The 72,089-nt window shown below is 44.3% G+C and overlaps 1 long non-coding RNA gene across 1 annotated transcript; it reads right to left on the reverse strand.

The window, feature by feature from the left end:
- Window positions 1–13,085: 13,085 nt before the first annotated feature.
- On the reverse strand, window positions 13,086–19,619 carry LOC137324175 (uncharacterized). The gene is made up of 4 exons (XR_010963538.1): window positions 18,829–19,619; window positions 17,875–18,010; window positions 15,111–15,265; window positions 13,086–14,961 (listed from the first exon to the last, which is right to left on the reverse strand). It is a non-coding gene; the product is annotated as an uncharacterized lncRNA (long non-coding RNA).
- Window positions 19,620–72,089: the final 52,470 nt, after the last annotated feature.

Below are 72,089 nucleotides of genomic sequence, written 5' to 3' on the forward strand. Positions count from 1 at the left end.
ATAGTTTCTTGGGCCCCAATATTTACTGGGAGCCAGGGAGGGTGCGGGGACGGCCGAAAAAGGCAGAAGAACCCGTCAAGGCTGGAACGCGGAGATTCTGCCAAACTTAACGGCAGGACCTCATTAACATGTTTTAGTTCCGTTTTACCACCCGGCAAATGGATAGCCTGGCCGGCAGCTAGTTGGGAACACCAGCGGCAGGAGGCCGCAGCCAGGCCCCTTGGGGATGGTCCCCGACAATCGGGTGGGGTGGGGGGAGAGGCTCGCGATTGGAAGGGGGGAAAGAGGTGGGCAATCGGGAGGGCTGGGTGGGAGGCTGATGATTGGGGCTGGGGGAGACTGAAGGCTCCCTTGAGGGAACGGGAGAAGCACTCCTGCTTCTCCTGGCCCACAAGGAGTGCTGAAAAAGGCACTTAACTTGTGGAGCCGGCAGCTCCCGCCTCCCTATCACTGCCGGGTTTCCCAATCCCTGGGAAAGCCATGCAGAAACAGTCAATTCTAAATCGGGCTTCCAATTGCTCAGTGCGAGCCTGATTTAAATATGTTAATTAAGTACCCTACCTCTCCATGGCGGGACAATCGGACGCCTCGATATCGGCTGCCATAAAAAAAGTAGATGTGTGCGCAGTGCGTTGGGGATGCATTCCCCATATTTAACTTTTTAACCCCCCCCACCCCCACCCCCACCCCCACCCCGACCCTCTCCCACCCATCGTGGGGCGTTTAATATCAAGGCCTTGATCTTCAACCACTATAATGGTAAAAATATGAATGGCAGATTACATAAAATGATTTATGTCTGGACTAACTTTTCATTTCTCTATGAATGTGCATTGCATTTTTTCAAAAAGTACTCCAACCTAAACCCTAAATCATCCAAATTGCACAAAATTCAAATATTCACAAATTAACTCAAAATTACCCAATTTAGGTCACTTTAAACTGCACTGAGGAAGGGCTCTACATACTTTAGCGGTGCAATGCTAATATAGGCCTCTCTGATTTGGTCAGTTGGCCAAGGAATCCCAAAGAACACAACAGAACAAAGGGTAGTATTCTAAAAAAGTTGTAGATGGTCTGCGGGAGGAGTATGCTTAATAGGCTAAATAGCCTTTTCCTGTTTCATGCTTTTTTTTGTTCTTCTATGGTTAACGTATATAGAGATTTTTACTTCCTAAAGTTCAACTTGAATCAAATGTAACTATTTAAATAAATACTGGCCGAGGTTTTTGCACCAGTTGTAACTGGTGTAAAAATTAGCCGTAAAGTGATTTTCAGCCCGTCAATAACAATGGTAATACGATACTGGCAAGCATCCAATTGGCCATCTTAGCTTCAGCAAAAAGAGAGTTAGGATGGTCTGCAAAGTCAGAGCAGTTCCATAAACAATGTTCCCTTGGTGCTGCCTATTACAATTCTTGTTCTTTCCCAACCCTGCTTATTTGTGTTCACCACAAAATGCAATTTCCTAGCAGACCCGCATTTCCTATAGTCTGAAACATATGTCTCTACGTGTGCTTTACATGGGAGTTGGGTGTCATAGGACTTACTGACTTATTTTGCACCAGAAGTTCCATGACCTGCCCACCATGCACTCCTGATCTTTGCAAAAGATGGAAAACGACATTCTGTCAAACAACGCTGTTCAACCTAAAACTAGTCATTGAATTTATTTACAAGATTTATAATTACATTGATGCAAAAGTAAACAGCAAGATATTAATAACATCAATACTTATAAAACAACAAAGATTGAATCCATCCACAATGGTTTAAAAAATCTTATTCCGAGCATATTTCTTACACACACTGCAATAAACTGCATGACTTGTGGAGGACAGTGATTTTTTTTTATATAGACTTTCTTATAAGTGATATTGCTCCCTTTTGCCACAGAGCCCAGCTGTGAGCTTTAGATACAATCAAAGCTGAATTGCAGACTACAGGAATAGCTGCCGTATACATACATCTTTTATTAAGCCTCTGAATAGAGAACTGTCAATCAAGCCAAACCAAAATACAGTAATGCATTTGGTGCATAAAACAACATGAACAGTGTTCATTTCCACCTGGCGTCGGTTCACATATCTAATTAATGCTTTTACATGTCTTAATCTAATAAATCCTCCACATCCTAACTGATCTGCCGAAAGACCATTTCCCCTGTCCTGTAGACTCGTTGGCATGGGTCCTCCATTTTGTATCTAGAAATGTAAGACAGCTTCCATCTTACCACTAGTAAGTTGAAAAACAACACTTTACTATAATGTATTGTGCTTCTGTATAAGGAATATTCAATATAGTTTGTTTTGAATGTAATGCAATTTTGCTTGTGTGTGTTTGAAAGACTTCACACCCACAAAAACTTGTTAGAAGAATGCCCCTTTTAATTGAAGCAGAGTTTCATTGATGGACTGTGGATGGCCAGGTTATCATTTGAAACTTCAGAAAGTTATTTTCTTTGGCAGCAACCGTTTCATCATTCATGCTTCCACTTTAAAGGCAACTGGTTCACAAACTTATAGCAGTGATCTCAAGAATGCCATTTGCCATGTTCCATATTCCGTGCATATGCCTCTTAAATGCTTTTGTTGTCTGTCCTGCCCTCCTGCACAATACAAGCTCCACTACATCAAGCTTTTTTCTACATAACAATTGTCATTCAGGCTTTAAATTTCCTCCATATTTGCCTCCAGAGACATGCGTAACCTGGGCGCAAACCAATTACTTGCCTTAAAAGATCATGGAACTTTGGACGTAAATGAGTTACACGCATAACTACAATATGCCCCAGTCTCCTCGATCTTTTACAGCCGTCTATCGATCCCTCGGCCCGATCACATCTCTGCCCATAAAATCCCTGCCCCCAAATTACAAAGCCTCACATACAAGTTTCCTGCAATTGCGCTTATTCAGAGCTCCTCTTCAAATTACAACCAGATTTTAAGGCGCAGCAGGAAACAGTCATTTTTCTGGTGTTTTATTGCAATTTTTTGAGCATTTTTAAAATTTATCCTCACTGAGACTTGCTCTGCATTTTCTATTTCTTTTAATGCATTTTTATGGCATAAATCACATTAAAAATTGAAAATCTTCCCCGATTGTAGGTTCTTAAACATGCTGGATCTAATGTGCACGAATGATGGTTAAATGAGTTGATACTTTAATTTTCAGAATTAAAGAAGGAATATACGGCGTGAGTTGGCACTTTCCTTGAGCTCCGATTGTTTACGCTGATTTATGGCCATTTTTACATTCAGGCGCATTCTAATTAGTTTGCCAGGGAATTCCAGCGTATCTTGAGATCGGGAGAATGGGCACAGGAATGGGTGCATTTTCAAATCTAGCCTCCAGGATGCAGCCACGCAGGAAATTTAAGGCCAGAGAGTGAAAGAACTTTAGTGCACGCTATTTTGATTAGGTCATTAAATCCCTGTGTTTTTTTTGGAACACAGAACTCATGCAGGCCCACTGTATTCACTGAGGAGTAATAACTTTGTAATCTTTCTAAATGCCTATGATAACAAAGTTATGTTTTTGTGCTAGTATTAGGGGACAAAAGGATATTTATTTTTTGGCAAATGAAATTATATTTTGTTTGATATACTGTACCTTGTCCTGTGAAGACAGTTATGGCTCAATTTTCTCTGTTCGTGTCAGCATTATGTGCACTTAACTAAAGTATAAACAGGGGTTTAGTAGTGGCAACAGCCTGTGGGGATGAGCACAAAACCAAATTGATCAGAATTGAGCTACTTCATGTCCGATCTGAAAACAACCCAATTCAGAGAACCTCTAGCTTGGATTCACTTCAGATGGTAAAAAAAATCACACAGGGGGATTTTAACTCCCTCCGCCCGGTGGAAACCAGGAAATATGCAAGTTAAAATCAAAGCGGTAGATGTTCTGTTCGTTTTCCACCCCACCACCATCTTCCTGCCATTGGTTTAATAGGTGGCTGAGATGCCTGCCTGATTCAAGGAGCAGCCTCATGAATACATTTAAATTGGGGTCCACAAGACCATGATGCCATTTTTTACAGCCTACTGGGCAGGCACCCGCTGTGGATGCTCTGCTCAGTAGAATCTATTAACCAAAAAGCAAAGGCCCTCAAAGGTAGGTTAAAAAATAGGTTTTCTGAGGCCAGAAGTGGCAGGATTGCTATTTAATTAAGGCCTGGCCTGCAAAATGATCCGGGCCTTCTGCTGCACCTGTGTTCTGCCAGCCATCCACCCAGTTGATAAAATACCCCCTACAGAGGGATAAAACGTCCTTCTCGGTGTGTGTGCTGGCATTTGTCAATTGTCCCTGTGTGTGTGTCTGCACTGCGTTTACATGGCTTGTGGCAGGAGAGCAACTCTTGACTGTGGCTTGAGCCACAGCAATAAATACGGGAGCCTTTGATGAAAAGAAAATGTTTCTGTTTATTCCTCCCAGTGTAGTAGAGAGGAGTGGGAGAATCCAATCCCTGAAAGTCTGCCGATGGGTGAACATGCAATCCTTAACAGTCAGCGCAGTACAGATGTTTATTCATTAGTAGTATAATATGGTATGTGTCTATGCTTCCCTCTGGTCAGGAAATTTCACACACTGGAATCAAACTTGAAGCTTCAAATATCCAAATTTCACGGCTGTCAAATCCCAAATCCTCCAAAAGCTTGAATCTTTATTCCTAACATGAACCTTCAAAAGTTGATATCCCTGGTAGCAGCTGAAAAAATCTAGCACCGAGATATATTGGCCTGGAAATTTGTTTGCACCCAAAATGCATATCAATTTCTACCCCATTAATAAGAAATAAGGAAGGACGCCATAACTTGTGGACCCATCAATCGTGCCTTTGAGCGATGATGATGATGGCGCATCAATTAAGAATTGTCCAACACCAATTATTGGCATCTTCTCGTGGGAAATTCATGGGGAAAATTTCCTCTGTGACTATTTGCAGCAACATTGTAAATATTTTTATAACAAACACTTTTATCATTGGGCTACAAATAGAAAACAGGAGAAATGTGTGGTCTCAGCATTTTGACATGTAATTTGTAACATTTATTTGTCACCTCAGATTATCTATTATGTATTAAAAATGCTGAGCTGGTCGCAACATTTGACTTCAACATGCATTGAGAATTCTGACATCAAGCTCTGTTTGTGGAAAAAAACATTGCAAAAAATGTTAACGTGTTCTTACAGCATCCGATAAGTGTTGGTAAAAGTCTTGAGGTCCCCCTGTGGAGGGAGCGGGCTTTTGTAGTGGCCTCTCCTCCCTGTTTCCTCCTTCCCTCTCCTCCATCCTTCTAGCCACCACTTACCTCCTTTTGTAGGCATGGATCCCAAATACAAATGGGCAAATTACAATGAGGCAGTAATGATGGAATTCTGTAATTATACACATTTTCTGTCATTACTGCCAAAGGAGCAGTGGATGCAAGTAACACCAGCATCATATTCGTATCCAGTATTGCTAAGGCTGGAGGAATAAGTTTTAAGGCTCAAACCTCCGCCGCCCCCCCACCCAGCCAGTGAGTGTTCTATGTGCTCTCGAACATGAAAATCACCCACTATTATTTATGATGGGGAGCACATGAAGTAACTGAGAGGGTTGATGAGGGTAGTGCGGTTGATGTTGTGTACATGTACTTTCAAAAGGCGTTTGATAAAGCACCACATAACAGACTTGTTAGCAAAATTGAAGCCCATGGATACGAAATTAGCTAAGGGACAGAAAGCAGAGAGTAGTCGTGAACGGTTGTTTTTCATTCTGGAGGAAGTACACAGTGGTGTCCCCAGAGTTCGGTGTTGGGACCACTGCTCTTTTTGATATACATTAATGACCTGGACTTGGGTATACATGGCATCATTTCAAAGTTTGCAGATAACACGAAACTCGGAAACGTAGTTAACAGTGAGGAGGACAGTAACAAACTGGTGAAATGGGCTGACATATGGCAGATGAAATTTAATGCAAAAAAGTGTGAAGTGATTCATTTTGATAGGAAGAATGAGGAGAGGCAATATAAACTAAATGGAACAAATTTTAATGAGGATGCAGGAACACAGTGACCTGGGGGTGTATGTAAGATGGCAAGACAAGTTGAGAAGGCTGTTAAAAAGGCATAAGGGATCCTTAGCTTTATAAATACAGACAAAGAGTACAAAAACAAGGAAGTTATGCTGAACCTTTATAAAACACTGGTTAAACCCCAGCTGGAGTATTGTGTTCAATTCTGGGCACCACACTTTAGGAAGGATGTCAAGGCCTTAGAGAGGGTGCAGAGGAGGTTTACTGGAATGATGCCAGGGATGAGGGACTTCAGTTACGTGGAGAGACTGGAGAAATTGGGGTTGTCCATAACCAGAGGACACAGATTTAAGGTAATTGGCAAAAGAACCAGAGGCGACTTGAGGAAAAAAAATTTTATGCAGCGAATTGTTATGATCTGGATTGCACTGCCTGAAAGGGTGGTGAAAGTAGATTCAATCATTTTCAAAAGGGAATTGGATAAACACTTAAAGGGGAAAGATTTGCAGGGCAATGTGGAAAGGGTAGGGGAGTGGAACTAAATGGACAGCTCTTTCAAAGAGCCGGCACAGGCATGATGAGCCGAATGGCCTCCTTCTGTGCTGTATCATTCTATGATTCTATGATTCTAGGTGGGTGAGTCTCTTGACAGCAGTAACACCTGCCCACCCGCCCACCCACCCCCCACCGTTCCCACCATGGTGGGCTCCCCAGCACAGGCAGAAACGCTGCCTGAAAAATATTCTAATTAGACTGACCCTGGGTATCTGCCGGAGTGAGTTCCAGGTTTGGCAGGTCAGTACAACCTTCGGCCATCATCCAGTATTACTGCTGGAGAGGAGACTCCCAGCCAGTGTATTATTGTTCAGCTAAAGTGTAGGTATGTGTTCCCTTAGGGCTAAAAATCTAATTGACATTCAGTAAACATCGACTTGAGTTCATTCGAAAGGGTAATTGCTATTCGGACTGGAGATCAAAACCCTGGCTTTGACTGTGGGAAGATGGAGACACTCTGGCTCCAGTATGTTGTGACTCCTGCTGAATTTCACTGTAGTTTCCAAATAACTGCCTTTGTTTATTTATGTCTTTTCAAGTGAGGCGCAGAAATTTGCATTAGTCTGTGACACTTGAAGTGTGACGGACATCTGGAGCGCGATGGACTGGAAATGGGTAAATACGCAGAGTTTTTACGCTGGTAGAGATGGTAACAGTTATCAAGGCCAACTGTAGTCAGTATCAATTCTGGAAGATTAACCACAGCCTCTCTCTACAGGCAGACTTTACTTCATACAGCATCTAACCCAGTGATAATTGCAATGTCACAGAAAATACTTACAAAGTATTTTTTACTGCAACGTGTTCCTAGTCAATGTTCAGATGATGATTCCCTTACTATCAAAAAATGTAATACCCTATAAAAAGTTGAATGTGTCATGGTGTAATCTCATACTGTATTTAGTTTGGAAAGAAATCTCAGCGTGAATCATACAAAAACTGCTAACTAATTCTTTTGCAACTCAATAAAAACCTTCCTGCATCATCCCTAGGGCATGCAAAGGAAGGTTTAACGTCTGGAATTTGTCTTTCATATATTATTAATAAAGGAGTCAGACAGTTCCCTCTGTCATGGCAAATCAGGAAATTCAAAAATTCTTACTTTTAACAAAGTGAATCTGAAGAAGTGTCTTTGAATTCAATAAAAGCTGATGAAGCATTTTTCCTGTTATGCACGAGAAACACAGTTCCACATGGCTCTTAAAGTCATAAAAAAGTGGAGGAAGCAGCAGAGCATGGACTGCTCTTTGATGATTTGTGACACAATATTACAATGGGATGAAGGTTCAAATATGGTATGTAAAGACAAAATGACAGTCAAATGGTTTAAATGCACAGAATAACATTTGATTCCAAGTTTCATAAAAGCTGCAGTTTATTGTAGTCATAAACTAATACCACACTTTAAACAGCTAATGCTCCTCTCTAATCAATTGCCTTTTAAAAAGAGAAGTATTTTGTGTGGGGCTTTTCATCAGTTTATCTATGTACCGACAAATGCCCCCTACCCCCAAAATGTCTTTTTCTTTCAGATGCTGACTAACCTGCTGTGCATTTTCAAAAATTTTCAGTTTTTATTTCATATTTCCGGAGCTTACTGTTTTTTCTTTTTATTAGACTGTTAAAAAGAAAGTTATCTCTTAAAATATTTAGCAATCAACAACTATTTGAAAGAAAGTTATAGGATGTTAGGGAATGGAACATAGCCGTCCTCTCTGGATGAGATCATAGCGTCCTAGTATGGTACAGCACAGGAGGAGGCCATTCAACCCATTGTGCCTATGCCAGCTCTTTGAAAGAGCTATCCAATTAGTTCCACTCCCCTGCTCTATCCCCATAGCCCTGTAATTTTTTTCCCTTCAAGTATTTATCCAATTCCTTTTTGAAAGTTACTATTGAATCTGCTTCCACCACCCTTTCAGGCAGTGCATTCCAGATCGTTACAACTCACTGCGTAAATTTCGTTTCCTCATGTCACCCCAGATCTTTTTGCCAATCACCTTAAATCTGTGTCCTCTGGATACTGACCCTTATGCCATTGGAAACAGTTTCTCCTTATTTACTCTATCAAAACCCTTCATGATTTTCAACACCTCTATCAAATCTCCCCTTAACCTTCCCTGCTCTAAGGAGAACAACCCCTGTTTCTCTAGTCTCTCCATGTAACTGAAATCTTTCATCCCTGGTACTATTCTAGTAAATCTCTGCACCCTCTCCAAGGCCTTGACATCCTTCCTAAAGTGTGGTGCCCAGAATTGGCCACAATATTCCAGCTGGAGCCTAACCAGTGTTTTAGCCTGCTTCAACATTCCCTGGGTGCAAAGCAAAGGAAAGTTGGCCCACAGCTATTCCTAGTCTTAGCCTGGAATGAGCCAGATATATAAAAATTGAAAGCCGTGGTGACTTTGACGGCCATTGGTGACGAACGGTACATCTTGTCTGCTGGACTTGCTGAAGGAGCCTGAATGTCCAGGTAGACATAACTTGTATAGTAGACCCACTGTGTTGTGTACCAGCATGACCAGGCTGTACATCTTGTGTGCCACCTGACATCGTGGGCAGCCCTTTTGTGATCTTGCTGTTCCTCCTCTGCCAATTTCAATGTTTGATAAACGGGGGGTAATTCTCAGCTTTGCTGTCCGGGTGGTAACCTATTGTACAATCCACCCAATTTTCAGTCCGTTGATTTCAATGGGATAAATATTGGACAGGGTCTATAACGAGCAGGAGATCCGCTTTGCCGCACTACTGCCCAGGCAGTGAAGTTGAAAATGAACCCCACTGAATCCAATCCCTGTAGCATCCAAAAAGTGTAAGTTTCAGCTCAAGTATTTAGCAGTTCATATATCAGTAAATAGTCAGGCAAACTGACTGAGCCCCAATAGCAATGTTGTTTCATAGGAGGATTAGCAACCTAGCACATTCACCTTGCAATAAGTACTTCCCATTTAAGAACCAATTATGCTGGCAATAAGCTCAACTACCCTAATGCGCGGCTTCGGCAATGGTGCACAGAAGCCACCTCCGAGCAGCAATTTAACAGCATGCAATAAGCAGGCGGGAAGTGTGCGCTACTTTGCACTCCTGAAATGACTGCTCTGTAACCCTCCAATAACACAGGAGTTGCAGCCAGCACGGACAGCCCTTTCCAGGCTGAAATCTACCATTGATACTTCTGCACCCTCACATTGTCAACCATTGAAAATTGTCCCAGATAGTTCTTTTCGTTATGTCATTAGCACTTGTACAAAAATCATTTTAAAAAACACCAAGAGATGGAAAAGGATATTTGTTAATTATAATTTTTGCTAAATTATTAAATATTTTGAAGGGCGAGATACTTTCTCAATGAGCATGTTGGTTTTTTCAGCAAGAAACCTTTAGAACATTAGCTCCAAAAAGCTCATCCTTTTTTTGACAGATATCAACCCCAACTTCTCATGATAGGTGCCAATCCTCCAAAAAGGTACTTAGTTACGGCTTGAACATATTTATGTAATTTTCTTCAATTGCTTTCCCTAGTAACTTAATCCACCAGAATGGTGGAAGAGATGTGCCAAAGAAAATCAGGCAGAATTTGCCTTTTTACAGCCCTGTACTGCCTGACTTCCTTTCTTACTCCTAACTTTCTCATTTTTTAACTTCTGACCCCTGGTATTTGAATCCTTCACCAAAGTTAACAATTTACCTCGATCAACATTGTCAGTCATTTTCTGCAAGCACATGTTCTACTGTTACTGTTGAGTTGGACAGGAAACCTACTCCCAAGCTTCTGCCAGTGCTCCGCAATCGGTCTCCAGCAGGAGTGTGAGGGCAGTATAACAATGACTCACTTCCAAGGTTCATGTTTTCATGTAGGGGAGTGGGCATGCGAGACACTTCCAAGACTGAGATTGGGAATTTGATGTGTGGAGAATCATAAACGTGAACCCTCCTCCTAAAGCTACAAAGAGCAGCACGTTGATACACCCGTGATACATACTGATCCATTTCTAAGTTTGCTTTTTACTTTTCAAACACTGATTTTTTTTACAGTGTGTTCTATTTATTTTTTAAGAAGTGGCATAAGAACAGTGTATCGCATTTTGGAACAATTAGCAACAGTGAAAAAATTAATTCCTAAAAAAGGCATTTTTGCCTAAGAGAAGTTGTTTTGCTGCATTAAACAGGAATTGACTGCAGTTCCTTTTATTTTGACACACAAAGTTAAAAGTGATAGAGTAGAAAGAATTCAAAATTGAAATTTGTTGTGCTACTTTGTTCTTTCTCTTTCTACTACCCCATTTTCTCCCCTCCTCTCCTGTCTCAGACTAAGGTATCAGTTGCCCTCTGGCAACTCCCCCAATTGATCACTCTTCATTTTGAGCCTAGATAGTGAGCGTCAGCGGGATAGTCAGCTGTGAGGGCATTGCAGCTGAGCCCAATCCCATTCTAACCCTCAGATCCACAATATAGGGAAGTAGGGCCCTGACGCATGCCACTGAATTCTGGGAAAATCCAAAGGGTCAATACTGGAATTCTGGGAGAACCAAAGTCTCACAAGAAAACTGAAACAAAGGAACTCACACACAGATCGGTAACAAATGTTTAATTAGCCTGAAGGTCTGATAAACCTGTTGAAATGGCAACCTAACAGGCTAATTGGTGGGTCAATTTGCTTGTGTTGGCAGAAGATGGAACAAATGCAGAAGCTTTTAAAAAGACATTAAGGTCAGGATAATGGCCCTCTGGCTGTGGCATAATTGCTGGGAAAGCTAGAGTAGCAGACCAAAGATATTTGAAATTTGACCATCATAGTGTCTGACACATTCCTGTCCAATTGATTGGCACCTTGGAAAAGATCCGTGGGACAGAGATAACCCTACGGTTTGGTTCCAGAAAGGGGTTTACCTTGATAGAGTTATGGTATAAAACCACCCCTAAAGCTAAAGGCAAGAAACCAGAAAGAAATAAGGATATCAGGCAGAGAAAGGTGAAGGAGAGAGAAAGAGCAGAGGGGGAAAAGACCAGAACCTCTAAAGCAGAAAAGTAATAAAGAGTAGAACAGAGAAAGATTTCAAGAGAGTTCTAGAAAAATCTGAGAGCCTAAAAATTGGATTGCACCACACCAGTTTTTTAGGCATGCATGGGGCACCTAGGGGTCCAATATGGCAGTCGGTGGTGTATACGCTCATTCCGCGCCAGAAGTGTGCCGCCCGCCATATTGGATCTGCCACTCCGTAGGCGTCCAGGGTGCCACTGGAAGTATCCAAAAACTTAATTATCATAAAATAAGGGTCTTACCCTTTTGTGAAATTGGTCTGCCCCAGCGCCTGACTCGCTATGTGACAAACTTCAATAAATCAAGGCGCTAACAATCAGGAAAGACCCTGCAGGAGCGCTATTTAAAGGGTTCATCCCCTCCATGCAGGTTAGTTGCTGGTTTGTGTTTTTAGACTGCTGGTCAACTTCTGGACCTTTTTTGGCTCTTTACTCTGTTCCACTGCTGACTTGTGAGTTCTGGGACCAACTTTGTGCTGGTGCTGGACTGCTTGTCTGCCTTGGAAATATTTTATTTCACTCATGGGTGGTCTGGTAAGCCTGCCTTTGGGGCTGGAGGAGAAGGGGGAGCAGAAATGAAGACAGCAGCGAGTAGAACCAGCTGGGAGAAGAGGAAGGAGGAGGGCACTGCGCAGGAATCCGTACTTACAGCAGGTCTTCAGGCAACACTTCAACCTGACCGAGGAGCAATGTGTGAGGCGCCTGTGCTTCAAAAAGGAAGCTGTTATGGTGCTCTGTCTGTGGCTGTCAAGGTCACCATGGCCCTTAGTTTTTACTCCAGGAGGTCATTCCAGGTTCCAGCAGGTGACACCAGCGACATCGAGCAGTTCCCTGTACACTGCTGCATCATGAAGGTGACTGACGGTCTATCCTTGAGGAAAAACATCTACACCTCCTTCCTGATAGACCAAGCAAAGAGAAAACACTTGGCTTCACATGCATTGCAGGCTTCTCCAGGGTCCAAGGAGTCATAGACTGCACTCACACTGTCCTACGTGTTCCCCATCAACAGCCTGACATCTTCCTCAACAGAAAGGGATACCGCTCCCTTAATGTCCAGCTTGTTTGCAACCACAGGCAGTGCATTATGCAAGCCTGTGCATACAAACAGATCAAATATGGGTCATTACTCTATACTGAGACTGCTATTAGGTACAGTAGTTATATGGTTAAGGTTATGAAGATCCAGGCGTACAGCATTAGGACTGACATTAGGTGGCCCGTTTCCACAGGTGGTGTTTGAATCAAGGCTTGTGTTTGAATTCTTAGCCTAGAGTTAGGATTGATATTAGGTGGTCTCTCTATACCGGTGGTCTGCAAGGCAGGTTTCACTATCTGTCTATAATATATCAACATCACTTAGCGGAAACATGATCTCAAAGTTTATTTTTACTTGTGAACATACAATGGGAAAAGCAAAGTCTTCTGAGATAAGCTAAGATTGGTTTCCACAATATACTGTGAAAGAGCGCTGCTTGATTGCCATATTACTGCTGATTATGTTTCAATATTGAATGCACTGATAATTAGAAATTGCTATTAGGAGAATGTAATAATTTATTTGTTGCTGTATTTTTATCACTAACATTATTATTTTGTCTGCTGATGCAATGGGACTCACACCACATCTTTCTTTATAAATGCAGCTTTATTTCTGTAATTATGGTAAATCTGCTTCTAGCATTGGTTTATTATTTTGTTAAAAACTTGTCTCAGACAATCATTTGCCACAGAACAAGTACAGAGTACAGAAAAAAAGGTACTGACCAGCAGCTCTAATGGTAGACCACTGACCTAGGTCAGAATGCCAGGTCCAAGTTTCAACCTCAGACACTCCCTCTTTGCTGGTGTTGCAGGTTCCCCTCAGACAGGTCTCTAAATGGAATGTTTCTTTCAATGAGAGACCTCTTTCTTGAGGATTGGAAAAATCAACAAGAACTTTTAAGTGTACCTGTGATTGGCATACAGAATCAATTCCATCCTCCTAATCACAGTCTAGTGTGGAGGTAGTAAAAGGAGAAAAAAATGATAGAAAATTGATTAAAGTCATGAATTGCCAAAAGATAATTTTGTAAATTAGTTTACTGTTACAATATCTACATCAATTTTTCTCCTATTTTTATCTCTCTCTCTCATATCTCGCTCCTAAAGTCAGTGGTTGATAAATTCAACTCACGACCGTCCACTTTGAGCATGAAAAACAGGGTGCCAGGAGTTGAAAATTGGGGTGACACCTTGGCCGCCCCATTGACACCCAAGGCCTGTCTGAATGCCATATTCAGGTGGGCCTGTAAATGGGTGAGTAACGTGCCCAGCTTAAACAAGCGTTAGGCTGCTTTTCTATGAAAATCGAAGTCCTACGCCGATTGTAGTGCAAAAGTCAGGTACAAACTATGTCTAGGTGCTACCTGAAGGCCAGAAATGACAATGTTGCTTAACTGCACTGTGACAACATGAGCCTCTTGAGACCAAGGTGACCCTCATCTCAACGTTCTGTGTCTCAGGAGGACTCTTCAGCAAGCTACAGTACTAATGCGTGTGCATAAGCAGCCTGGTCCTGTATCTTGCCACTTACGTATGCAGACATTTGAGAGGTCTGACTGGAAAGTTTACATGAGCTGTTATCAGGAGAGGACATAGCATCATGAAGGCAGACTCTAGCCACATCACTTGTGCTAGGTCCTGGATTTGACCAGTGGGAGGTCAGACTTGATGATATCAGTTAGATCCTCCAGACACTGAGAGATGGTGCCCTGAAGCTCTCAGAAGTTAGTTGACATCATTTTCCCTAAACCTATCCCAAGGTTTGAAGGTTATTTATGAAAGCATCCATATTAAATGCACTGACTGGTCTGAAGGCCTCTCTGTCAAGTGGGACAGATGCAGATGTTCGTGGTACTACCACTTACTCCAGGTAGCACGGTCTTGCATTGAGTTCTTGGATACTGGCACTGAAGATAGCATTGAACTCATCTGTGACCCCTGTCATCTGTGTCACATCCTCCAAGATGGCCCTCAGTACCTTCACATAAGACTGATGCTCATCCAGCATCCTCCCTTTTTGGGCAGGACTCCTGAGATCTGAGTCCGCAGACTCTAGAACCTGAGGCTGACTCCTGCAGAGCCTCCACTCCCCACCTCTGAGTCTTCCAGCACCCTCATTCGTTGTGTCACGCCCAAATGAAAAATCCTCATCAGAACGATCTAGATTCTTTCCCCAGGTGGATTTCTCTAAGTTGGTGAGTGAAAGAGAAAGGCGAACGATAGTATGGGTGATGATGCGGTTAGTGGAGATGAGACGGCTTTGTTCTTCCTCCTCTTCCTCAGTTGGGTTGGATTATCTAGACAAAAAGAAAATGAAGAGATGTTATAATATTAGACGGCTGCCATGACAGATCCCCTGTAGCTTTTAAAGGTGGCCAATCAAGTTGCTTCCCAGTGTTTTTTGCATTACTAATATACCGGCAAGCTGTAGTTGGTCCAGACAAACCTGCAGCAGCCACTACTTCTCCGTCCCCAACAGGATCAACCATATGGTTCCCCAGGATGTCAAGAGCTTCCTTTTTATGTGGGCCTCAGAGGTCTCATGTCAAGACGACCACCACCTGTGGCCTGAGAATCACAAGCATTATAAGGCACCTTCTCCTGTAAGAGAGAAGAAAAGAGAATACAACATGATTATAGCAGTGAAGGCTAGGCAGAATCTCTTGAAATAACAGTTCAACACATAAGGCAGGTAGCAACAAAAAACAACGACTTGCATTTATACAGCACCTTTAACATAGTGAAACATCCCAAGGCGCTTCACAGGAGCGTTATCAAACAAAACCGAGCCACATAAGGAGATATTAGGACAGGTACCCAAAAGCTTGAACAAAGAGGTAGGATTTAATGAGCGTCTTAAAGGAGGAGAGAGAGGTGGAGAGGCAGAGAGGTTTAAGGAGAGATTTCCAGAGCTTAGGGCCTAGGCAGCTGAAGGCACGGCCGCCAATGGCAGAGTGATTAAAATCGGAGATGCACAAAAGACAAGAATTGGAGGAGTGCAGAGATCTCGGAGGGTTGTAGGGCTGGAGGAGGTTACAGAGATAGGGAGGGGCGAAGCCATGGAGGGATTTGAAAACAAGGATGAGAATTTTAAAACTGAGGCATTCCCGGACCGGGAGCCAATGTAGGTCAGTGAGCACAGGAGTGATGGGAGAACTGGAGTTGGTGCGAGTTAGGGTACGGGCAGCAGAGTTTTGGATGAGCTCAAGTTTATAGAGAGTGGAAGATGGGAGGCCAGCTAGGAGATCATTGGAATAGTTGATTCTAGAGGTAACAAAGGTATGGATGAGGGTTTCAGCAGCAGATGAGCTGAGGCAGGGGCGGAGACGGGCGATGTTACGGAGGTGGAAGTAGGCGGTCTTGGTGATGGAGCGGATATGTCCGCTCCATCAATTGTCAGTTAAGGAGACTTGTTTATTCATGGCTCTCTGTGAGAAATGGAGAATTTGTAGGCAGCAGGTAAAGTACTAATGGGAGCAAACATCAGAAGTGCAGAGTACAGTCCTAGAGCATATGAGTATCATAAATGATGAAGTGCCACAAATAAAAAAAGGTTGTAAGATAGTGTGAAAGGGAGCAGGTTGCTTACTTTAACTGCTCTGTCAAACTTCTTCCTGCACTACAAAGGAATCCTGGGGAATGAGGAGGCAGCACTCATGGCCACAGCCACCTTCCCCCACAAAGTACACACCACATACTTAACGGATCTTCCATATAGCCTGTCCCTCCTAGCCTGTCCCTCCTGCTCTGTATTTTTATTAAGAGGACATCCCAGTCAGAGTCACTGAAGTATAAGGCTCTTCTCTTGAGTCTACCCGCCATCATTGAACTTCAGCTTTCTTCCTTCCTGCAGTGCTGCTGCTCTTCTTCTCCATCTCTCCAGCATTGATTTTCTGCCTCTCTCCTTCTGTGTTCCAACCATACATGGGGCATTTGGAACAGTTCTCTCATCTCCCCACATGTTTCCCCTCTCTCCACCGTAACTGTGGCAATGCAGACTGGAATTGTACAGCCTGCACAGCTCTCATTACTTAACTTAACTGGCCCTATTATTTATGCCACTATAATATGGTAGCCAAAAGATCCACCTGGTCTCACTTCCAGTGATGCCATTTCTAGCCCTGATTGACCAGGTTGTGTTTTTCTCCTTTTGCTGCCTCTACATCTCCACGTTAGACTTTATTTAGCAATTAGACCTTAGCCTGAAAGTGACAAGCTAGTTTAAACACAGCTCCACCTTAGCAGCAGAATTATACATTTGTACTTCACATTGTTTAATGCACCTCTCCTTATAAAGCAACATATCATCTGACTTACTGTGAGGAATACCATAGGAAGATCTGCCAGACTCCATTAAATTCTTTGAAGAAGTAACAGAAAGAGTAGAGAAGGGTAATGCAATAGATGTAATATATTTGGATTTTCAAAAGGCCTTCAATAAGGTATAGACTCATGACTAAGGTCAGAGCATGAGGAGTCAGGGGACAAGTAGCAGAATGGATAGCAAGCTGGCTATAAAACAGAAAACAGAGAGTAGGGGTTAAAGGTAGTTATTCAGATTGGCAAAAGATGGAAAGTGGTGTTCCACAATGATCGGTGCTGGGACCACTATTGTTCACAAGTTACATAAATGATTTGGACTCGGGAATCGGAAGGACAATTTCAAAATTTGCGGACGACACCAAATTGGGAAGTATAGTTAATACTGAGGAGGACTGCGACAAAATACAGGAAGACATTAATAAACTTGCAGAATGGGCGTGTAATTGACAAATGAATTTCAATATAGATAAGTGTGAGGTATTACATTTTGGTAGGAAGAATAAGGGGGCCGCATACTGCTTGGATAATAAGAGTCTAAATGCAGTAGAGGAGCAGAGAGATCTGGGGGTACAGATATACTATTACTAAAAGTGGCCTCTCAGTTTTTAATAAGGCCATAAAAAAAAGCAAACCAAGCACTGGGGTTCATTTCTAGAGGGATAGAATTGAAAAGCAGAGAAGTTATGTTAAACTTGTATCAAACCTTGGTTAGACCACACATGGAGTATCGTGAACAGTTCTGGTCTCCACAGTATAAAAAGGATATAGAGGCACTGGAGAAAGTGCAAAAAAGATTTACTGGGGCAGGATTTTATCATGGTGGCGGGATGTAAGTGGGGAGGGGGGGGCCAAAGGACGCATGGAAAACCTGTCAAAAAAATCCTTACATTCCTCCACATGATCGCGACTTAATTGGAGCCCCTTAATGTGGCTTCAGGGTTTGCCGTCTGAAAGCTGCGTAGCGGGCGGACTGCGCACCCGGATGACATGATAGCAGCTGGAATATTTAAAGGTCCATTGCAACTGTGGGAGAAGGAAAAAATTATAAGAAATGGAGCAGCAGCATAAGAAAAAGCCAGCACCCTGGTTCAGTGACTCCACACTGAAGTTGCTACTGACAGGGGTGAGGAGCAGGAGAGAGATGTTGTACCCGGCTGATGGGAGGAAGCGCCATGCCTCTGCCACCAAGAGGGCCTGGCTCGAGGTGACAGAGCAGGTGACCAGCAGTCCTAAAGTATCCAGGACTTGGTTTCAGTGCAGGAAGCACTTCAATGACCTAACCAGGTCAGGAAATGTGAGTACACTTACTGATTCACCTGCATTCTATGGTGCACATCACCCCCACCCCTTCACACACTGCCCTGCGAAGCCTACTCCATCACATCACTCCTCACACCCACTTAAGGCTCAGTGTCAAGTGACCTTCATTTTCTGTACACTTCCTCACCTCCCTGTTTGTGCACCCACCAACTCTGCTCACCCCAATCCTGATGCAATATTATGAATCTGTCTGGTAGTCACCCTCTGATGCATCACTTTCATCGTCAGCCTCACACAAAGCAATTCATCCATCGAGTGACCCCGTCACCCTCATTTACTCACATGTCTGTACTTTCTCCCCTTTTAGGAGAAGAGAGCGCAAAATACAAGGGAGAGGGCGAAGACTGGAGGCAGAGGAGGCGGCCGTGCAGCTTAGTGGAATGGTGGAGTGCCTGGCCATCTGGGATGGCGAGACTGGCACCCCGCAAACGTCTGGTGACAGAACTTTAACATCCTTCACACTCAACATGAATTGATGTTATCAATTATTGCACACTTCATTATGCTCATTGCAAACTCACTTCTGTGATGATCGTTAATATTGCTTTATGTTCTCGTCCAGGGCCTTCGAGGATTAATGTGGAGGCAGGGGCCATGGAAGAGGGCGATTCCTCAGGGGGCCTCCATTCCTCTGAGGGCGCACCGTCACATCATATCCAGCCATGCACCAGCGCAGATACCGTCACCTCGGTGGGTCCTGTTAAGCAGATAGTTGGGTTGTCACCTGGTAATTCAACACTCACAAGTGTGCCCGAGCAGACATTGGTGGCAGGGGCATCTGTGGAGAGTCCATGCCAGGGGGCACACTCCTCTCCAGACTCTGCTCAACTGGACCCAGATGATCAACCTCGGGGGACATCGTGGGAAGTGAGAACGATCGAGGTACAGCTCCACCTTTGTGAGGTAATGGAAAAGGTGTCACACACACTCTCCACAATAGCAGATAGGATGGAGGAGTCGAACTCTATCGTTAGTGGATTGGTGGCGCAGGTAATGTGAGAATGTCTTTGGTGAAGAGAGTGGCAGCCTCCATTGAGCTTGAAGCACGGATCACCAATGAATCTGTGCAGGTCATGACAATGGCCGTGTGGACTCTGGATGCCAACATGTCCGGCGCCTTAAACAGGCAGACAGAAACTTCACCCGTGGCCTTAGAAAGCGTCACATCTCCTCACCAGCCTGCTGACAAGCAGAGTGGTGGGAGTGATGTTGCATCGGCCCGGGAAAGGAATGATGGAGAAAAGGGATATGGAAGTGGGGGCGCCTCTCAAAGCACTCCCATGTCTCACCCATTGCCCCTCCCTCAACCAGCACCCGCAATGCTGCCTCCTCTCCCGATGGCCGAGTCTGCCCCTGCATAAGTGCAGGTGGAGCAGCCTTTGGCGGGTCCCTCACAGGCTCCAAAACCCAGAGGTCATAGGCCAAAAGCAGCTAAAGGGTCAAGGCATGATTCTGAGCAACCTGCCACTACCTCTGCTGAAGCCGCAGGGGATGCACCACGAAGAAGCTGTAGAAAGAGGAAGGCTAAGGTTTTGTAATCACCAAGGGTATGCACAAGGCTGTCTGATAGAATGTAATGTTTTTCATTTATATTTGTTTTTTGTTACATACATGCTAAATTGTATAATTCTCACCGACACTGCCACATCTTACCCATTCTTGAGTCCCTTTTGTGAAAGTGCCCTTTGATATGCTTCATCATGAACGGCGAGCCTTCATGCCATCCATTGGGAGCATTTACAGTGGGTGTATGTGTGGTTGTAGGAGTGTTTTATACAGGGGGGAGGTGATTGGTGTTGGTGGTGGTCGTTCCAGGCGGTCTGAGTACTTCACTATCTTCACTTTGCAGATCTCCTTATGAGAATCTATCAAATATGAGTGACTCCCTGGCATCACGAGCAGCCAGGTGAGCCGCTGCTCAGCCGATGGGTTGCCCATCATTGTCCTCCTCCTCCTCCGCCTCATCCTCCTTGATATTGATGGCAGGTGCGGGTGCTTCATGAGCGCATGGGACCTCCTCCACCTGTAACCCTCTCTGTTGGACGATGTTGTGTAGGACGCAGTAAAATGACGATTATTTTACACATTCTCGCTGGTGCGTTCTGAAGGGCTTCCCCAGATTGATCCAGGCACCTGAAGCGCATCATGACAGACCTGGTGGGGATGTGACTGTCGTTGTACCGATGCTGGTGGGATTTCTCAGAGGTCTCATGAGCCACGTTTGCAGGGGGTATCCCTTGTCTCCAAGCAGCCAGTCCTTAAGTCTGTGTTGTGCGTGGAAGAGGGCCAGGATTTTGGATTCGCGCAAAATGAAAGAATCATGGCAGCTGCCAGGAAATTCGACATGCACCTGCAAACCAGCTGTATAAGAATGATATCCCTCTCGGTTGATGAACAGTCCTGGCTCATGTGCAGGTCCTCGGATTGCTACGTGTGTGTAATCAATTGCACCCTGCACCCGTGGGAAGCCAGGCAGAGAGTGGAAACTCACTGCCCTCTCAGTCTGGCTGATGTCGTCGATGAGGAAGTTGAGGTAGTGGGATGCCCTGGCAAACAAGCTATCGGTGACCTGTCGTATTCACTTATGTGCAAACGACTGAGAGACCCCGGTGATGTCACCGGTGGCGCCCTGGAAGGATCTGGATGCAAAGAAATTGAGGGTAATGGTGACTTTAACTGCAACGGGCAATGCAGTGCCACCAGGCCCAGTCAGGAGCAGTTCTGCACGAAGGAGCGCTCAGATGTCTGCGACCATCTAGCAACTCAATCTGACCCTTCGTAGGGACTGCTGCTCAGAGAGGTCCAGGAAGCTCATCCTCTGTCTGTAGACCCTCTCATGTGGGTAGTGCCTCCTGCGACGTTGGGTCCTCCATTGTTCCCCTCTCTGCTCCTCTGCAGGTCCTTGTGGCGCACTCTGTCTTGTAGAGCTGCAAGTCCCAGAACTGCACGCTATGGCTGGCATAGATGGTGATTTGCCTCCTTCTCAGATGTACTGCTGAATACAGCCACTGCACCCCCACCCCCCCCCCCCCATCGTGATGTTGTCCGTTTAAGGGGTCCAAAATGTAGGTACATATGTGTGAACACAAGAATTCTGAGTGCAAACAAAGAAATCTCAGTCTAAACACAAAGAACTCCCAGCCAAAGGCTTGTCTGAGAGAATTACTTGCCCTGCAGCAAAAACTCACCTTTTATCCCCATCTGTCAAACAATGATTTAAATGTCCAAATGGGTGCCGGCTGCAACTCGCCTCCATTTCTGTGGCATATTTCAGAGGCCACGGGAAACACATTGAGGCAGGGTTAAAATCGTTTCCCTGTCTCAATCCACAAAAATGTAATCAGTTTAAATATTTTAACTATCCATATCACTGCTTTAAATATCGGCCTGCCGGCTTTAATTGCCAACGGGACTTCTGGCTTCCTGAAGGGCGCTCCCAGGTGTGTCTGGGTGAAACACGAAATTCAGCGGGTTGGAGCCGGGATTCGTTCCTGCTCTGAAAACCTGTGATTTTGTCTGTCCTTCCGCCCCCAATCCACCCGATCTTGGGGGCTAAAATCATGCCCTGGGATGATACCAGAACTAAGAGGTTACACCGATCAGGAAAGATTGAGCAGTTTGGGGCTCTTTTCTGTAGAAAAGCGAAGACTGAGGGGTGACCTGATAGAGGTCTTTAAGATTATGAAAGGGTTTCATAAGGTAGATGTAGAGAAGATGTTTCCACTTGCAGGGGAGACCAGAACTAGGGGCCATAAATATAAGATAGTCACTAATAAATCCAATAGAGAATTCAGGAGAAACTACTTTACCCAAAGAGTGGTTAGAATGTGGAACTTGCTACCACAAGGAATAATTGAGGCGACTAGCATAGATGCATTTAAAGGGAAGCTAGATAAACATATGAGGGAGAAAGGAATAGAAGGATATGCTTTTAGGATTAGATGAAAGGAATATGTTGATAGGGTTAGATGGAGTAGGGAGGGAGGATGCTTGTGTGGAGCGTAAACACTGGCATGGACCTGATGGGCCGAATGGCCAATTCTGTGCTGTACATTCTGTGTAATTCTGTGTAAAAGTTTTGTCAATTCTGTGGTGAGTGGCTCACCTCCTGACTCCCCAAAGCCTCTCCACCACCTACAAGGCACAAGTCAGGAGTGTGATGGAATACTCTCCACTTGCCTTGATGGGTGCAGCTCCAACAACACTCAAGAAGCTCGACACCATCCAGGACAAAGCAGTTCGCATGATCAGCAGCCCATCCGCCACCTTAAACATCCACTCCCTCCACCATCGGCGTACTGTGGCTACAGCGTATGCTATCTACAGGTTGCACTGCAGCAACTCACCAAGGTTTCTTCAACAGCATCTCCCAAATCCACAACCTCCACGACCTAGAAGGAGAAGGACAGCAGATGCATGGGAACACCACCACCTCCAAGATCCCCCCCAGGTCACACACAAACCCAACTTGGACATGTATCGCCGTTCCATCACGGTCGCTGGGTCAAAATCCTGGAACTTCCTACCTAACAGCAAAGTGGGAGAACCTTCACCACATGGACTGCAGCAGTTCAAGAAGAAAACTTACCACCAACTTCTCAAGGGCACCTAGGGATGGGAAATAAATGCCAACTTTGTCAGCGTTGCCCATGTCCCCAGAATGATTAAAAAAATATGAGGAGTATAGTTTTTGACAAATGAACTACAGAATCATTGGTTCAGTCAGTGAAAACAAACCTACAATGTTTTTTTTACATTCTGGGATTTTTTTTTTCTGTCGCATTTAGTTTATGAATTGATTTCCATCATCTTTTAGCCATCTTTATAAAATTAAAATTCACTTGATTTCCCACAGAATTTCACATGGTACGAATGAAACATGGCAGAAGTCAAAACAGGCATTCTCCAACAATATATCACAGCTGACAGAATTTTCAATAGCTTATGATTAAAGCATTGATTAAAATGTTAAAGTTTCCAGAACTGATACTATGTAAGGCTTTTTGTTTTTTAAAAGATTGCTCAGTGTTAGTTTAGCTTCACCAGAGGCTGCCGCCTCATTGATGCCAAAATGGTATTCACTCATCTGAAAATTTATGGGAGGTTACACAGGCTGTGACTTTTGAATGAATTCCACCTTTGAGAATTTTTATCAAAGCACGTACACCGATGATTGGGAAAACACTTGCTTGACAGCCAGGGATGACCTCACAAGGCAGCTAGACAAACAGGGTATCTAACATACCAGCTCATAACACTATCAGGACCCTTCTAAAAGTTACAACGTTAAAAAAACTAATTTCCTGGAGCAGCCAAACCGTATAATCCTGCTGAGACTCTACTTGCTATGTAAAGTGGAGATTTAAAATGTTGTTTGAAACATAGTTGTAATTGTACTCAATGATTGCCATACTGAATTTAATCAGTATAAAATTGGTAAATTTGAACATGCCAGCGTAAAATTGGCTGAAGGTTGTCCTTTCAAACATGATTGAGGGTACCCTGACATAACTGAGGATACCTTCATGAGACAGTCTGACAGCACAGTTGGAGTTAACAGTCCATTAAGTTAACAGCAGGTGCCATCCTAAGATACAGGAACCCCATAATTTCCTTCTGAAACCTAAAAAAAAGAAAATCAATGTTTCTCTGTGAGTTATTTCTGTATAGGGAAGTAAGAGCAAATGTAAAAATATAGCTCAGCTTCCATTGCACTGGGGAATTGGAGATATGCCCCAGAATGGAAAGCCCAGGCCTTCAATCTAGTGACCTGTTCTCATTTTCCTGGAACAATTCTTACGTGTGCATGCGTTAGCTAATTAATCAGAACTCTTTTGTAGGTGTTTTCCAGGGACAGTCAACTACAGTCTGCTCCTCTTAATTCAAAGTAGCTTCATTCAAATTATCTAATAATTGAATTTTTTAACACTAAATCCCCACTTCACTGTGCTAGTCAAGTTGCTTAATTCAAATTATTGAATAATTCAACTTTTTTAGCACAAAAACTATTTTTGAATTAACAGGAGTAGACTCCTGATCCCTACCTCCCAAACAATTACCGACCCATGTCACAAAGATTCCTCCAATTCTGTACACTTTCATTTTTGGTAATAATCTCTTGTGTGCAATCTTATCAAATGCCTTCTGGACGTCCATATAAAGAATATCCATAGACACTCCCCTATCCACCATGATGGTGACTTCCTCAAAAAACTCAACTAGATTAGTCAGACATCACTTACCCTTCACAAATCCATGTTAACTCTCTTTGATCAGCTGATACTTGTCCAAGTGCTCAGTCACATTCGGGGGAATTTTAACCATTCCATGACGGGTGGGAGAATGTCGGTGGGAGGGTTGTTTAAAAATAAAAAATCGCGTAACCCGACCCCAACCCACCGCATACACGCCTGCCACCATTTTTACGGTGGCAGGTTGTATGGTTTGGGAGACCCGGCAGCAAAATGGAGACTGGAGCAGCCGGATAAAGCAATAAGTGCCTTATAGATCATTGCTGGTGGGCCAGGAGGAGCAGGAGTGTTGTCCCCAGCCCCTAAAGTAAGTCTTCTGACGCGATCGGCCGACCTCTCCCTCCAAACCAGGGATCCCCAGCCTGACCCCCTCTCTCCCAATTGCCAGTCCAATGCCCCCCCCACCCCCCATTTCTGCCCCCGATCTCTCCAGGTCGTCCCTCCCTCCCGATTGCCAGTCCGAACCCCATTCCCCGCCAACCCCCGATCTTTCCCGGTTGCCGGGGACCATCCTCAAACACACGCCCCTGCCTCCCCATAAATATCGGGGCCTTTGTCTCTGAATTCCAGTAACTTCCCCACAATTGATGTCAAACTGACAGATCTGTAGTTACCTGGTTTCTCCCTCCCTAACCTTCTTAAATAATTTGTAGTTTTTAAATCCAAAGGCACAATTCTTAATCTAGAGAGCTTTGGAAAATTATGACCAAGATTTCCTGGTAGGGCCCAGAGTATCACTCCTGCTCCTCCCAGCCCACAAGAAAAAGGTTTCAAAAAACAAAAAATAACACTTCCCTGGGCCTCTTCTAGCCATGATCCTGACTGCTAAAAGGTTTTATTGCCGGGTCCGGGACTGGCCAGTCATTCGTCGATCTGTAGTTAAAACAGTGTGAATGTCCAGATGATATCATCGGAGTGCGACTCTGCCATTGTAATCAGGCCCCCGCCTGTCCGGGGCCAGCGCCTGTCCAGAAGCAAAATAAATTGCCTGCTAAAATGGCAGCTGGCATAAACCCACCGGCTTCCACATCATTCCCATCGATTTGGACAGGAGCCCTGTTTAAATCATTTAAATGAGACCTGGGAGTTAAAGTTTTCCAGGCATCACACTGATGGATTGCAGCCCACATTGGCCCCTGCACGCCACTCTCCTGCCCCAGGTTAAAATCAGGGCTGCAGAGTCAGTTCAAACCAGTGCAACATATTTCGTGAGATAGAAAACAGAAAACGTGAATTCTAGAAATCTGAAATAAAAACAGACAATTCTAGAACTGCACAGGACACCAGCATCTTCAAGTCGGTCCTTTCACCAGAATGACTCTTTATCTTGAGTTCTGATGCAGGGTCTCAGATGGAGGATAGTGCCTGTTAATCTACTTTGCTCCTTCAGATCCTGATTGAAGCTGTACATTTTCAAAACTTTCTCTTTTTGTTGCACATATTTTGTGAAGTAGTTTTAGCCGCAAGAGTTTACCACAAAAAAAGTCCAACAAACATGACTGGAGATGTGATGATATCATTATGCACTGATGGAATTATGTGCAGTTTGACAGTAAAATCTGTAAACTAGCAAGATAGTTTCACGCAATAGAAGTATCCCCCTCAATTTATTTGGTGGGGCTGGGGCCTTGCAAGAAGAGCATGTGGACGGCTTGAATAAATTTGAAGCATAAAAGAAGTAAGATGAAAAATAATATGAGCTAGTTAAATAGCAACAACTAAAAATAAAGAGGTTACTGTCAGTGCACCTTGTGCAGTATAAGGAACAGAAGGTACCTCACAGATGACAGTGATTTACGATGATCCTTTTATTCAGAACCTGAAAGTTCTTGTACGACTGAAAGAATGTCTGGAAGATATTCTGTTTATTTTTTGAGTATAAATGTCTTTAAATAAATTCTTTAACTCAACATACTGCAGCCAATTGTTAAATTCTCAACTCATGATTGATTTTACATGTTTGAAATGCATGTGTCAGGTCTGTGGGAACTGGAATTACCAGTAACACACACGGGAGGCTCATAGTGCAGGACACCAGCAATGTTGAAAAAAGTAGAAACAAAAATCAAGACTTGCATTTATATAGCTCATTATAACATCTCTCAGAAATGTCCCAAAGTGCCCTACATACACTGAATTACTTTGAAGTGCAGCAACTGCTGTTATGTAGGCAAATCCATCATTCATTTTGTACACAAGAGCCCACAAAAAGCAATCAGTTAATCTGTTATTTGATGGTTGAGGGAGAAATGTTGGCCATGAGGGTGGGGGAGCTCCCTGCTCTCATTTGAATGGGTTTTTTAACATCCATCTAAACCACTGAAACAGGCAGAGTGGGACTTGGTTTAAAATCTCATCTAAAAAATAGTAGCTCTGACAATGCAGCACTCCCTCAGTACTGCACTAGAGTGTCATTCAAGATTAAGTACTCCAGTCCTGGAGTGGAGCTTGAAGCCACAACCTTCTGACTCAGAATGGAGTGCTCCACTGAGAAGATGAGCTAATTCAGGAAGTAGTGATTAACTGATGCCAAGGGGTCAGTTTTAACCCTACAGGCCTGGTGAAAACTGGGCAGACGGGCAATTCAAAATGAGCAGATTACTTATCCACTCGGATCCTGACCATTTCCAACCGTTTGTGTTATTAATCTACAGGGTTTTGCAGGCGAATGAGGAACCCACCTAAAGCAGGCGATAACCTCATAAATTTATGCAAATTGGGCCCTTTTACATCAGTAGAGTCCAATGCAATTTTAATCAGGGCCTAAGATGCCGTGGTTTTTCCAATAGATAGAAGCAGGTCTGCAACTAGTCTGATGACAGGAGAGGCCCTTCTGGGAAGTCTAAAACTGTCCTCTTCTGGGTCTCACAAGGAAAGTCACTGCCCTGCCCTGGACTCCTCCCCCCCAGCTTCCCTCCCGTGAGACCCTCTCAAAACCCCATCACCACCACTTACTTTGGAGCCAGCGGTGGCGAATGGCTGCCCAATCTTCACCTGCCAGCAGCCACATTACACTCCCTTCACTCCTGTTCCCAACGGGAAGTAAACTGGCAGCATCTAAATGAAGTGGTCAAAATCGCCATGGCAACCAACTGCCTCTGCCCAGCAGGAAATCAACTCGCTGGTGCGGTTTCTCGCTGAACACCCGCTTTGAGTTAAAATTCAACCCAATCAAGAATAAGGTACTATTCTCAACACTATCATCCTTCACCTTTTAATGAACACAAAATTCACAAACACATGCCATAAAATGAATAACACCATTACTTTCAAGAAAAGGAAAAATTCCTAGGAATTGTTATTTTTAAAAATCCCAAGATTAAATATCCTTGAGGGGGCCTCAAATGTGAAGTAATTTACTCTATAATTGGAAGTGTGACACAGTATTTGTATGGATGTGGTCTAATAACTCATTTTAGTTTTGCTATTTTAGATCAACATTGAACTAAGATGAGTTTAATATGCCTGTTCCACTGGAGTTCAGCTTCATAGTGAGCTGTTGACATGTCACATTTGTATGACAAAGAGAGACTTAATACACACCATGGTTCCTTGCCTGTTTTTTTTTTGATGGCATCTGCTATTGCCTGTTATGCTCAGATAGCACAGTTAAATTATTAATCTGATCAAGGCCAAGACAGTGAAGGCTATACTGGCTCAAAGCTCAGGGCTAAGATTTATGGTCAGAAAATGATTATCACAGACTCGAAAGAATATGATATAATGACAGCAGCAGCTATAAAACATTAGGTGTATATGATTTTTCCATAACATCAATGGTCTGGTAAATTTTAGCTGGCATACACTGTAATAAAATCCTTCATGCAGCATACCCAGTAGGATTAGTTTTGATTAGCTAGGGAAGTACAGTGCCTTTCTGGAGTGGGAGGCCAATAATGTAAAATGAGGCAGAAATGTAAAAAGATATTTCCTAATTTCCGATGTTGAAAAGAATCAGAACAAAATCATGTACACAGGATTTTTTTGAGGTTCTTTGGGAGCAATATGAAAAATGCTTTAGAATAAGAAGTGTGTTATAGGAGAGTACTCATAAGGTTTATATATTACAAAGGAAGGCAGAAGCAATATAGTAAATTTTCATCTTCACTGCACTGATGATAATCTGGCAGAGCAGATCTGTCGCCCATTATAGAACCCAATTGATTTCCATAACAGGTGGGCATAACGCTGCCAGATTACCCCCTGTGTAGTTAAGATGAAAATTTACCCCAATGTGTTTTGTATTAGGTATCACAGCATTCTGAATCTTATAATGAGAAGATAATCTATCAGCTCAAATATTTGCACTAATTTTTCTGGAATTTATACTTTTGGGTGTCTGTGTTTGTGCTCATCATTGTGAGGAATATCATTGCTGGCAATGGAGCATTTTCCACTTTTGGCTTCAATGTCAGAATCAAGTGCCTAGGATAGATATAGCTTAAATTAATAACATCCTTCTCTCCTTCAGCATTGTACCTTCATCCCAATCTCAGAAAAGTGCCCCTACTGCAGAAAGATAACATTTCCATTTCCACACCTGGCCGTCTCACTCGTGTTGCTATGTTACTATCTGGTGCTGAATTTACACTGGTATTGATATACGTCTAGTGCTAAATACATGTTATCATATCCTGATGTACCAATTTATCAGAAATCGGTGCCTCTGTAGTTCTTGAACTCAGACTCTCAACGCTGCATGTTCATTTGGTTTGGCTCCAATGTAGCTGCTAGAGCTGATGTAATGTGAATGAACTCCAGTCAATCTAATAAATTCTGCAACAAAAATAAATAAATAAATAAATCCTGCACTCCCACCCAGCTGAGCTGGTAGACTTGCACTGGTGGTAATTAGGTTAAACATATGTGCAGCTGATGAACACATCAAGATATTAGGCACTTATCTGAAATCTGAAACTCCACTTTGTGCGTATGAACTGAAGTTCCTCTGCAAGCTCCGAGTTTCAGAGAAAACCAGAACACCAATGATTGTGACGAGGTATGAAATGGCATTTGCAAGTGAAGACACATTGCTTAATGTTAATTATGACAGCAGTCAGTGTGGGACTGGCAATTAGTAACAGATTGTGGACAATTTAGTGCTGTGAATTTGTGCCCTACAGAAACTCCAAACCATAAGCGCTGAGTTGCACACAACATTGGAACAGCAGGTCTGAGACGTTATCGAACCCAACACCAAGAACAGCTGGGTGATCAATGTCCAGTTCTCTCTAACAGCAGCAATTGAGTTAATGCTAAGTTAATGCTGTTTTGATCTGCATTACAGACTTAAAACGATGGGGTAATTTTCTGAGTACTCAGCCTTATTCTCCAGTTTGAGTCCCTGTGCAAATGCATATCAATTCGTCCTGTAAGATGTAGATATGTTCTTTTCTTTTTCTGAGCATCGAATGTAGTTATTCCATTCAGATATCTTCGGCCCTTACGCCATACACTAAATTTTTATTGTGACTTAGATATGCAGAAGTGAAGTTGCTCTGCAGTACTACAGTAAATTCACAGATCACAGATAACATCAATTGTTCAAGCTGAACAGGTCAGTGAAAGGATTGAAATCCTTAAGATTAAAATAAAACTGTTGGGATCCTACAATTCAACACAGAATTATCACAACATTTGCTTCTATATTTCTTCATAAATGTCTGCATATTTAGTATAATAGCAAGAAGCTTAGTAATCCAGGGCAATAATTAGTCATCAAAAAATGGTTCTTTAATACTAATAGCTGAGTTTGTACTTTTGTGTTGATTCAATGTACAGGAGATGGATGTTAACTTGGCTAAGTTTATTGCTTAACCTAACTGGCAAGGCACGAGGATAAATTTTCCAGTCCCGGTACTTGGGCTGCAGGACCAATGCACAGCGAACTTTGAACTCACAAGTTTCAAGACCAGCTGACCCTGCTGGATCTTTCAAGGGCCGGTCTAATTATATATTCAAGTTGAGTGCTCAGCCTTGATTGGGCCATCCACTTGGGAATTTATTCAATGGGGAGGTGAGAAATCTGGCACCACTCCAATTCTTAAACAGGCTGCAACTGCAAGTTAGAGTTGAGTCGATGTCTTCATGCATGAAGAAAATAGGAGGCAGGAAATGGTTGCAGTTGCTGAAGAATGGTGCAGTGCCCAACAAGTCACCTTCATTCAACTCCTTTACAAAGTGGACAAAACAAGGGTTTCCCTGTTTGGCACTGAAGGACGCTCTCCCCACAGGACAGCAGTGCAGACTACATGGGAAATCAACATACAAAGGATCAATGGTGTGCCCAACACCCAGAGAATCTGGGTACAGGTGAGAACGACATTTGCCAGCATCAAAACATATGCCAAGTTAAGGCAACCCAACATTCCCCTATACAAGTAGATGGGCAAAATATGACAAAGTGTCTCTTTTCGACCTGTTACACCTGCAGGCGAAGCAGTCAGATGTCTATGGAAGAATCCACTACCCGCATTTGTGTAGTAATCCATAATTGCTTTTCTTCACTCTCTTGGTGATGTTCTTAAATTTATGCCTTCTAGTTATCAACTTACTGACCAGTGGAAATAGTTTTTCCGTATTTACGTTATCAAACCCCTCATAATTTAAAACACCTTGATAAGATTTCCCTTAAATCTTCTCTGTTCTGGTGAAAAGACCTCTGCTTCATGGTTAGGCCTCTTTGGATACAAAGTTGTGTGACATGCAACAGAAAATATTGAGCACTGAAGAAGGAAGGCTCTGATTCCAGTCTGCTTTCTCTTTCAAATAGCCCAGGCACAGAGTATTGTCTTAGGATGAAAGACTCATGGACTTCTGCCAGGGAGGCAGGCATTCGCTGCTGGTTACTGACCACCTTCATACTGATTGGTGTTCATTAAGGTCAAGGAATTGTGTGACACATGGGTGCCATCAATAATGCCCTGGACTTTGGGGAATCCTGCAATGTGGAAAAAATGCCAGGCCCTCTCATACTCCTGCCAGCTTTCCATGGAGAAATGCTTTTTGCTCTGGTGAGCGACACATCAGTGAACTGCTTGGTGCATCAGTACACTGCAAATTGACTGATAATTTCTTCTGTGATAGTTTGGAATGAGCCTGAGGCATTAAAGTGGCAATGTCGCTCTGGCGGTGGATTTGGTCCACAGGTCAGACTCCAGCAGATGGCACAATGATCATAGCTTCTCTGGTGAAATGGAACCTGTGAAGGCAATTGGCCTCTGCCATTCCCAAGTATGTGTGCCTGTGTACATGGTTGCGATTGAGAAGTCGATGCAGGCAGTGCACGTGAAGCTGCCTTGCAACCCTCCATTCATGTTATTTTTGCTACTTCAAAAACCACATATATAGATGAGCACTCATAGGAATTCTTATTTAACTGCCATGTTATTCCTGTTACCAAATGTACCTTCTGACAGCCTAGACCACTCAAATACATTTTAATCAGGCAGAATTACCATCAAACACATCCAAATCAATTTTTAAAAGTTATTTCAGAGCAATTTAACAACACCATTTTCTTTTCCTGCCTCTTAGATCTTTATAATCTCTAAATTCTGCATGTGAAGTACTCAATAGCTCATTCTTCTGCGCTGCATTGAGATAAACCCCCTGGAGAGATGGGGAAGGTGAGAAAAATAGCCAAATGCTATTGTTTTTGGCTCACAATTTTTAAATGAAACAATATTAACTGCTGGAGTTGATACATAAAGATAACACAAATTTATGATATACAAACTATTCAATTCATTTTCCTTGACAGTTTTCATGTGAATAATGTATTCAGCCAAATGGACAGGACTACTTTCTTATATTAGCCCTTCAATCATTAGCCCATTAATAACTTTGTAAAAGTAGATTTTAATAATTTGCCAATGAAGCTAATTTAAATTCTCTTTGACTAGTTTTGGTTGCCTGAGTTGGGGGGGTGGAATCAGAGAGGAATTATCCAGGTTTGCCGCTTCTCCCAGGAGATTACATGGTGCCTGATGGGTAGGGAGTGTCTGAATCATGATGTATGATGTATAAAGCATCACGACTGTATGGGACAGGCTAGATAAACCAGCTGGTCTTTTCCTGTCTGACATTTTCATATGTTCCTATGTAAATTCCCAGCCCTGTGAACTTGTGCCTGTAATAATCGCAAATTGTACCACTGCTTTTCTTGATATATATTAATGACTTGGACTTGGGTGTGCAGGGCACAATTTCAAAATTTGCAGATGATACAAATCTTGGAAGGGTAATAAACAGTGAGGTGGATAGTGATAGACTTCAAGACAATATAGACAGGCTGGTGGCATGGGTGGACACGTGACAGATGAAATTTAATGCAGAAAAATGCAAAGTGATACATTTCGGTAGGAAGAACGAGGAGAGGCAATACAAACTAGAGGGCACAATTCTAAAAGGAATACAGGAACAGAGAGATCTGGGGATATATGTGCACAATTCGTTGAAGGTGGCAGGGCAGGTTGAGGAAGCGGTTATAAAAGCATACAGGATCCTGGGCTTTATAAATAGAGGCATAGAGTACAAACATATGGAAGTCATGATGAACCTTTATAAAACACTGGTTCAGCCACAACTGGAGTATTGTGTGCAGTTCTGGGCACCGCACTTTAGGAAAGATGTGAAGGCCTTAGAGAGGGTGTAGAAGAGATTTACTAGAATGATTCCAGGGATGAGGGACTTTAGATACATGGATAGACTGGAGAAACTGGGGTTGTTCTCGTTGGAACAGAGATGGTTGCGAGGAGATTTGATAGAGGTATTCAAAATTATGAAGGGTCTAGACAGAGTAGATAGAGAGAAACTGTTCCCATTGGCAGAAGGGTCAAGGACCAGAGGACATAGATTTAAGATGATTGGCAAAAGAACCAAGGTGACATGAGGGAAAACTTTTTTACACAGCGAGTGGTTAGGATCTGGAATACACTGCCCGAGGGGGTGGAGGAGGCAGATTCAATCATGGCCTTCAAAAGGGAACTGGATAAGTACTTGAAAGAAAAGAAATTGCAGGGCTATGGGGATAGGGCAGTGGAGTGGGGCTAGCTAGATTGCTCTTGCATAGAGCCGGTGCGGACTCGAGGGGCCGAACGGCCTCCTTCCGTGCTGTAACCTTTCAATGATTCTATGATTCTACAGAGAAATATATTTTAACTTGATAGTAATACTGTTAAGAATCAGGACATGGTTCCCACTTCAGTTCCCCATTTGGTGCCTTTCCCAACTTGTTCAATGCGGGTTTCTTTACAAATGAGTCAGCTGTAAATCTATATGACTGCATTGGTAAAAATGTATTTATTTTTGGAATATTTACAGTCGGTGAGTCATGGAGTTAGAAGTGTGAACAAGGTCTGCAATAAATTATTAAGACATGTTGGCCCCTGAAATTTCACAGGCAGCAATCAGGATGGTAGTTCTGGGATCGTGCCCACCGGTGCCCTCCACCGTGAGTTTGTGGAGCTAGTGGGAGATCATCTCATTTGCATGGGGCAGGTGGATACCAGCGTCATTTGGGGTGCATCTGTGGTGCTCAACTGTCCCATGCTAGTGGGAATTCAGCTGGTCATCCAGCTGCCCGCCGGTCCACCATAATTGGGGGGGTATTGCCCAAGCCGAGCCTCCCATCCCCGCCTCTGGCAATGTTCCAAATGGCCCCTTGCAAGGGCCGATCTCGGATAATTTTTTTTAATGCTTTTTCCTCCTCGGTGGCCCAAGTCACTTGTGGAGGACACTATGCTTCATCTTTTGGATGGAGGTTCTAGCCCTTAGCCTCGCAAAAAGGGGAGCTTGCCATCAACCTCCCCAAGAAATTGCTGATGAATCCCATTGCAGCCATTTAGGGCTGGTAGCTCACGTTGCATAGACCCTGATAATGGTGTAATTTATGGTCCTGACACTCAAACTCGGAGGCCCAGAAGGTGAACAATTGAAACTGTGGAGTCTCACTCCTACAGGTAGTAAATTGTTCCGAGAGGTTTTTTAAATTTTAAAGATGAAGGTGATCCCAGTGAATTCCAGTGAGAAGATAAACCTCTTGTTTGGAACCTTTATCGTCTTAGGCATATCTGCCAGACATCAACATGAAACAATAGCAGAGATGCTTTTATGGCTGACATCAATCCATTAACAGCTTCTTAGAAGCAAAATTCTGGAAACAAAATCATGGCTGGGAAATTCCTCGAAACGGCTCCACTTCCGGTGGAGTTACGGTGGCTGAGCAGGATCAGCTCCGAGGAAGATCCCGGCCTCCAAGTTGTGACATGATACAAAACTCCACACAGCTGAGGACAATTTCCCCCTTCAAATAGAACTATCTAATTATGCGAAGTCAGGATTGGGTGCTTGAGCCTCATTGAAATAACAAGGAACAGTCCGGCGATGGTTTGGTGATTTTTTTTTGAACCCTTAAAAATAAACTCACGCAAATTTTCAATTTATGACAGTAGCTATTAAATTTCTTTAGCAGTGAGACATCAGTACAGCATCATCATCCTCAGTATTTGATATACTAGGGCTGCCAGCTGTTCAGCTTTGGACCAGACAGTCTGGTTTTTGAGTGGGGTGTCTGGTAATTACTAAAATGTAGAAATCTATTTTTCCACTTCTGTTCTCAAGATGTAAAAGCAACGGTTATTAAGGTTACTGAGGTCGTCAAAGAATATTCACCACCAGCAAAACAAACTTCAGGACTCCAGTGAGGATCCCACCCACCCACTGTCCAGTTTTAGACTTAACAAAAGGTATCAATGTTAACTTGATATTCATGAAAACTGATGCTTGACTTTCTCCTACGGCATTGGGCCAAGTGACATGTTATCGAAAAACCACTGTAGGCAACTTCTGACAGTCATCTAAACCCCGATTTTAACCTGGACCGGGAATCGGGGGCACGGGGGCAGAAGGGGGCAGCGATCGTCTGGCCCCACTGAAGTGTGAAGCCCCGGCGATTTTAACTCCCGCGCCTTATTTAAATCTCCCCTCACTGATTCTTGCCCAAAGCTGGCAGGATAGATATCGCGGCCAGCGAGCAGCAGCGGGTGGGGGAGGCTGAGAGAGCGGGCTGCGATCAGGAGGGGAGGAGAGGCCAAGAGGTCACGCTGCGATCGGGGAGAGGGGGTGTAGCCCAGTACAAGGGAGGCCCCAGACCTCCGTGTGAGACCCAGAGTAGCACTCCTGCCCCTCCTAGTCCACAAGAAAAGCCCCCAGGGTTCAGCTGCCCACAGGTTTGCCTGACGTGGAAGCCGACACTGCCCCCAGCCCAACTCAGGCCTCAGTTTGAAATTGCAGATCGGGTCCTGGTGACATCATTGGACCCGACCTACATATTTAAAACAGGACCCAGCTGCCTTCTGCTTGCCTGCTCAAAAGAGCAAGTTAATATGGGGACATGGCGGGAAGGAAGTGGGATCGGTGGGGATAAGTGACTTCTGCTATTTTAACTGCTCCCCCCGCCCCATTTCCACCAGGGTGGGAGCAGTTAAAATTGGGGCCAGAGAAGATGTTTCCTCTGATGGAGGAATGCAGAACAAGGGCGCACAATCTTAAAATTAGAGCTAGAAATTCTGGAATATCAGAACATCTGACATATAGGTAACAACTTCTTGTAAGTGTTCATGATCTGCAGACCTGGGGGCGTGCCATATGTATAGTACAGATTAGAGACGTATTTTCCAATGTTCATTTTTACGAAAAAGTGGACATGAGCATAAAACAGGTGAATGAATAGAGGCGAACGGAGTAGATTTTACAAATTAGTACTGGCGGCACAGAGCTTTGCACAGCAGGAGTGCATGTTGAGAATTTGACCGTGGAGGTCAGCATACCAGAATTCCCAAAATGTGATCCTGTTACACAAAGCTATACATCAGGAGCATTAATTTGTAAAATCTACCCAGATGCCCTTACTGATTTTACCTACTGAGCAAATAGGTACCCCAAGTGGGTCATTTAGACTTTCTTTGCAAACACAGAGGATCTGACTAATACAGAGCACTTTAGGTACAGATCAGATGTCTCGGTTAAATTAAATGGGGACAAATAAGGGTCAATTTTCAGGATCGTGTGTGGCTTATGCAGGGTGTGTACATAGTAGGATTTAAGCCCACCTGATTGGAGGAGGGCTGACTCCACCAGAACTTCCACGGTCAACCTGATTTGATTCTGTTAAGCGAACCCCCAAAATCTATTTTGAGTCTGGACAGAAGGACTGTTGAGGAAGCTGGCCAGGAAGGTTTAAATGGATGCGGCCACTTCAAGTTAAGTTGGGGTATAAACGCTGAAGTGGTTCCAAATAGTGTTTTTTAAACGGCTGCAAAATATTTCATAATTCAGCCTTTCGAAAGGCTGTTTGGAGCAAAAAAAGTGGCTAGCAAAATCCAGTGGTTAGCACAATGAATGTATGGGGGAAGAAGTCATAGTATCATAATAGGTACAGCCCCAACGTGCCTCTTTGAAAGAGCTATCTGATTAGTTCCATTCCCCTGCCCTTTCCCCATTGCCCTGTAATTTTTTTCCCTTCAAGTATTTATCCAATTCCCTTTTGAAAGTTACTATTGAATCTGCTTCCACCACCCTTTCAGGCAGTGCATTCCAGATCATTACAACTCGCTACGTAAAGAAATGTTTCCCCATGTCGCCTCTGGCTCTTTTGCCAATCACCTTAAATCTGTGTCCTCTGGTTACCGACCCTTCTGCCACTGGAAACAGTTTCTCCTTATTTACTCTATCAAAGCCGTTCGTGATTTTGAACACCTCTATCAAATCTCCCCTTAACTTTCTCTGTTCTAAAGAGAACAACGCCAGGTTCCCTAGTTTCTCCACATAACTGAAGTTCCTCATCCCTGGTATCATTCCAGTAAATCTCCTCTGCACCTCTCTAAGGCCTTGACAACCTTCCTAAAGTGTGGTGCCCAGAATTGAACACAATACTCCAGCAGTGGCCTTATCAGTGTTTATAAAGGTTTAGCATAACTTCCTTGCTTTTGTACTCTATGCCTCTATTAATAAAGCCCAGGTTCCCAAATGCTTTTTTAACAGCCTTCTCAACTTGTTCTGTCACCTTCAAATATTTGTGTACATACACCCCAAGGTTCCTCTGTTCCTGCATCCTCTTTAAAATTGTACCATTTAGTTTATATTGGCTCACCACATTCGTCCTACTAAAATGCATCACTTCACACTTCTCCATGTTAAATTTCAACTGCCATGTGTCTGCCCATTTCACCAGTCTGTTTATGTCCATCTGAAGTCTGTTACTATCCTCCATATTGTTTACTACATTTCCGAGTTTCATGTCATCTGCAAACTTTGAAATTATACCCTCTATATCCAAGTCCAGGTCATTAATGTACATCAAAAAGAGCAGTGGTCCTAATACTGACCCCTGGGGAACACCATTCTATACTTCCCCCCAGTCTGGAAAACAACTGTTCACCACTACACTCTGCTTTCTGTCCCTTAGCCAATTTTGTATCCACACTGCCTTTAATCCCATGTGCTTTAATTTTACTTACAAGTCTATTATGTGGTACTTTAACAAATGCCTTTTGAAAGTCCATATACATAACATCAACCACACTACCCTCATCAACCCTCTCCATTACTTCATCAAAGAACTCAATCAAGTTAGTCAAACACGATTTTCCTTTAACAAATCCTTGTTGACTTTCAATTATTAGCCCATACTTTTCCAAGTGCCAATTAATTTTGGCCCGGATTATTGTCTCTAAAAATTTACCCACTACCGACGTTAGGCTGACTGGCCTGTAATTGCCGGGTTTATCCTTCTCCCTTTTTTTGAACAGCGATGTAAGATTTGCAATCCCCCAGTCCTCTGGCACCGTCCCCATATCTAAAGAGGATTGGAAGATTGTGGCCAGAGCCTCCGTAATTTCTACTCATACTTTCCTCAGTAACATAGGATGCATCCCATCTGGACCAGGTGACTTTTCAACTTTGAGTACTGCAAATCAAAATGGAGTCTGTGGGCTAGTGATAGAGTGGACCAGCACTTAAACATCCTCTATGTTGCCTGAAAATATGGATGTAGCATGAGTTGGGAGCAAGGGGAGTTTCCGCTTTTGCCACTCCAGATTACCCTCCCCAGGAGATGGAAGGAGGAGGCAGAGGCCAGGTTCAACACTGTGTGCACTACCCACAAAACATGAGAACATATGTGCAAGAATATAACTCACTTTAATGAAGCAGCCAAGGTAAGCCTACCCGATGGTTCCAGATAATTGGCTCAGGTTTGCATGCCACAACGTATTGCCAGGCAATCTGTTGCACATTTACTACAGGCCCATGCCAAGCCCTCACACTACCTTACAGCTTTTTCATTGCTGATCACGCATACCCATACTCCAGCAGGGCACACATTCACGCTGCAACTTATAATTGAAACCCTTGACACACACACATCTGCAAGCAGAGAAGTAATATTGACATGATGTAAATTGAAGGAGGACAAACACAGTGAAAGACGTACATAACTGTGTGGGAATATGTGAGAAGAGGAGCATTCTTTCACTGTGTAAGTGCTCTTTCAACTTAGAACATGTTATGGCTGCTTCTCTGCTTGCACAAAATGGCGCCTACTACAAGGGAACTGACCTGAACTGGAGGAGATCTTTGAAATTCGAAGTACTTGACTTCCTTGGAGGAGGCTATCCAGGACAATCTTGTCTAAAAGAACAACAGAATGATAGAAAGTGATGTCACAGGCTTTCCCCCAGGTATGGGTTACTACCATCCAGTTCCCATTCTCATTTATTCCCACACAGGCATACACACAACCACACAAGCAGTATACAAAGTTACTATATTGTAATGCCAGCTCAGTTTGAAGGTATTTGTTGGAGACAGTATCGTAATATTATTCACTTTTCTATCATTATGGGCCTGCAACACAAACCTACTAACTTTGCCAGTTGGCTCGGTCAAGACAGCATCTCACAGTACCTGATGTTCCTCTTACCAACATTTGCAAGCATCAGCACAGCTACTTACTGTAGCTGGAGGATGCAGTTAGTAAGCTTGAGGAGGTAGTACCAGTTGAGGCACAGGGCACAGCTGAGGAGCAGCGAGTAATGGTATCAAGGAAGGAGTAGAGAAACCTGCTAGTCACCATTAAGGATCCCCTGAAATTTTTGAAATGTAAATATGCAAAGACATTGTACAGCGGTGTCACACCCCTGTTGCTACTAAGTAGTAAATGAAATGAAATAGCTGACTATGCTGACTAATGGATGTTGTTTCGTGCATCCTTTGGCAGCAAATTGACTGATAATAGATATGATGTCTGTTAGCCTAGAAGGAGGCGGAACCATGAGTAATCTTTCCTGCCACTGACAATGCCAACCTAATGGTGCAAGTTGGCTGCAGGTGTCACCCAAATTGGTTCCCTTCTGGCTCACAGCCTGTGCTGCCAGTTCCCCATGGCTATTGCCAAGTATGGTTGGTGCAGGCAATCCAGCTATAGTGTCTTCTGATCTTCCTGCCATGCCTTATTTGATCATGTACAACCTAAAGTATAAAGTACTGTGACTGGGTTGCTTTCAAAGCATCTTCCAAAGGATACTTGCCTTTATTAGCCGAGGCATAGAATATAAGAGCAAGGAGGTTATGATGGAGCTGTATAAAACACTGGTTAGGCCACAGCTGGAGTACTGTGTGCAGTTCTGGTCGCCACACTACAGGAAGGATGTGATCGCTTTGGAGAGGGTGCAGAGGAGATTCACCAGGATGTTACCAGGGCTGGAGCGCTTCAGCTATGAAGAGAGACTGGGAAGATTGGGTTTGTTTTCCTTGGAGCAGAGGAGGCTGAGGGGGGACATGATTGAGGTGTACAAAATTATGAGGGGCACAGATAGGATGGATACTAAGGAGCTTTTCCCTTCGTTGAGGGTTCTATAACAAGGGGACATAGATTCAAGGTAAAAGGCGGGAGGTTTAGAGGGGATTTGAGAAAGAACTTTTTCACCCAGAGGGTGGTTGGAGTCTGGAACTCACTGCCTGAAAGGGTTGTGGAGGCAGGAACCCTCACAACATTCAAGAAGCATTTGGATGAGCACTTGAAATGCCATAGCATACAAGGCTACGGACCAAATGCTGGAATATGGGATTAGAGTAGACAGGGCTGATGGCCGGCGCGGACACGATGGGCCGAAGGGCCTCTATCCGTGCTGTATAACTCTATGACTCTATGACTCTAGTAAGGTAAGGACTTGCCAAAGGGCAATGCACTTAGTGTAGTTTCCAATTAGATGCAGTGGCAGGCCCTGAGATGGTATGAATATTGATATTGTGGGAGACACTTTACAGATCCCATCTTCTTTAAAGATCTTCATATTCTACAGAACTCTTGGAAGAATTTTTTGTAGTCAGTTAATCTGTGACATTGGTAACTGTATTATAAATCCCTTTTAATATCCCTTTAAATTTCACTTACATGCAATTTTCCACTCTCACAGTGAGTTCCCTAGACCCATTCTAATCTCCACTTGAAGTTTATGTTAATAAGCTGATCACAGAAACTTGAATGCAAACAGCACGCCTCCATTTGAGACAATGCAAAAGCATTCCAGTCTAATCTATGCTGAAAGCCAAAAGTCTAGGCCGCTGTTCCTAACAGTCCTGGTGCCGCATCATCATCCTGTCTTGTTCCTGTCATTCTTGAGTTCGCAGAACCAATTATCCTCCTCCCCGCCTGACAGTGGGCCAAATCCAAATCATAGAATCATAGAATCATGCAGCACAGAAGGAGGCCATTCTGTCCATCGTGCCTGGGCTGGCTCTTTGAAAGAGCTATCCAATTAGTCCAACTTCCCTGCTGTTACCCCATTGCCCAGCAAATTTTTCACCTTTAAGTATTTATCCAATTCCCTTTTAAAAGTTACTATTGAATCTGCTTCCACCACCCTTTCAGGCAGTGCATTAGCGTAGAACCCACCTGAACCCACCTGATTTGCATGTTGTGCCCGTATGTTCTGCTGAAGAGCCCACAGATGCTGACTGTTGAATGTTTCCAACATTTTCTGTTTTCGTTTCAGGATTTCACTGGGCCTGCTCCTTATGTTTGTAATTGAGGTTCTATCCTGACATTAATAATCTCTAAACTATTCCCTACATTATTATATAAATTGTACCCTATACATTACCTCACAGTCTCTGGACAGTTACTTTTCATGTTTTTCCCCCAGATAATATAAAATCAGATTAGCAACTAATTCTGATTTATTGTAAAACTCAGCCGAGCAATAAAGAATGCTTTTCGGCATGTAATTTTAAAAAAAACTTTAACATAACATTAGGCCCACAAAAAAGAATTCTGTTTAATGATATCCGGTAAAGCATAAATGTAATATTATTGGTGGCATACATCGAGCATATGCCAGAAACATTGCCTGCTTTATCGTGTGTCTCTAATCAGGTCAAAGTGAAATACACTACACTCCAGATTGTGAACATGGCGTGGTCCTTCGCGATTTCAAATGACTCATCACACTGATTAAATAGCTTGGTATTTAGATGGAGGTGACTTTTATTCAAAGAAGCAATGACAGGCCATGAAGGTAGCTGAAGATCTGAGGGCCATGACATGAAAGAGAAAACCAAACTGAGGGAGGCAGAGGAGGCGGCAAGGCCATAATTAGATTAAAAAGGACTTGAAGGATTTAATAAAGAGAACAAAACTTTGCACTTTTAATCAGGCCAAGGATTACCACCAGCGCATTTATAATAATTACATTCCAATAAAGTTCAAGGTAGTACAGCTGGAACTTAAAATAATTACATTCCAGGGTGACTTAGCAGCAAAAGGTCATTCTTAATGCAAGGCCTCAGCGTCTGACACCAGCAGCTTGTTTGCAATGAGATTTCAAATAACTCATGATCAATACAATTTTATTTAACCTTCTGCCTGCCTCAGACTAATTACTATTTTTTAAAAAATCAATCCACAAGCTAACTGGAGCGAATTTGTTTCTGATAAGAAGAATTTATCCATGTACTTTATGAGCTCACAATGGCTTCTTTCTCACAAGAGACATTATTACAGTGATTTGATTTATTTCTTTTTGTAAAACGGATAATGCTTTGTTAGCCGATTCTGGAGCACAAAGAGTTTAGACATAGAATCATTCTAATTTTCCTGGTGAGGGGCCAAGAGTTAGTGCAAACAACTTACTTTGAGGAAACTTATGTTTAGCACATGTACTAAATGTACTAAAATGCAAATTTCCTCAAACTTTTCAGCACAATAATGGTGTAATAGTAGCGTTTCTGGTGAAGATGGTGAGGAAATTCAGGACGTATGTATTCCAATACATTTATATGCTGCTTGGCTGCATTCCATGGCCTTTGAACTTTGGCCCCGAAAATTTTTGGGACGCCATCCTGGCAGTTACACTAGGATCACACTCTCCAGTGCGGATGCTTCCAGGGTTCGCAGTGCGAGGGCACCTAATTTGCATGAGACAGTCAAGTCTAAACACCACTGTGGACAAATCTCTGGCATCCACCTGTCGCAGGCAGCCAGAAAATTCAGCTCCTGACCGTCAGGGCCCTCCCCAGACCCAGTCATACCTCCCTCGGCCTCCTGTGAAAGGGGACGATCAAGACATTTTTAAAAATGCTCCCTTTCTTTGGTGGTCTAGGCTGCTTGCCTGGTCTGGACCCATCTAATGGAATTCACTTACTCCTGTCTGGAGACAGGTATACCTCATTTCACTGCCTGTAATGGCCTCCAGTACTACACCAGGTCCTGAATGAGCCAGGGAAGCGGGAATTCCTGGCGTAGGGAATCCCAACCCGTGGATCTGCCCCAATGATATTTGCCATATAAGGGGTAAGCGGAGATTCTGACCCTTACTAGACATGCCAGAAAATCCTGGTAACGGTAGAGAACCAGTGCAACTGGCTGCTGGACATTTTCCAATTATAGTGGGAAAACCCTGTGGAGTTTTGGGACCATTATCTTACACTTGAATAGGTGAAAAGAACAGCTCAACCACTGACTCACAGCCCATTTCATATATCAGTATTTGGTGTAATGCTACTATGCAAGTAAAAACAAAATAATCAGATTTAATAGGTGAAGGTGAGGTATGTTTTGAGCTGTGGGATTGCATGCGTCTATGTGTTGGCGCATGCATTTGTTCCGGGAGCGGAGAAAGTTCCGAATGAAAGACTTTTATACATTAGATAAAAGTGTTTTCTTCCCTTGTCTCAGTTTTATCAACAGTCAGTGTGTGGTCAGGGGTAAAATGGTCGGAGGCCCCTTTAATGGAACTGCTGTGTGCTGAATTTCAAAAAGTGAATGTCTTGCCAGAGCTGCAGTGTGTGCCTCCTTTTCACCAATGTTTGGTACTGCTTGTTTGGGTAAGAACTAAAAGGATATCCCTGCTACAGAATCCACAAAAAATATTTTGTCCAACTAAAAATATATTTCAACAACAGCTTCGATAGATGATAGAGACATAAAAAAATCTAAACTAAGATACCAATTACAAACGTTTAAAAAAGTATTTGATGAAGCAAAAATAATTTCAAAATGTGCCATGGAAATAGAATGTACAGTATCTTCAAATTTCTGCCAAATCCAAAGAACAGGCAACGAGTGTCAGTGTAAATCAGGTAAAGATCAGCTATTTAGGCAAACACTGTTACTGTTTTAAATTAATTATGAACACACAACTTTATTTTACCAGGCACGTGACTTCTTTGGCAGCCATTCTCGATTATCGTTCAGTCCTGTATCCCATTGTTCACCCTTTCAGTTTGATTATGGATCAAAATGCACAACATCATCTGGAAAAGTCAGAACAAAATTCCTTACAATATTATTTAACTCTCAGCTCGGAATCAGGAAGTCGCCAGTTCTAATTGCGAGTGACAGCCATACTGGTCAAGACTTTCCAGTGCTATATTTATGATTGGATTTTGTTTTGGTTTGACTTTATTCCAGACTGTGCCAATGCTAGTGATACTGTGGACAGAACAGGATAATCAAAGGATGGGCAACAAATACTATTTTGCGTCCGACGTTTAATTTTTTTACATCGACAGAGCTAAAGGAAAATGAACGCAGTGCTGTGAGCATGATGCCTATTTTCTTTTAAGTGTCTTCTCTCCATATACATGGCTGAAGTCATATCGTCTAGCCATGGCCTCAACAGGATGAAAGTCCAGGAAGATCAGAGTGGCAGCTTCCAATGAAGTAAGCGTTCACTGCTAGATGGTGTGTACCAGCCACAAAAAATTAGCTGCTTATTGAGATGGTGGTATCCCTTCCTGAGGATATAAATTTGGCCATCAATGAAGGGAGTACATGGGATTCCTTTGACCTTAGGCAATCCTGTCACTCGGTAAAATTGCGGTGCTCTGTCATGTTGGCATTGGTTATCTATGAGCAAGCTGATGAAATTGCTAGCTCTGGAGAACAATGTACCTTAACTTGCTTGACGCTTCTATGCACAGCTGTTTGGTTTATGTTACAGATGCCCCAGTGGCATGGAAATTAAGGCCAGTGGTGACCTTAACAACCACCAACAGGGCAGTGCGCCCAGTACAGTTGGGCTGCAGGTCTTCTTGCAGCATATGTGATAGGTTCCTTTGTAAATCGAAGCCTCTGCAGGCACTGCTCTTCAATCAGCTTCAGGCAGGAGTGCCTCTAGTCTGTGTGGTACACTTCCAGCATGGAATGGCCATCAAAAATTAATAACAGAAGCTAATAGTAAAAATGTACTGCAATAATGAAAAATAAAAAAAGGCTAAAAAACCCTGGACCCCTTTAAGAGTTCCACACTGAATAGAGCGTCACGCAAGCCCACTGCAGATGGGTGAAGGGACCATCGGGCATAATCCTATCCCAAGCTGGAGGAAAATTGTGCAAGACTTTAAATGTATTATAACATTTACGTGAAGCTGTGGCTCCTTTTCGGCGAGACCACTTTAGGCCAGTATAAAAAGCTTGCCAGAAAATCACGCCCAGCACTAAAGTGGCACTGGCCCAACTATGTTGATCTGAGCCAGATTTTCCAATCTTCAAATGCCTGTTCTACTCCCGTGGTGCTGTCATGAAAATATGCCCTTTAATTTCACTGGAAGATAATTGGCATATTTAAAAAGAGTCTTTCATGCCAGCTGTGATCAGTAGAGTGTGGCTGCAATGGTTAACAAAACAGTTTACTGCCAAGTGAGCCACTGGCCTCTGCTCACTGCAACATCTAACTCATTATTGTTTAAAATACCAACACTTAACAAAAAAAAACAGAGCTAAGACGTTGGCAATGGATTAGCTGGCTGTGGGTGAGGTTAAAGATTCCCCGGCAGTTTCTATAATGTGTATGAAAGTTTTGGAAATCCTTCATCTTGGGTTAGATGAAGTAGGGTGGGAGGAGAGCATAAACACTGGCACAGACCAGTTGGGCCGAATGGCCTGTTTCTGTGCTGTAAATTCTATGTAATTCTATGTAAATAGCAAAAAGGTTTTCTGTATTTCAGAAGAAGGAGCTTATTAACGAGGATGTAAAATTACGTTAAAGTTTTGTTAATGGTCCTTGATGCAATGAGCGCATTAACAAAGGAAAGAAAGATAGAAGAGGAAATAAGAAAGAAAGCAAAAGAATGATGAAATAAAAGAGTTAAACAGAAGGGGAAAAGGGAAAATGAGGCAATATTGTTCTCTCTGTTAATTTTGTGAAAAAGTAGATTTGCTTAAACAGTCAGGAGAAAGTGCCAACAGACTATCAGTCTGACATTCCATAGTCCCTTTTAAAGGGGGGGTGGAAGTGCAGCAAGGCGGGACTTCCACTTGCTGCTTTGCCCTGCTATTGATCATGTCCCAAATCACAGGGATGACGTCATTTACATAGTCAGGGCTTGCAGCCCACGTCTAGAGGCACCACAGAGGTGGCCATTCGGCAGCACTGCTGGAAATTCAATGACTCACCCTGCCACTTGGGCCAAAGATTAAACAAAGCAAAATAGCAGAGATTCCCTGCAGTGAAGCATTGGGCCTTTAACTTCTCCTCCAAAGAAGGCCACCCTTTACTGCAAGACCTCCCTCATAGGACCTCCCTCTTAGGACCTCCAAAGCCTGATCTCTGAATAGGAACTGTGGAGGAGCAAAGAGATTTTGGTGTCCAGTACACAAGTCACTAAAACTGCATGGGTACAAAAAGTAATCAAAAAAGCTAATGGAATGGATGCTTTTATCTCAAGGGGTTGGAATACAAAGGGGAGGAAGTGTTGCTTTAGTTGTAAAGAGCCTTGAGCTCGCTCCATCTGGAGTATTACATTTGAGGATCGCATGTCAGGAAGGATATATTGGCCTTGGAGAGGGTACAGCATAGATTCACCAGACCTCTACCACCTAGAAGGACAAGAGCAGCAGGTACATGGGAACAACACCACCTACACGTTCCCCTCCAAGTCACACACCATCCCGACTTGGAAATATATCGCCGTTCCTTCATCGTCACTGGGTCAAAATCCTGGAACTCCCTTCCTAACAGCACTGTGGGAGAACCTTCACCACACGGACTGCAGCGGTTCAAGAAGGCGGCTCACCACCACCTTCTCAAGGGAAATTAGCGATGGGCAATAAATGCTGGCCTCGCCAGCGACGCCCATATCCCATGAACGAATAAAAAAATGATACCAGGGCTTAAAGGGTTAACTTATGTGAACACGTTGCATAAACTTAGCTTGTATTCCATTGAATTTAGTCAGTTGAGATGTTTAAAATGATAAAAGGATTTGATAGAGTAGATACAGAAGCTATTTCCTCTGGTGGGGGAATTCAGAACAATGGGACACAATCTTAAAATTAGAGCTAGGCCATTCATGAGTGAAATCAAGAAGCACTTTTTCACACAAAGGGTGTTCGAAATCTGGAACTCTATCCCCCAGAAGGCTGTGGATGTGAGAACAACTGAAATCTTCAAGACTGAGATTGATAGATTTTTATTAGGTAAGAGTATCAAGGGATATGGATCAAAGGCGGATAAATGGAGTTGAGATACAGATCAGCCAATGATCTAATTGAATGGCAGAACATGATCGAGGGGCTGAATGGCCTACTCCTATTCTTGCGGTTCCTAGGTTTGTCTGCCTTCCACCATTTTCCTGCTAAAAAAAGAAGCACACCTTTAAAGATGGCAAGCAGCTCTTTAAGAGCTAAATTTGGGGCGAGGTCAGCTTGTCCCCCCCAGTGGAAACCCAGAATGCAATGTATGGTGGTCCTGGCAGCACTACAGTGGGCCTGCACTATCGTCCCCATAATGAAGGTGACATCAAAGATATGTAGGTGGTAAAACAGGTTACATGGCATTTCTGTTGTTTTACTCTTTGTTGCACTTTCACGCGCACACACACACATGCACTCTGACTACTCCTGCTTCTGTACCTGTACCAGCAAATGCTGAACTGCAGGGTGCTTAGGCTTTGGTTACAGTCCACACAGTGATTTACTGCAAGTGCCAGTTACACGGGAAACTCCAATCAAAGATTTACACTGTGGGATTCCATCACACACGTAGTCCTGCTCCTCTGTAATGTGATCTGAGAATAAATCTCCATTTTATCAAAAGCATTTCTTTTTCCATTAGGCTAGTGTCACTAGGCAGGAGCAGAGGTCATGCAAACTGTGCTAATATCACATTGGATATTGTAGGATTTAACATATGGAAAAGATATTCTCATGTTCACACACAGATCATTTATACACAAGTTGTTACAGTTTTCAGTGTACCAGCGATTGCATGCGAGGTGTCATTATGTGATAACAAGTTAAATAACCAAACAAAAAAAGAATTAGGTGGTTAAGAAGGTTAGCACACTGTTTTCACCTTGGGTCTTGGGTTCAAATGCAGCCCACAGCAATTGAATGAAAGTCTACTTTGTCTGCTGATTGCAAAGGTCCTAGATGAAAAGAGTTTGGGGACTCTCAATTAACTTGTGGGCATGTGCACACTGCTGGCATTAAACGGATAATCTCACCACGGTCTTCCTCTTCAGCTGTGATTCTGGAACTGTAGCTGAGCAGGCCGTGTGCCAGCACATGGCTTCTGACACTTAAATACTGTTGGGCGGGCTCCCAATGGGTTTCCCAGCAGTTCCGGAGAGGCCTGCCCATGGCAGGCATGTCAAGTCTGTGGACCTCAGGCACATGCAGCAGTGGAAAGTGGGTGGCCATCTCCGGGGCAACTGAAGTTGTGCACTAGAACTCTTTTAAATCGGCAAGCTGGCCGAGTGCAATCAGTTGCCCTATGATCTACGATCTCGGCTTGCAGGCCTTTAAATTTAAACCCTCCCTTCACTGTTTTAGTAACGCTGGACACTAGAATGCAGTGGTGTTCCTAGCACCCAGCATTGATAAGGTGTTAGTGAAATAAAATCCAATGGATGACATATTCCTTCATTAACATCCCATTCAAAAATGGGCAGACATATTCAACGTTCTCTATAACTTCCGGAGGAAAAATCCTGGATGTTACAGCAACCGACAGGGAGCTATGAGATTGGCTCCCCAGCCGACTCCCCTCCCTTGCCCGCCCAGGTATCTCCTGGAAACAGATAAAGGGGAGAAAAATCTAGCCCATCGCAGCAATCAGGAGATGCTATTCTGAGGTTAGAGTTAAGGTACATTATTCTGCATCTAGCTGTTCTGTACCTCAGCAGGAAGAGCTTGATGCTGAAATAAGGGGCTGAAAATAGAAAAGTGTTCCATCCCCTAGTAATGATACCTCGGTGAATTCAAAATTTCAACCAAATATGAAATTACAGCAAGAAATAAGCAGTTGGATATGGATAAGGGAGAATGTTTGAGCACTCAGTTTTCTTAAGGTTTCACTTTCTGTTTTAAAGGTCAAGAATTAAGGTGGATATGAACCAGAAACCAAAAAGCAAACCCTATTACCCACTGTAGTGCTTGGGGCTCCTGAGGCCCCCAGAGTGCTTGGTTGATTTTCTGCTCCCCCCTCAACATGTCTACTAAACATCTGGGACTGCTTTCCACACCGCTAATAGTGAACGAAATTAGCGGCCACAGCTTTGATGCAAACTGTGCCTTCTGCTACCTCCTAATATTATTCCCCATGCTACTCATGCCAATGGGAAAAAAGTAACCAATCACTACATGGATTGTTTGGCAACTATTAACTGTCCAGAAATTGAGATAAAAGTGCCACTTGCCACTAAAGCAGCTCTGAACAGCTGGAATTTGCGAGTTACTGTGGAAGACTTGCAGAATTTACCGGTTACACTGTTACTGTTATAATGGATGCAGTGCTAGCTCATCAACGTATCACCTTCAATCTGACAGTCTACAGCATCATTAAGACCTGATGACTTGATGCCTGGGAGAAAGTGATCCAGAACATCAATGCTGTGTCCCCAAACAGAAGGGTGCGGAGATGTGGAAAAAATTTGGCGGGCGACGGTTACCAATGCACATGATTCCAATGCAGATGGTACTGTATGCCAATAGGATTATAGGCATCCTATGGCTCTAGCTAAATATGGTATGCCTTAAGCAAAAGCATGAGTTATTTCAAAGACATATCGTATAAAAAGAATGATTCTGAAGCTTTAAACGAATGAGCACATAAGCTGTGAAATCCTTCTGCAGGAATGCATTGAGGACTGCTTGCACACATGAGAGCTTAATGTCATTATAGAAATAGGGAAGGGCAGCTATTGTTTTTAGTTCTGCACAGGTCGGGCAGATTTATGATTGACAAAACCAAACTATTCAGGACGTAGCAGCACATTTGTCAGAGGAGCAGACATATAGGGGGTGACTCTCCGAGGGGGTGCTCCCGCTCGTCCAGCATAACATGGTTGAAGAGCTGCAGAATCCCTGGAAAAATGGCACAGTAGATGAGCGAGAGAACCTCCACAGGAATTCACCCCCCACCCCAGCTAAATTTATACTTCTTGCCATCATCTTGTTACAGGAAAATGTGGCCTGCAATGTCAGACTGTGGACTGTAACGGGTGGTGACCAGTTCCAAGACAAAGCCCTGCACCTGTGGGAAGAGTAGGTGGTCAAATTCCTTGGGCTGAAAACCCTAAGTGGAGTTTGCCACCAGAGGCAGGAATTGTCTACCGCCAACAAATTGTTTGATCAGTAATGATGGCTGGAGAGAGAATGGTAGGTCTAGTCAACCTTCAAATGAATGCAGTCTCCTATTGACCTTCAATGGCACCACCATCACCAGGTCCCCCCACCATCAATATCCTGGGGATCACCGCTGACTGAAGCTGAAGTGGACCAGCTATATTATGATATCAGCTTTGGGTCAGTGGTAGCACTCTTGCCTCTGATTCAGAAGGTCATGTGCTCAAGCCCCACTCCAGAGGCTTGAGCATATAATCAAAAAAAAATTTCATTGACTTTGGGACATCCCAAGATCATGAAAAATGTTATATAAATGCAAATTCTTTCTTTATAGCAACATGGTGACTACAAGAACAGAACAGAGACTGCGTACTCTGCGACGAGTGGCTCACCTCCTGACCTCTCAAAGCCTCCCCACCAACTACAAGGTTCAAATCAAAACCTTAATGTTATACTCACCACTCGCCTGGATAGGTACAGCTGCAACAACACTCAAGAAGCTTGACACCATCCAGAATAAAACTTGATCGGTGCCCCTGTCACTAGACTCAATATCCACCCCAGTGGACTTTGACTGCACTAGTCATGATATACAGGATGCACTGCAGCAACTCATCAAGGTTACTTTGACAGCCCCTCCCTCCTCCTGAGACCTATACCACTGAGAAAAACAAGAAAAAGAATGTTGTGGCAATATCATCAACTCCAAGTTGCCCTCTAAGTCATACATCAATATGAGATGGTGTTGAGACTTTACATAGCCAATGGAGGATAATCTTTTTGCAATTTAAGCAAACAGACAACCAAAATCCAGCCAATTTTAATTTTAAAATGTAAAAGTGTTTAGCGAGTACTTAGAATCATAGAAAGGTTACAGCACGGAAGAAGGCCATTTGGCCCATTGAGTCCATGCCGGCTCTATCTACTCTTCTAGTCCCTTCATGATTTTGAATACCTCTATCACATCTCTTCTCAACCTTCTCTGATCCAAGGAGAACAACCCCAGCTTCTCCAGTCTATCCATATATCTAAAGTCCCTCATCCCTGGAATCATTCTAGTAAATCTCTATCCAGCTAGTCCCACTCCCCTGCTCTATCCCCGTAGCCCTGAAATTTTTTTCCTTTCAAGTACTTATCCAGTTCCCGTTTGAAGGCCATGATTGAATCTGCCTCCACCATCCCATCGGGCAGTGCATTCCAGATCCTAACCACTCGATGTGTAAAAAAGTTTTTCCTCATGTCACCTTTGGTTCTTTTGCCAATCACCTAAAACTATGTCCTCTGGTTCTTGACCCATCTGCCAATGGGAACAGTTTCTCTCTATCTACTCAGTCTAGTCCCTTCATGATTTTGAATACTCTATCAAATCTCCTCTCAAGCTTCTCTGTTCCAAGGACAACAACTCCAGCTTCTGCAGTCTATCCATGTATCTAAAGTCCCTCATCCCTGGAATCATTCTAGTAAATCTCTTCTGCACTCTCTCTAAGGCCTTCACATCTTTCCTAAAGTGCGGTGCCCAGAACTGGACACAATACTCCAGCTGTGGCCGAACCAGTGTTTTCTAAAGGTTCATCATGACTTCCTTGCTTTTGTACTCTGTGCCTCTATTTATAAAGCCCAGGATCCCATATGCTTTTTTAACTGCTTTCTCAACCTGCCCTGCCATCTTCAACGACTTGTGAACATATACGCCCAGATCTCTCAGTTCCTGTTACTGTACCCCTTTTAGAATTGTGCCCTTTAGTTTAGATGTACAGAGGTTTAAATGAACAAAATTATGGTATTTTGATGCTCACACTCCAAACACATCTGCAAAATTTGTGCACAATTCTAAATATACCATTTGTTGCATCTACTAAGACATTGAGCCTCACAGACCAGGTAGATCAATACGAATTCATGCCAGGTTGGCCAACTTTAGCTAAGACAGTGATAAAGTTAATGCAATTACCTCAATGTCCCCAAACTAGGAAAAGGAGAAAACCATGATCCCTACCACTGACCACTATCCAGTGATCCTTGCTGGAAAATGCTCGACTGTGGCTATCATGTGAGGCAAGACAAGATGAGGCTCGGCTGTGATGCCACCACTTCCTGGCTCACTGATAAAGAATACCCATCTTGGTAAAGTACCCTTGGAACTGTAGCCCAACGTGAGTTAGTGCCATTCAGGAAATAAGAGAATATTGGGGAGAAAGGTTACTCAAACATTTCAAGTCAATTAGGGGGAGGCACTGTGTTAGTTTTAGGGAAGAAAATGAAAACATGACAATCTGAGACAATCCAAGCTCTTTCATAACAGCTTGCTCAAGAGAAACAATTGTAAAATCGCTAATAATTTAGAACTATTCTACTCTTACCTATCCAGTCATAGCCGGAGAATCTCCTGCAATGGCTTCTCTTCAAGCCCCCAGCACTATTACCTCAGGAGTCCCCCAAGGATCTATCCTTGGCACCATTCTATTTCTCATCTACATGCTGCCCCTTGCCGACATCATTCGAAGACATGGGGCTTGATTTTCAATGGGCAGCGGGATGGCAGAGGAGGAGTCAATGGGCGAGCGGCGAACCTGAATAATAAAAACTTACCGTTCCCCACATGATCGCAAATTATTTGGGGCCCCTTAACCTTGCTTCCGGGTTTGCCATCCGAAAGTTCCGCAGTGGGCGGACTGCGCACCCACATGACCACCAGTAGCCAGTGGTGTTCCGCAGGGGTCGGTGCTGGGTCCCCAACTCTTTACAATCTATATTAACGATTTGGAGGAGGGGACCGAGTGTAACATATCAAAGTTTGCAGATGATACAAAGATGGGAGGGAAAGTAGAGAGTGAGGAGGACATAAAAAACCTACAAGGGGATATAGACAGGCTGGGTGAGTGGGCGGAGATTTGGCAGATGCAATACAATATTGGAAAATGTGAGGTTATGCACTTTGGCAGGAAAAATCAGAGAGCAAGTTATTATCTTAAAGGCGAGAAACTGGAAAGTACTGCAGTACAAAGGGATCTGGGGGTCCTAGTGCAAGAAAATCAAAAAGTTAGTATGCAGGTGCAGCAGGTGATCAAGAAGGCCAACGGAATGTTGGCTTTTATTGCTAGGGGGATAGAATATAAAAACAGGGAGGTATTGCTGCAGTTATATAAGGTATTGGTGAGACCGCACCTGGAATACTGCATACAGTTTTGGTGTCCATACTTAAGAAAAGACATACTTGCTCTCGAGGCAGTACAAAGAAGGTTCACTCGGTTAATCCCGGGGATGAGGGGGCGGACATATGAGGAGAGGTTGAGTAGATTGGGACTCTACTCATTGGAGTTCAGAAGAATGAGAGGCGATCTTATTGAAACATATAAGATTGTGAAGGGGCTTGATCGGGTGGATGCGGTAAGGATGTTCCCAAGGATGGGTGAAACTAGAACTAGGGGGCATAATCTTAGAATAAGGGGCTGCACTTTCAAAACTGAGATGAGGAGAAACTTCTTCACTCAGAGGGTGGTAGGTCTGTGGAATTTGCTGCCCCAGGAAGCTGTGGAAGCTACATCATTAAATAAATTTAAAACAGAAATCGACAGTTTCCTAGAAGTAAAGGGAATTAGGGGTTACGGGGAGCAGGCAGGAAATTGGACATGAATTTAGATTTGAGGTTAGGATCAGATCAGCCATGATCTTATTGAATGGCGGAGCAGGCTCGAGGGGCCGATTGGCCTACTCCTGCTCCTATTTCTTATGTTCTTATGTTCTTATGACAGGCTGTCAGCTGCAGCATCTAGATTTAAAGGGCCATTGCTCCATTGGATTTTGCTGGAGCTAAGAGCAAGACGACCCAATGGAGCAGCACAGGGGGAAGGCTGCTGCAAGATTCAGCGATGCCTCATTTCAGCTGCTACTGGCCGTGGTGAGGAGGAGGAGGGAAATATTTTACCCAACCAACAGGAGGAAGTAGCCTGCCTCTGCCACCAAGAAGGCCTGGCTCGAGGTGGCACAGGAGGTCACCAGCAGGAGCAACATCTCCCGCACCTGGGTCCAGTGCAGGAAGCGGTTCAATGACCTAACTAGGTCAGCAAAAGTGAGTACACTTACTGATTCTCCTGCACTCCGTGGTGCACATCACCTCCCCCCTCACCCCCAACTCATTCCGCACTGCCAAGGCTACTCCATCACATCACTCCTCACACCCACTTAAGGCTCATCCTCAACTTACCTGCACTTCCTCACCTCCCCATTAGTCACCCCACCAGTACCACTCACCCCAATCCTCATCCAATGTGATGGCTCTGTCTCATACTCCCCCTCTGATGCATCTCTTTCACGGTCAGCCTCACCCATAGCAATGCATTCATCGGCTGACCGCTTCAACATCACTCACTCACACGTCTGCACTTTCTCCCCTTCTTCGAGACGAGAGTGCAAAATGCACGCGAGAGGGCGAGGACTGGGGGGGAGGGGCCACAACAAATGGTGGTCCTCGCAGAGGCGGAGGAGGAGGCCCTGCAGATCAGCCGCACCCTCGAGTGCCTGTCCGTCGGGGACGCCAAGACTGGCATCCCACAAACGTCTGGTGACACAACTTTAACATTCATCACACACAACATGAATTGATCTTAACAATGCTGGCCATGTTGAACACTTCAGTATGCTCATCGCAACATGACACATCTGTGATGATGCTTAATATTGTCTTCTGTTCTCTTACAGGCCATTCGATGACCGGAGTGACGGGAGAGAGTGATTCTTCAGAGGAGCTCCCTGCCTCTGAGGATGCACCATCACATCTTAGCGAGCCATCCACCAGCGCAGATACTCACACCTCGGTGGGTCCTTGTAGTCAGTTAGTTGGGTTGGCACCTGGTGAGTGACCACACACAAGTGAGCACGAGCAGACACTGGTGGCAGGGGCAGCTGTGGAGAGTCCGCGTCGGTGGGCACACTCCTCTCCGGGCTCTGCTCAGCTGGATGCAGATGCTGAACCGCGGGGTCATCCTTTAAAAGGAGAATGATCAAGGGACAGCAACACATTTGCGAGGTACTGGAACAGGTGCCACACACACTCTCCACAATAGCGCAGAGGATAGAGGAGTCCAACTCCTCCATTAGTGGAATGGCAGCACAGGTATGTGAGGGAATCTCTGAGATACTGTCACAGGGACATGAGCGACTGTCTGAGATAGTGTCGCATGTAACCGCTGAAATGTCTGAGGTAGTGTCGCAGGTAACTGCGGCAATGTCTGAGATAGTGCCGCAGGTGAGTGCAAGAATGTCTGCAATGGAGAGAGGGCTAGCCTCCATTAAGCTTCAAGCACGGCTCACAAATGAGTCCATTCAGGCCCTGACAACGGCTGTTTGGACTCACGGTAAACAATATTCTTCCCACCTTAAACAGGCAGACAGAAACTTTACAACTGGGCTTCTAAGGCATCATGCATGTCCTCCAAACTGTTCTCCAGCAGGGTGGTAGGGGTGATGCGGGCCTGGTCCAGGACAGAGATGATGGTGAAAGGGGACATGGAAGTGGGGACGCCACTCAAAGTGCTCCCACGTCTCACCAGTTGCTCCCCCTCAACCTGTACCCGCAATGCTGCCTCCTCTCCAGGTGGCCGAGTCTGCCCCTGCACAGGTGCAGGTGGAGCAGTCTTTGGAGGGGCCTTCATGGGCTTCAAAACCCAGAGGGTATAGGCCAAAAGCATCTAAGCAGTCCGGCCATGGACATGGGCAACCTGCCACTACCTCTGCTGCAACCACAGGGGATGCACCACGTAGAAATAGTAGGAAGAGAAAGGCTAAGGTTTTGTGATCATGAAAGGTATGCATATGGGTGTCTGACAGACTGTCATGTTTTTCATTTATATTTGGTTTTTGTTATATTCACATTAAATGTTATCATTCTCACCACTACTGCCACATCTTGCCCATTCTTGACTGGCTTTTGTGATAGCGCCCATGTGTGCTTCATCATGAACGGTGACACTTGATGCCACCCAGTGGGTCACTTTACAGTGGGTGTGACGTGTAGTTGCAGGATTGTTTTGTCCGGAGGTGGGGAGGGGGGCTGCTGGTGTTGACGCTGGTCTTTCCAGGTGATGTGAGAACTGCACTCTTCTCACTTTGTGATCTTATGAGAACCGTTCACATATGAGTGACTCCCTGGCCTCATGTGCAGCCAGGTGAGCCGCTACTCTGCCCATGGGTTCGTCCTCTCCTCCTCCTGCCCCTCCTCCTTCTCTTCCTGCTCCTGCTGCTACTGCTCCTGCTTCCCCTCAATGTTGATTGTGGATGTGGATGGTGGATGAGGGCATGGGGCCTCATCAACCGGTACCCCTCTCTGTTGCACCACATTGTGCAGACACAACACCATACTATAATGTGACCCACTCTCGCTGGTGCGTATTGAAGCGCTCCCCCAGAATGACCGAGGCACCGAAATCGCATCTTCAGCAGCCCTATCGCATGTTCAATTATAGATCTGGTAGCGATGTGGCTGCCGTTGTGTCAACGTTGTTGCTCACTGATGGGGTTCCTCAAAGGTGTCATGAGCCACGTGTGCAAGGGGTAATCCTTGTCCCCAAGGAGCCAGCCCTTAAGGCTGTTCAGTGCGTGGAAGAGGCCCGGGATGTTGGATTCCCTCAGAATGAACGAATCATGGCAGCCGCCAGTGAATCTCCCACACACGTGGAAAAATCTTTTCTGGTGGTCACAAACGAGCTGAGCATTGATAATGTGATAACCCTTCCTGTTGATGAACAGTCCTGGCTCGTGTGGAGGTGCTCGGATTGCTATATGGGTGCAATCGATTGCACCCTGTACACGTGGGAAGCCAGCCACAGAGTGGAATCCCACTGCACTCTCCGTCTGGCCAAGGTCATCCATGGGGAAGTTAACGTACTGCGAGGCCCTGCGAAACAAACCGTCAGTGATCTGCCTTATGCAATTGTGTGCAGACGACTGAGAGACCCCGGCGATGTCACCGCTGGCACCCTGGAAAGATCCGGAGGCGAAAAAGTTGAGGGGCTGTGGTCATTTTAACTGCGACAGATAATGAGATGCCACCGGGCCCAGCCGGGAGCAGCTCGGCATGAAGGAGGCTGCAGATGTCTGCAACCACCTGGTGACTCACTCTCAGTCTTCATACGCACTGCTGCTCAGAGAGGTCCAGGAAGCTGAGCCTCGGTCTATAGACCCTCTGGCGAGGGTAGTGCCTCCTGCGACGTTGCTCTCTCTGTTGTTCCCTTCTGTGCTCTTGTGCAGGTGCCTGTGGCGCAGCACTGTGTTGTGGAGCTACAAGTGGCGGATGTGCACACCGTGCCTGGTGAGGATGGTGATGTTGCTCATCCTCGGATATACTCGTGAATTCAGCCATCGCGCCCCCCCATCCTGTTGGTGTCAATTTGAGGGGGTGCGAAAAATTGTTAAATGTGTGTAAACAGAACAATTCTGAGTGGAAACCAAGAATTTTCAGTCTAAACACAAAGATCCCCCAGCCAAAAGTTTGTCTGAGAGAACTGAGTGCCCTGCTGCAATAACTCACCTTTTATCCCCATCTGTCAAACAGGTATTTAAATGTCCAAATGGCTGCTGGCAGAAACACGACATGTTCCCCATGGCGTGTTTCACACAGCACGGGAAACATGCTGAGGCAGCGTTGAAATCGCTTGCCTTCACTCTTAATTAGATTCATGTACATTTCAAGTACTTTAAGTACGTGAATTCCTTGTTTAAATATCGTCCTGCTGGCTTTAATTGCCGGTGGGACTTCTGGGTTTGGGGACGGCAAGCGCACCCAGATGACTCTGGGTCGTGTGCGTTCTTAGGCGTGTTGGAGCCGGGATTTTCTTCGCCACCTCCCCCCACCCCCCACCCCCAACGGACCCACACTTCCATTTTAAAATTGAGCCTATGATGTCAAGTTCCACATGTGCTCTGCCAATTCCCAGCTTTACCTCTCGAATTCAACATTGGGAAGACCGAAGCCATTGCCTTCAGGCCCCACCACAAACTCTATTCCCTAGTCACCAATTTCATCCCTCTCCCTGGACACTGTCTCCGGCTGAACCATACTGTTCGCAACCTCGGCATCCTATTTAACCCATTGCTGAGCCTCCAACTCTATATCCTCTCCATCACAAAGACCCCTTACATCCACCTCCGTAACATCACCCATCTCTGCCCCGCCTAAGCTCAAATGCTGCTGAAGCCCTTATCTATGCTTTTGTTACCTCCAGACTCGACGATTCAAATCCTTTCCTGGCCGATCCCCATCTTCCAGCCTCCATAAACTTCAGTTCATCCAAAACTCTGCTGCGTGTATCCTAACTCGCACCAAATCTTGTTCACCCATCACCCCTGTGCTCGATGATCTACATTGTCTCCCAATTCAGCAATGCCTCAATTTTAAAATTCTCATCCTCGCCCCTCCCTATCTCTGTAACCACCTCCAGCCCAGCAACCCTCCAAGAACTCTGCATTTCTCAAATTCTGGCCTCTTGTGCATCCCTCACTCCCTTCGCTCCACCATTGGCGGCCCTTCCTTCAGTAGTCTAGGCTCCAAGCTCTGGAATTCCCTCCCTAAACCTCTACGCCTCTCTCCTCTCTTTCCTCCCTCAAGATGCTCCTTAAAACCTATCTCTTTGACCAGGGTTTTAGTCATCCATCCTAATATCTCCTCCTTTGGCTCAGTGTCAATTTTGTCTGATTACACTCCTGTGAAGTGCCTAGGGACGTTTTAGTATGTTAAAGGCACTATATAAATCCAAGTTGTTGTAATGGTAAAGAAACACAATTGTGACCTTTATCCAGATCATTTCATAACCATCAAAACCTTTTTATTAATAGTAGAATACTTTAAAGGAAAGAACATATAAACTTACACCAGTTTGGATTAAATTACAACTTACTGCGTGGTGGTGGTCTAATTTGCTATTTACAGATGGCAACAGTTGAACAAGTAAACATGTTTATTTTTATGCAGTAGTAATGGAACACGGAGGATGAAGGTTACAGGACATAATGTACATTCCAGAAACACAAACAACTGTGATTTAATAGATGTCAAAAACAACTGTTCACTTGAGGTGGAACAATTAACTGTTTCTGTCTTTAGTTAACAATAGATCATGAAAGATTTCATAGTGTACATTGACTATGTTCCCTTTTACCTGTTCTGGTTTGAAATCCTGTTGGAGTCGGCTTACCTCACCTCACAACAAAAGCAATGTAAACATATCCAGCCTGGTGCCAAAGCAATTCTAGTTCTGCAATTCAAATCACTTTTAAAAGTCAGTGTGAAAACAACTGCAGAATAGCAAAGAGTCTAACGCTGATTCTTTGTAAAGTGGGTGCTGTACTTCCTAATTAAAAGCAGTTAATGACAATTAAAAATATGAAAATAAATATAAAATCAAAAACTATATCAGTGTCAGTTTGGTTCAGCTGGTAGGTAGCACTCTCACCTCTGAGTCAGAAGGTTGAGAGTTCAAGCCCCACTTCAGGACTTGAGCACATAATATAGGTAATACTGAGGGAGCACGGCAAGTCAGAGGGGCTGTCCTTTCGATTATACTTTAAATCAATCACCCATTTACTTCTTCTGGCGATTCAGGTGGGTACTAAAGATCCTATGGCGTTTACCAAAGAGCAAGGATTCTCCTGGCATTCTGATCAACATTTCTTTCTCAGCCAATGTGACCAAAAATAGATTAACATTCATCTCATTGTCATTTGTGGAACATTGCTAGGCACAAAATGGCTGCCATGCTCATCTACACAACAACATTGGCTGCACTTCAGTGCAATTCAATGTATTGCTTTAGGATGTTTCTGAGAGACATGATGATGTGCTACCTAGATGCTAGCTCTTTCTTTCTGTCTTTTTTCATCCATGGAACATCAAAGCAGATCAAAGAACGGCAATATCAGTCTCTTTATGAAGAAGAAAGGCTTACTGTACACTATCTTGGTTTACCTCCAAACAGCCTTTCAATCAGGGGGATGACGTGTGGCCCTCCATAGGGGAAGATAAAAATAAATCAAATTTAAAAATATAATTTTTTTAAAATCCACTGTGAGTTTAAAAAAAAAGTTTTCAATTCTTTGGGGATTACACTTTCAGAGAATTGAAATGATATTTTACTTTAACAGTTTTAAGAGGAGTTACCAGTGTGGAGGTAGTAAGGGGCCACAGGATAAGTGTGGTGACATTAGAGAAATAACCCAAAATCAGCAAAATAACTCACTTAAAGAAAGTCTTTTTGCGGCAGTCAACATATGCACATTAAAATAAACAGAACACACACTGACAGTGAACAGTCAGTGAAGAGCTAAACCACACTTGCCACAATAAGAAAAAGATTCCAACAGTGAGTGAGTGAGTGAATGAAGCACAAACCACCAGCATAACCCGATCACGCGCTGTGTAAAACACAATTCCCTTTTTTGTTTGTGTTGCTTCATTTTCTTTGTATCTTCGGTCATTATTAAATAATTAATTGCATAAACAATTTTTCAAAATGCACATTATTCAATGTATTATACGGACTATGATAGCTCTGAAATTCCTCTGCTTTTTGAATGCGAAAATCACAGTGGGGGAGGAGGGGCGGATTTTTGGTGCAGCTCCCACTTTCGCCGAGTCGCTGCCCCTTTCTGGCCACCATCCGAAAGTACAATGGGAGGGGGGGCAGGTACTTGTTGTGCCTGCTTGAAAGAGGCAGAACTGGCCAGATGGCATCCCCACCAGAAATCCCGCAAGTTCCATCTGTTTTGCAGGCAACGTAAAAGACACTTGCATGATGCAGGCATACTTGCTGTGAAGCGCCTTGGGATGTTTTGCTACATTAAAGGCACTATATAAATGCAAGTCATTATTGTTGTTGAACTGGGGGCTTAATGTTGGGTTAATTAATTGTACAGCGGTCGATCGCCATTAAGAAAATAACAGCAAAGATATCGGCCAGCATTTTCCTGAAAGAATTCGCCAGAACAGCCAGTACTCCAGCAGCAAGGTGACACACCAATATTTCTTCCCCCTCCCCACTGCTCCCCCCCGCGTCCCCGTCCCCAGCAAGGCAGACATCCAAGCAGCACCAAAAATGGTACAGGTGCCCACACCCTTCTTGTAAATGACCCCATCTCCAGGTTTTTGGGATAAGGGTCAATGCTGGACCAGACTGGCGGCTGGGAATCCCACACCACCACACATCTGGCAGCGCAGACTGACGGCTGGAAATCCATCACCACCGCACATCTGCCGGCGCAGCAGCCCACCAGGGATTTCGGGGCTGTTACTTCCACATCATTATTTTTACAAACATCAGTGACTATGTCACAATCGCTAATCCTTCAGTGGACATCATCATCACACACCAACATCGCTATCTATCAATGTACACCTTGGCTGTGCTGTTGGCAAGATAAAACCCACCCCTGGGAACTTGACAGTATAGTTTTTAAAAAGCAACAGATACCAAGAGGTTAATTTCAAAGTAGTAATTTCAATTCTGAGTTTAGATGACAGTTGTGAACCGTTCAAGGTTTTTGGCATGATTTGAACCTCCTCGATGAGGCTACTGCTTTTTGATCACTCCCCCATACCCACTATTCTCTATGTTAATCAACTCTGAACAGCGCTGCTCAGAAGAAACTTTGCTGCACTGCAGTTGTCTGTATCTAAAGATCCATTTATCAATGCAATGTTTATGGGAATCATCTGGCTACAGGAATCAAGCTGAAGTGTGCCAAGGTGATTTCCTCAAGGGGATTAGATGGCATTACACATTATCACTGTTCTTTGATGACCAAACAAGGAGTCAGCTATTTGGGAAGTAAAAGTGATGAAGGGGGAATTGAAATGGAAATAAATTAACAGCATTTCATCTTTATGTTCTCTTAAAAAAAATCATTGCTGCGATATAAAGCAGTTGGTTAATATCTGTTAATATCTAACAGTAAATGAAAAGTCAAGCAACAAATGGAAATTGTTGCACTGCTTAACTTTTGACCCCTTTATTAAGTTGTTGCATGTGTGTTTAATTAGCTTTGTTGCGTTTGGTTGCACATATGGATTTATAATAAAGATTAGTGTAGCATGACATCCTGTATTTGTGCAGAGTTAGAAATGCTGGGTGGACCTACTTTATGTTTGACATAGTAATCTAGTTTAAAAATTATATTTGTACCTGTATTTTGTCGTGTTTCAAATTGCTGTTTTGCTACTTTACTTCCCAATGTTCTGTCTTATGTCTTTCCAAAATTCCATGAAACAAGCACTTCCAAAGAAGATTAAAAACAAATCTATGTTTATTCCCCAGGGTTTCTTAAATGAATAGCTAACTTAATGTTTTCTACTGATTTGAGACGATTAACCTCCTGTGTGCTCGCTCGCCTAACACTGACAGTTGATAAAAAACTCTCGAGAGAAATGTACTGTGGAGAACACGTTAAGACACAAGGTCACTGAAATTCCTGGGGTCCCAGTCTGCTGGTACAAGTTCAGCAGAGTGGAACCCTCGTCCGCCCATGCCCAAATTGCGGGCACGGGGTCTATTTGTATGGCCAGGATAAGTGCAAGAGCACTTCAGCATGCCTGCTCCGAACTGCCGGTAGCATTGGCATAGCAACATCATGCCAGTTAGAATGCTGGAGCAATGCCCGCCACTCCAACAGGCCTTTCCTCTAATGGAGAGGAGGCCCGGGAAAGGCCTGAAAAAACTTTTTCACAACTTCTGCTCCAAATGGCATAGCGCACTCCTTGGATCAATTACCTTTCCCTAGTATAAGTATGGGGCCTCCATAAAGCCCTCAGTGAAACTCACACCAGCTGAAAGCTTTCAGTTAGCATGAGTATCCCTGAGGCCTTACAAGTCAGAATGGAATTAAGAGAACAGTGGGTGGGTCTCATGGACCTTGGACAGATCATGGGAGAGATGGGAGAGAAATTAGAAAGAGATAGGAGTTCAGGACTATGGCCGGAGGGTCCTTGGAAGGACTTTTGGCTTGGTGGGCAAGGGGAAGAGGGAAGCAGCAGAAGCAGCTGAACCAATGGTCTGTATCTTGGTGACAAAGAAGTCCATTAGCTCCTCAAGCCTGTTGTTAGAGGTGATGGTGGAGGGGTAGGGGAGAAGGGTTTAAGAAGACAGTTTGTAGTGGAGAAAAGATTTTGAGGATTATCTCTGCTCTCCAGCATGATCCTAGAGCAGTGAGCAGTTTTGGCTGAGGAGTGTGAGAACCAGTAGAACTTGATGTGGTCCAGCCTGATCTGACTAAGCCAGTTGTGCGCCAGATACGCTCAAATCTGAGCAGCTTAGACTTGAAGGAGTGAAGATGATGGCCATACCAGGGAGAATGACCGTGATGGGAGATAGCGAACGTTTTGCTATGATCAAGGGCAACAAAGGTGGAGGTGAGGAAGTGGTTGAGCAAACCAATGGCTGCAGAGATGGCAAACGGAGGGCAAAGACTAGGCAGTTGGGAGTTTGAAAGTGTAGTTTTAAGTGACTTGGGGAGAGTTTTTTCCTGGGGCAGATGCAGAGGGAAGTGGGATTGGAAGAAGGTAGGGGGAGGTGGATTGTGAAGGATAGAAGGCAGTCAGAGATGGCCTTGTGATTGAGACCACTGGAGAGGCCATGAGAGATGGTGAGGTCAAGGGGGTGGTGGTGAATATGGGTAGAAGACATCACTTGGAGGAAAAGTTTAGGAAGGACAGATGGATGGTGAATTCAGATGAGAGAGGGCAAGTAGAGCTGAGATAGAGATTGAATCACAGAGGATGATAAATCACTGAATGAAGAGGCTGAGGGAGGCAAGGAGAAGGATACCTTGGGGAGAAACACAATAAGGTTTGGAGTGGGGACGATGTAGACAATGAAGATTTTAAAGGAGAGGCAAGAGGGTGAGGTGCTCGAAGGAGGATAAAGTTCCAGAAGAGTAGGGGGGAAGAGTCCAAGGTGTGACTTGGTGATAAGGTTCACACCAAACCATGGCAGTTTGGCAGGGCAGGTGGTGGAAAGTATAGCCAGGTGGGGAGACTTCAGTAAGAGGCCAGGTGTCAGCACCCGTGAGCAAAGTTTCAGTCAAAGCCAGGATGTCAATGCAATCATCCACAACAAGATGGTGGACGGCGAGGGACTTGTTCATGAGTGAACAGACATTCTGGTGGGGAAAATGGACAGAAGCGATGATTGTTGATCTGCCAGCAGAGTTCAAGGGAGCAGTGGTGGGTTGGGTGAGTGGGACAGGAAGGAGGTTGGCGAGGTCAGCCCCCAACGAGCATGCTGGGAAAGAAGCTCGGTAAGGGAGGAGGATGAGGCGCTTGGAATTGTTGCTCGTAAAGAAGCAGTGACGGATGCCGCAGTGGGCCCTTTGGACAATTCCGACAGAATCACAAAAGGGAGTCAAGCCTGGGACGGCGGCAGGAGAGTAGGAAGGCAGAGAAGTAGTGATGTGTTGGGGTATGGATTGGGACGGTCAAAGTGCCTGAGAGGAGAGAAATGGAAGGTGACAGGAAGTGGGTGTGGGAAAAGTGAAGGGCCTGAAAGGATCAGACAGAAAAAGGAAGGAGATAGAAATAATGAGCTCAGGTCCAGAGCGGCAACCAAAATATGCATGCAAATAGACACATGGATAATTTGGGTTATATAAACATGGCAGAGATTAGGAGAGACATGTCCTGATCAAAAACACAGGATATGGGCAGAGACGATATGAAACAATCCAAAATTAAAGTCTGAGGCCCTGTGGTGGGATGAGTTCAACTTGTAGACAGGGTGGAGTCAGCTTGTTTACTAGTTGTGTGTAAATTTCTGTAGGCTCTTTTCTGATGGGTGGCTGCATAATGGATCCTGTTTCAAGATCACAAAGAGTAGATGTTCTTCACATGTGGCATGAGGTTAAATGAAATGATGGGATGTCTGTCTGAACTTAGATTCTATCTGTCATCCAATTAGTCAATTTTATTCTGCGATAAGCACGCAACTAAAAGACCTAGAAGCAATTTTTTTCTTTGTACTATTGCAGAAGATAAAATAATTTCCTGTTCCCTATTCTGAAACAGTATGAATGAGGCAAAACGTTGCATTGTCTTTGAGAAATCCCTCTCACTGAGCTTTTATGCTATTATCTAATCAGTTAATTGTTTGTAATATTTACAAAGAATCAGCTGTAAATTACTGATCAATAAATTCAATAATGATGAAGTAACGCTGTAACAATAGTTAATTCTTGTGTAAATATCATCATACTTCACAATGGTTCCTCAAACTACTTGGTGGGGGAGGGGGGACATCTTGTTACATCCTATTGCTAAAGTGTCTGTTTAATCTGTGGAATTGGGAGTTTGGTGCCAGCTGCACTGGGACTTATCAATTTTGCGCCGCTCACAAGCTGCTGAGAGCTGCTACCCAAACACAACATTGCTGCCTAGGCCCTACGCTCTGGAATTCCCTCCCTAACCCTCTCCGCCTCTCTACCTCTCTCTCCTCCTTTAAGACACTCCCTAAAACCTACCTCTTTGACCAAGCTTTTGGTCACCTGTCCAATATCTCCTTACGTGGCTCGGTGTCAAATTTTATTTGATTACACTCCTGTGAAGCGCCTTGGGATGTTTTACTACGTTAAAGGCGCTATATAAATGCAAGTTGTTGTTGTTGAGGAATTGGTCCTAGTAACTTATCTTTTTAACTCCAGTTCAAAGTGAGGAAAGGCAACAACTGGGCTGCTTTACTACAGATCAGCATGAGCGCAGCGCCAGTGGAAGCAATTGTGCATTAGGCCTAAAAAAAAATTAAAGCTTTCAGCTACAGTTTGAGGCTGACAGGGAACTCCAACTTCCATGTGCCAGGAAAGTAGTTGCTGCTAACTCAAATTTTCCCTGTTCTCTACTGGGTTTAATGCCCAAGGCAATGATCTCAGTAAGAAATTGGAATACAGCACTTAACCCCTGATTATAGTTAAGGTGCAACATCAGCCATTCCATTTTCCTTATTCAATTGTAGGCTACATTCAATAAAAACTAGCGGCTGATAAATAAGATGAATTTGTACAGTAGATGAATTCTTCAACTTTTTAAATTGGGAGAAAAACAAGTTTGAAGATCAGACTTATTTTCTGTAGGGACAATAATCAGGAAAACTATACCTTTCTTTTGATTTCTACCATGAACAGTATTTTGGGGCAAATAGTTTCAGGAAGACAGATGGTGCTCTCTGCTGACACTTCTCATCTTTCCAATGTTAGAAATAACTGCTAGTATGGGCGCAGTCCGCTGCTCCCTAATTATAGCATCATTTCAATGATGATTTTTCCTTGTGTGGTATACATTGAAAACAGTACAGTCACATGTTGAATGAATTTGTGCCTAAGTTCACACTTACATGGATGAAAGGAAAAATTGAGAAGAGCCCAGTGGGACAGGGGCGTCTCTCCGTTGCACACCTCTCTCAAGCTGCTGCGAAACCTGGCCTCACTGCCGGATCTAGGGGTGGAGGATGTTGTTCTTACCCCCCCCCCCCTCTCCCCACCCCCCAATTCCCCACCAGAAACACTGCAAATCAGCCCCAAGAGGTCCCCTGGAGACTGCAGTTACATAAAAAAAAAAATTACCCTTTTAATCTTCATGGTCTCGGCACAATCTGGGCCTGGACGCCCCTGTGGGATTCAGTTCCACCTTTCAGGAGCCCAGTACATTTATTCTCACTTGGTGTACTGGCTCCAATCTTAAACTGAGTCCCTGTGAGGCAGTAAGTAGTTCTGGCTCTCTGCCCCACTCCCTCAGATGCAGGTTCCCCTTTAAGGGGCAGATGGAAGATCCGTCCCTTATTAGGTCTACTGGACCCGCAAGATATACCGTGGCTCTTGATTACCCTGGCATGCCTTCTTTCATACAGTACCACTGAAAGCATTATAGTTTTTCTGAAGGACATAGCTGCCAGACTGGGCCTGCGGCAGGTGGTGAGTGAACCAACACGAGGGAAAGACTTACTTGACCTCGTCCTCACCAATCTACCTGTTGCAAATGCACCTGTCCATGACTGTATTGGTAGGAGTGACCACCGCACAGTCCTCGTGGAGACGAAGTCCCGTCTTCGCACTGAGGACGCCATCCAACGTGTTGTGTGGCACTACCACCGTGCTAAATGGGATAGATTCAGAACAGATCTAGCAGCTCAAAACTGGGCAACCATGAGGCACTGTGGGCCATCAGCAGCAGCAGAATTGTATTCCAGCACAATCTGTAATCTCATGGCCCGGCATCTTACCAACAAGCCAGTGAATCAACCATGCTTCAATGAGGAGTGTCGAAGAGCATGCCAGGAGCAGCACCAGGCGTAACTAAAAATGAGGTGCCAACCTGGTGAAGCTACAACTCAGGACTACATGCATGCTAAACAGCAACATGCTATAGACAGCGCTAAGCGATTCCACAACCAACGGATCAGATCAAAGCTCTGCAGTCCTGCCACATCCAGTCGTGAATGGTGGTGGACAATTAAACAACTAACAGGAGGAGGAGGCTCTGCAAACTTCCCCATCCTCAATGATGGCGGAGTCCAGCACGTGAGTGCAAAAGACAAGGCTGAAGCATTTGCAACCATCTTCAGCCAGAAGTGCCGAGTGGATGATCCATCTCGGCCTCCTCCCGATATCCCCACCATCACAGAAGCCAGTCTTCAGCCAATTCGATTCACTCCACGTGATATCAAGAAACGGCTGAGTGCACTGGATACAGCAAAGGCTACGGGCCCCGACAAGATCCCGGTTGTAGTGCTGAAGACTTGTGCTCCAGAACTAGATGCGCCTCTAGCCAAACTGTTCCAGTATACAACACTGGCATCTACCCGACAATGTGGAAAATTGCCCAGGTATGTCCTGTCCACAAAAAGCAGGACAAATCCAATCCGGCCAACTACCGCCCCATCAGTCTACTCTCGATCATCAGCAAAGTGATGGAAGGTGTCGTCGACAGTGCTATCAAGCGGCACTTACTCACCAATAACCTGCTCACCGATGCTCAGTTTGGGTTCCGCCAGGACCACTCGGCTCCAGACCTCATTACAGCCTTGGTCCAAACATGGACAAAAGAGCTGAATTCCAGAGATGAGGTGAGAGTGACTGCCCTTGACATCAAGGCAGCATTTGACCGAGTGTGGAACCAAGGAGCCCTAGTAAAATTGAAGTCAATGGGAATCAGGGGGAAAACTCTCCAGTGGCTGGAGTCATACCTAGCACAAAGGAAGATGGTTGTTGGAGGCCAATCATCTCAGCCCCAGGGCATTGCTGCAGGAGTTCCTCGGGGCAGTGTCCTAGGCCCAACCATCTTCAGCTGCTTCATCAATGACCTTCCCTCCATCATAAGGTCAGAAATGGGGATGTTCGCTGATGATTGCAAAGTGTTCAGTTCCATTTGCAACCCCTCAAATAATGAAGCAGTTTGAGCCCGCATGCAGCAAGACCTGGACAACATCCAGGCTTGGGCTCATAAGTGGCAAGTAACATTCGCGCCAGACAAGTGCCAGGCAATGACCATCTCCAACAAGAGAGAGTCTAACCACCTCCCCTTGACATTCAACGGCATTACCGTCACTGAGTCCCCCACCATCAACATCCTGGGGGTCACTATTGACCAGAAACTTAACTGGACCAGCCATATAAATACTGTGGCTACAAGAGCAGATCAGAGGCTGGGTATTCTGCGGCGAGTGACTCACCTCCTGACTCCCCAAAGCCTTTCCACCATCAACAAGGCACAAGTCAGGAGTGTGATGGAATACTCTCCACTTGCCTGGATGAGTGCAGCTCCAACAACACTCAAGAAGCTCGACACCATCCAGGACAAAGCAGCCGATCCACCACCCTAAACATTCACTCCATTCACCACTGGCGCACTGTGGCTGCAGTGTGTACCATCCACAGGATGCACTGCAGCAACTCGCCAAGGCTTCTTCGACAGCACCTCCCAAACCCACGACCTCTACCACCTAGAAGGACAAGAGCAGCAGGTACATGGGAACAACACCACCTGCACGTTCCCCTCCAAGTCAGTCACACACCATCCCGATTTGGAAATATATCGCCATTCCTTCATCGTTGCTGGGTCAAAACTCTGGAACTCCCTTCCTAACAGCACTGTGGGAGAACCTTCACCTCACGGACTGCAGCGATTCAAGAAGGAGGCTCACCACCACCTTCTCAAGGGCAATTATGGATGAGCAATAAATGCCAGCATCGCCAGCAATACCCACATCCCATGAACAAATAAAAAAAATCATCAACACTATTTCATAAATTGCCATGTTTCCTATGAAACAATGGTGAGTGCACTTCAAAAAGTACTACATTTGCTGTGCAGTGCTTCGGGACATCCTTAGGACATGAAAGGCACTACATAAATGAAAATCCTTTTTCTTTTATAGATAGTCAGGCATTTAGGTATCTTAATGATGCCATCTGGCATCTACAGTCCCACCTTTGAGAAGATGAGCCTCCACCAGCACTAATGGTCTACCACCTCTGACTTTAGATGCGGGTGTGTGGGTCCTGGTGAGTGGGCACAGACCCCGTAGTGGGTTTACCACTGGAACTGCGCCAGGACTACACTTCCACCTACAAGTTTGACCACATTGTGACCCTTTAGTGATCCTCTTAGAGGCGGGAATTCCAGTGTTGCTGCAGCATTAAACTGACTGCAGCAGCTTAAAGGGGCATGTCAGCCATTTTGTGTCTGCAACAATTTGGATCACCTCCAGTATCTGAGGCACAGACCTCTCAAATGTGCAGACTCTTCAGTTGTTGACCCTAATGGAAGGAATCCCATGATGGGCATGATCCAGTGGACGGAGTTTGACTCGGCAGTGAGAGTCATCTCCAAAAGGCTCCCGACTGCTCTGGATGAAGTTCACTGACCCCACCAGGGCAGCAAAGGCAACAGGAGGCAGTAACACTTTATAACAATGCACTTTAATAAGCACGTTTTCCATTTCCAGCCACCTTGCCCTCAGTGTCTTGAACACCACCTACAACTTACCTGCATAATGCAGGAGGTACGAGAATACCCTTCACACGCCCTTCCTCCTCTTGCAGTTGTTTCTTCACTCACAGCCAAACATGTAGGTATGTGCAGATTGAATGGGAGCATGATGGGGAAATGTCTGCGAGAAACAGTAGCAGAATGTTTTTCGAATGAGAGCACTGATAGTTGTGAAGAAGAGTTACATGTCATGAATGAATGAGTTGACATAGTTGCCTTAATGGCAGGACTGGTTATGCAGTTGGCTCTTATTTGGGGAAGGTGTCCCTTATAAGCTGTATGCACTAGTAGCTGGCAACAGGTTCTTCCAGGTGACCCCCTCCTCAAATGGGGCCTCAGCTGGCTGCTTACCTTGCTGCCCTTCTTCATTTTGACTCTTCTTCGTCTTCATAACACAGGCAGGGGAATCCCTAATAGAAACACCATTGTGTCCTGTGCTTTATGGCTGAAGGTTAAAAAAAAAGGTCTCCACTGCACCAGCAGCAGTGCTGAAGCTAGTAGCAAGCTGGAGACAGAAAAAGCTCTCTGAAAAAGCAATGTTGGATCAAGTACACGGTCCTAATAAGGTGGCCTTTAAAAATATTCCATCTGTCTTACATTACCTCACAACCAGCAAACCCTCTTTCATACAAGCATTGATTTTTTTTGAGGTGCGACACAGGCAGTAAAGAAGGAAAATTGGACATCAGTACATCATTTAAATGTACCTTATATGCAACAGCCGCGATTGCATCAAGCACTGAAGGCCACCCACATCTCAGCAGAGAAACACTGCAACAGAGTTTTTGACTGATGAGGATTTGGTTAGGCCTTCCTACCCCATTTTCCACCCTGAATCTTCCAAATAACGGATTGGCAAACAAAGGAAAATCTAGACCAGTATCTTTCACACAGCCTGACCTGCCCGGTATCCCACTGTAGGTCCTCCTCTCTTTCTAGACACATCCGATGGGGGGGGGGGTCCCATTTTGAACCCCATTAGTGCTGGTAGGGTTGCTAGAGGAAAAAATGAATAATTTACATCAATTGGCACAAAACCCCTGAGAACCTCAACATAAACATGAAAAAGACAAAAAAAATTTAAGACATGGCTAAAATACACTTATGTTAATATTACTATGTACGTTCCATGACCTCCAGGATGTTTACCATTACCGAGTCACCCTGGACACCCAATTAAAACAGGCAGTCTTTACATTAGGGATCCCGCATGCCAGGACTGTGGGAAAAAGCAAGACTGAAACACTTACAAATGCAGATTGCGTCCGGATGCAAACCTGGCACATTTCTGGCAGACTTGGACTTCCCTCAATTTGCCACCTGTCCAATTGCTGCATCCAGCTGCCTGATTACCGGTGAACGTTTATGCATCATGCACCGCCTTAA

Source organism: Heptranchias perlo, chromosome 8 (assembly GCF_035084215.1).
Source record: "Heptranchias perlo isolate sHepPer1 chromosome 8, sHepPer1.hap1, whole genome shotgun sequence".
Classification (NCBI taxonomy): Eukaryota; Metazoa; Chordata; class Chondrichthyes; order Hexanchiformes; family Hexanchidae; genus Heptranchias; species Heptranchias perlo.